The sequence below is a fragment of the Pecten maximus genome, chromosome 2, assembly GCF_902652985.1.
Source record: "Pecten maximus chromosome 2, xPecMax1.1, whole genome shotgun sequence".
NCBI lineage: Eukaryota > Metazoa > Mollusca > Bivalvia > Pectinida > Pectinidae > Pecten > Pecten maximus.
The window spans coordinates 54,733,109-54,805,197 of record NC_047016.1 but is presented as its reverse complement, the minus strand read 5'-3'; the positions used below and the strand labels follow the sequence as shown (position 1 = coordinate 54,805,197).

At 41.6% G+C, this 72,089-nt stretch overlaps 3 protein-coding genes across 7 annotated transcripts; 2 read left to right on the top strand and 1 right to left on the bottom strand.

The window, feature by feature from the left end:
* Positions 1-105: 105 nt before the first annotated feature.
* Positions 106-3,306, top strand: LOC117344020 (serine/arginine repetitive matrix protein 2-like). The gene is made up of 2 exons (XM_033906617.1): positions 106-2,406; positions 2,455-3,306. The coding sequence occupies exons 1-2, from the start codon at positions 106-108 to the stop codon at positions 3,304-3,306; spliced, it is 3,153 nt and encodes a 1,050-aa protein (XP_033762508.1).
* Positions 3,307-30,649: 27,343 nt separating this feature from the next.
* On the top strand, positions 30,650-49,575 carry LOC117322531 (mucin-22-like). 5 transcript variants are annotated; one of them, XM_033877498.1, is made up of 15 exons: positions 30,650-30,840; positions 34,845-35,912; positions 35,943-37,844; positions 39,340-39,526; positions 39,741-39,755; positions 42,444-42,559; positions 43,389-43,447; positions 43,540-43,709; positions 44,235-44,340; positions 44,661-44,677; positions 44,947-45,082; positions 45,747-45,925; positions 46,230-46,300; positions 47,381-47,431; positions 47,889-49,575. In XM_033877498.1, the coding sequence occupies exons 2-15, from the start codon at positions 34,854-34,856 to the stop codon at positions 47,895-47,897; spliced, it is 4,077 nt and encodes a 1,358-aa protein (XP_033733389.1). In that variant the 5' UTR covers positions 30,650-30,840; positions 34,845-34,853; the 3' UTR covers positions 47,898-49,575. The 5 variants fall into 5 exon arrangements, with proteins under 5 accessions (XP_033733389.1, XP_033733388.1, XP_033733390.1 ...); XM_033877497.1 differs by having other exon boundaries at positions 34,845-35,987; positions 36,018-37,844; XM_033877499.1 differs by having other exon boundaries at positions 34,845-37,364; positions 37,425-37,844.
* Positions 49,576-55,929: 6,354 nt separating this feature from the next.
* On the bottom strand, positions 55,930-65,768 carry LOC117322534. The gene is made up of 16 exons (XM_033877506.1): positions 65,683-65,768; positions 64,906-64,967; positions 64,216-64,394; positions 63,762-63,834; positions 63,552-63,568; positions 63,188-63,217; positions 62,817-62,914; positions 62,357-62,418; positions 61,597-61,766; positions 61,096-61,201; positions 60,434-60,450; positions 59,966-60,095; positions 59,556-59,731; positions 58,898-58,959; positions 58,201-58,248; positions 55,930-57,937 (listed from the first exon to the last, which is right to left on the bottom strand). Exons 2-16 carry the CDS (start codon positions 64,953-64,955, stop codon positions 57,914-57,916), a joined length of 1,242 nt encoding a protein of 413 aa, XP_033733397.1. The 5' UTR covers positions 64,956-64,967; positions 65,683-65,768; the 3' UTR covers positions 55,930-57,913.
* Positions 65,769-72,089: the final 6,321 nt, after the last annotated feature.

Here is a 72,089-nt window from a genome sequence, read left to right as displayed (position 1 = left end):
AAACTCAGCAAAAAAAAAAAAACTAGAGCGCCCAACCCGACAAGAACGACCGGAACACGCCGACCCAGACAAAACGAAGACCACGCCCCGCACACGACAAAAGGCATGACCACCGCCAACCAGACAAGACGACCCCCGCCCGCACCAGACAAGAACAACCGGACCACCCAAGAACAAGACGAGACCAACCAACCACAACCCAGACCTGACACCAGACAACTAACGAGACAGGACCAGCGCCCGCACCCAGACAACGAACGAAAGACCACGCGCCGACAACCCAACAAGACAAACAGACCACGCGCCCGCACACCAGGACAGAACGAACAGACCAGCGCCCGCAACCCAGACAAAACGGAGACGCAGGACCACGCCCGACACACCCAGACAAGAACGAGACAGGACCACGCGCCCGCACACCCAGACAAGAAGAACGGACCACGCGCCCGCACACCCAGACAAGAACGAGACCAGGACCACGCGCCCGCACACCAGACAAGAACGAGACCAGGACCACGCGCCGTGCACACCAGACAGAACGACACAGGACCACAGCCCGAACACCCAGACAACGAACAACCAGACACGCCGCACACCAGACAAGACACGAACCGGACCACGCCCCGCACACCCAGACAAGAACGAGACCGGACCACGCGCCCGCACACCCAGACAAAAACGAGACCGACCACCGCCCCACAACCCAGAACAAGAAGACGACCGGACCACGCGCCCGCAACACCCAGACAAGACAAACAGACCACGGCCCGCACAACCCAGACAAGAACAAACGACGCACCCCGCCCGACACCAGAAGAACCGACAAGACCACGCGCCCGCAACCCAGACAAGAACGAGGACGAGACCACGCGCCCGCACACCCAGACAAGAACGAGACGAGGACCACGCGCCCGCACACCCGAAGAAAGAACGAGGACACGCGACCACGCCCGCAACCCAGACAAGAAAAGACGAGGCCTACCACGCCCCGCACACCCAACAAGAACGAACGAGGACCACGCGCCCGCACACCCAGACAAGAACGAGACGAGGACCACGCGCCCGCACACCCAGACAAGAACGAGACGAGGACCACGCGCCCGCACACCCAGACAAAACGAGACGAGGACCACGCGCCGCACACCCAGACAAGAACGAGACGAGGACCAGCCCCGCACACCCAGACAAGAACGAGACGAGGACCACGCGCCCACACCCAGACAAGAACGAGACGAGGACCACGCGCCCGCACACCCAGACAAGAACGAGACGAGGACCACCCCCCGCACACCACAAGAACAGACAGAGGACCACGCGCCCGCACCCCAGACAAGAAAGAACGAGGACCCGCCCCGCACACCAGACAAGAACAGAGAGGACCACGCGCCCCGCAACACCCAGACAAGGACCGGAGACCAGGACCACGCGCCGCACACCAGGACAAGAACGAACGAGGACACGCCCGCACACCAGACAAGAACGAGACGAGGCACGCGCCCGAAACCCAGACAAGAACGGAGCAGGCCACGCGCCCGCACACCCAGAACAAGAACGAGACGAGGACCACGCGCCCGCACACCAGACAAGAACGAACGAGGACCACGCGCCCGCACACCCAGACAAGAACGAGACCAGGACCGCGCCCGCACACCCAGACAAGAACGAAGAGGACCACGCGCCCGCACACCAGACAAGAACGAGACGAGGACCACGCGCCCGCACACCCAGACAAGAACGAGACGAGGACCACGCGCCCGCACACCCAGACAAGAACGAGACGAGGAACCACGCGCCCGCACACCCAGACAAGAACGAGACGAGGACCACGCGCCCGCACACCCAGACAAGAACGAGACCAGGACCACGCGCCCGCACACCCAGACAAGAACGAGACGAGGACCACGCGCCCGCACAGCCAGACATAGAACGAACGAGGACCACGCGCCCGCACACCCAGACAAGAACGAGACGAGGACCACGCGCCCGCACACCCAGACAAGAACGAGACGAGGACCACGCGCCCGCACACCAGACAAGAACGAGACGAGGACCACGCGCCCGCACACCCAGACAAGAACGAGACGAGGACCACGCGCCCGCACACCCAGACAAGAACGAGACGAGGACCACGCGCCCGCACACCCAGACAAGAACGAGACGAGGACCACGCGCCCGCACACCCAGACAACAACGAGACCTAGGACCACGCGCCCGCACACCCAGACAAGAACGAATACAGGACCACGCGCCCGCACACCCAGACAAGAACGAGACGAGGACCACGCGCCCGCACACCCAGGGCAAGAAACGGGGATCGAGGACCACGCGCCGCACACCCAGAAAAGAACGAGACGAGGACCACGCGCCCGCACACCCGAACAACAACGAGACGAGGACCACGCGCCCGCACACTAAAGACAACACGAGACCAGGACCACGCGCCCGCACACCCAGACAAGAACGAGAGAGGACCACGCGCCCGCAAAACCAGACAAGAAACGAGACGAGGACCAACGGCCCGCACACCCAGACAAGAACGAGACGAGGACCACGCGCCGCACACCCAGACAAGAACGAGACCGGGGACCACGCGCAGCACACCAAGACAAGAACGAGACAGGAACACGCGCGACACAACCAGACAAAAGACGAGACAGGACACGCGCCCGCAACACCAGACAAGAACGAGACGAGGACAACAGCGCCGCAACAACCAGACAAGAACGAGAAGAGGACCACGCGCCCGCACAACCAGACAAGAACGAAAACGAGGACCACGCGCCCGCACACCCAGACAAGAAAAGAGACGAGGACCACGCGCCCGCACACCCAGACAAGAACGAAACGAGGACCACGCGCCCGCACACCAAAGCAAGAAACGAAACGAGGACCACGCGCCCGCACACCAGACAAGAACGAAACGAGGACCACGCCCACACCGACAAGAAAAACGGGACCACGCGCCGCACACCCAGACAAGAACGAGACGATGACACGCGCCCGCACACCAGACAAGAACCGAGACTAGGACCACGCGCCGCACACACAGACAAGAAACGATACAGGACCACGCGCCCCACACCCAGACAAGAACGAGAACAGGACCACGCGCCGACAACAGACAAGAACAGACAGGCCACGCGCCCGACACACAAGAACGATACAGGACAACGCGACCGCACACCAGACAATAACGAGACGAGGACCCAACCCAGCACACAACAAGAAAACAAAAACGAGGACCACTCGCGCTCACACCATACAATAACTATACTATTACCACTCTCCCTCACACCCATACAATAACTATACTATTACCACTCTCCCTCACACCCATACAATAACTATACTATTACCACTCTCCCTCACACCCATACAATGACTATACTATTACCACTCTCCCTCACACCCATACAATGACTATACTATTACCACTCTCCCTCACACCCATACAATAACTATACTATTACCACTCTCCAACAGTAACATCACTGGAATCACTGGAAGACATCGATATAAGTCTTATTTGACTTCTTTGATGTGTCTTGACGTTTTCCACAACTAATGATTGTCTTTCGCGACTTCGTTCTGGTTGCACCCACACTTAATAATCACAAAATTATATGTACACTTAAAAAGTTCTAAAATACATAATGTATACTCAGAGTATATTATCGAAGTTGGTCATAAAAAACTGGGGTATGTCTTACTGAGAATGGTAGACGTTACGACTATATACATTTATCGGTTAACTGATAGTCCAATAGTTCTACTAAGGTTATATTGTATACACAGTTTGTGGGATACTTATGACGTAGTTTCCCAGTGGAGCTGGATTGGAACTCGCACATTCTACATGTACTTATTGTGTTATTTCTGATCTTTGTGTTTCAGGTTAGTTGAACGAGGGTTCAAATTTCAGGGTGTGATTACGCCAGTGCTTGTTTAACATATGCTACACTATTACCACCTTCAAAAAGATACATACTTTACACTATTACCACCCTCCAATAGTTACATACAGTACATCATTACCACCCTCCAATAGTTACATACAGTACACTATTACCACCCTCCAAAAGATACATACTTTACACTATTACCACCCTCAAATAGTTACATACAGTACATCATTACCACCCTCCAATAGTTACATACAGTACACTATTACCACCCTCCAATAGTTACATACTTTACACTATTACCACCCTCCAATAGTTTTATACAGTACACTATTACCACCCTCCAATAGTTACATACAGTACATCATTACCACCCTCCAATAGTTACATACAGTACACTATTACCACCCTCCAATAGTTACATACAGTACACTATTACCACCCCCCAATAGTTACATACAGTACACTATTACCACCCTCCAATAGTTACATACAGTACATCATTACCACCCTCCAATAGTTACATACTTTACACTATTACCACCCTCCAATAGTTACATACAGTACACTATTACTACCCTCCAATAGTTACATACTTTACACTATTACTACCCTCCAATAGTTACATACAGTACACTATTACCACCCTCCAATAGTTACATACAGTACATCATTACCACCCTCCAATAGTTACATACAGTACACTATTACTACCCTCCAATAGTTACATACTTTACACTATTACTACCCTCCAATAGTTACATACAGTACACTATTACCACCCTCCAATAGTTACATACAGTACACTATTACTACCCTCCAATAGTTACATACTTTACACTATTACTACCCTCCAATAGTTACATACAGTACACTATTACCACCCTCCAATAGTTACATACAGTACATTATTACCACCCTCCAATAGTTACATACTTTACACTATTACCACCCTCCAATAGTTACATACAGTACACTATTACTACCCTCCAATAGTTACATACAGTACACTATTACTACCCTCCAATAGTTAAATACAGTACACTATTACCACCTTCCAATAGTTACATACTTTACACTATTACAACCCTCCAATAGTTACATACAGTACACTATTACCACCCTCCAATAGTTACATACAGTACACTATTACCACCCTCCAATAGTTACATACAGTACATCATTACCACCCTCCAATAGTTACATACTTTACACTATTACCACCCTCCAATAGTTACATACAGTACACTATTACCACCCTCCAATAGTTACACACTTTACACTATTACCACCCTCCAATAGTTACATACTTTACACTATTACCACCCTCCAATAGTTACATACAGTACACTATTACCACCCTCCAATAGTTACACACTTTACACTATTACTACCCTCCAATAGTTACATACAGTACACTATTACCACCCTCCAATAGTTACATACAGTACACTATTACCACCCTCCAATAGTTACACACTTTACACTATTACTACCCTCCAATAGTTACATACAGTACACTATTACCACCCTCCAATAGTTACATACAGTACATCATTACCACCCTCCAATAGTTACACACTTTACACTATTACCACCCTCCAATAGTTACATACAGTACACTATTACCACCCTCCAATAGTTACATACAGTACACTATTACCACCCTCCAACAGTTACATACAGTACACTATTACCACCCTCCAATAGTTACACACTTTACACTATTACTACCCTCCAATAGTTACATACAGTACACTATTACCACCCTCCAATAGTTACATACAGTACATCATTACCACCCTCCAATAGTTACACACTTTACACTATTACCACCCTCCAATAGTTACATACAGTACACTATTACCACCCTCCAATAGTTACATACAGTACACTATTACCACCCTCCAATAGTTACATACAGTACACTATTACCACCCTCCAAACGCTCCGTAAGATACATACGTTAATGTACAACACACATGCATGTCAAAACCAGATTAAATCTGTGTTAGAGATAGAGATAGTTAATTTCAAATAGATTTCAGTAAAAAATGTGTAGAAAATTGTGTCATCTTGGGTCAAATATCATGATATTTTGCAATTTCTTTTGTTGTTTTTTTTTTAAGTTGTTACCATGGTATTCACAGGTCTAAAAAAAACATAGAAAAATATCATCCTTCAGAGCTGTATAAAAATCGCTAATGTTGTGTAGATTACAAATATATATAAAACTATTATAAAATCTCTAAACTTTGACATATTTTGGTGTGATGAACCCTTTTGGAGATATCAACACTATATTGATGTATACTTGATTAGAGGTGATATGTAGGATTAACTGGCAATGTTTACATATCTAAAACATGTGCCTTATTTTTCAGAATTGGGCATTTTTACTTTACACTGCTACCTATATATGTTATAGGATGGGGATCCCAAAGGTTTCGAAGATATATCAAAGAAACTAAGTCCCTAGAGGTGGGGAAAGACCCCTTGGTCTATTTTTACATCATGATTGTGTTTATTTAGCTCGATACCCGCTACTGGATCCATCAAGGACTAGTAGCGATTTAAAGGATTTACCTTCGGTCCAGGTGAGCTAAAAAAAGAAAACAAAACAAAGCAAAATAAAATAAAAACAAAAAACAGGAAAACAAACAAACAAAAACATGTATTGTGCAATACATAAAAATGCCATCTTGTATAGTAGGCATTTGTAATGATGTATCACCTACAGATTTAGTCTGTCTAGTCTTGTAACTAACTACCGGGTGTGTCATCAAATCCCCAATACAATAGAGTGACAGTATGTGTTATAAACAGGGCAGTACGGGACTGTCGCACATGTCAACGCCCAACAAACATAATATCTACACATGGGAGAAGCGACCCAACACTTTCTACGGCTTAGCTCCAATACTCGACAGTTTATTTAACATAATATCATATTAAGAGAGTAAGTGTTTAGAACTGAGGATTATGCTGTGTGACTATTTCCACTATCTACTCTCCTGTACACCTAGCGATTACAGTCAGGGATAATGTCGATGTACCACATATGGGTGGGTACCTATTGCTAGACGCTATTGTTTTGCCATGGTCGATTAAACAACACATCATTTAGGTTTGCAGAAACTCGCTTGTTAACATGTTTTGACAGACACGAAACGAACATAACAAGTTATGCTAACTCTTTTTTAGGGGTTAGGGTTAGATTTTGTTAAAAAAACAATTAACAAGATATCTAATAGATTTCCAAATGCCTGTAGAAGTCTTTGAACTTCTCTGCATTCTCATAAACAATGAATTATTGTTTCCGTTTCACTATTACAAAAGGACTGAAAAGGCACACATCGGACTTGAAGAAATATTAACTTTAAACAGAAAATCGTTTGTAACTAATATACGGTGTATTATTCTCGTTTAAAACCACAGTAACCTTGAATTGTTTGTGACTATAAAGGAAATTTTATAGATGTCCCTCCATTTATCTGCATCAATATGAAAAGTTGTACCCCAATTTATTGACCACAGGAGCTGAGACATTATAAACATATTTTGAGCCTTAATGATTTTTGAAAAATATTTCAAAAAGCATAGGTATAAAAGGTTGGGCTGGTTGGGCTGGTTTTTCGAACCGAGACTCAGGCTTATTTTTATCTTAAAAGATTTTACTGCTGATATCAGTCCATAGTATTGCAGATAGTTGGTGTAAGTTCTATAAAGATCCATAAACGCATTAAGTGAGTAAAAAGTTTTAGAATCTTTTACAATCTAATGTAAATATACCAGCATTAAACCAATTCTGATAAAAGATGAAATCTTTGCCAATTGGTACCTCTCTGTTATACCAAAGTGGAGTTTTCAAAATAGGGCATGATGTAAACTCTTCATAAATACTCTTGAATGATTCTTTCTCACCCACCCCACTAAATCATCTTTCCAGAACTTATCTTAACAGTTAAAAACACACAGATTGATAAAAGCTTTCCCACAATTCTGCAGCTTTATCAAGCCTTTCATGGAGTTTGGGAGCCTAGTCCACTTTCCTCATGATGTACATATCCTATGCACCAACATAGTTTAAGAGATTCTATAAAAGCTTAGACATCAATCCTTTTCCAACCTCCATCTAATTATTGCTGAATAACATCTTTTATTTATCTTACATGTATGAGGCCTATCATTCCAAAGTCAAATATCATAGAATTCAACTGAACAATATATCTCGCAGGGGGGTTTGGCAGAGTTATGAAAAGATAATTAAGGTGCGAGATAAGAAAGGACTTTACAACCTTTACCTATAGGAGTCATATTTCGAGCTTGGAGCTTCACTTTTTTCTTATCAAAATATCAATCTTGGTTTTTCAGTTAGGTCAACTGAAAAGTTAACTTCCTCACTATATCTTTTTTAAGCCCTGATATCTTCGAGAATCTGTTCAATTCATTTAAAGATTCCCTTAATGATAATTCTGAACCATCAAGCACCAACCCTGTATCATCGCCATACTGTAAATTTAGAATAAATGGATTTTCAACCTGGATACCTCTAATATATACATCATTTCTTAGTCTACTCTTACTACTGAAGTAAGTGTCCTCTGTAGCGGCCGTAGTCTACTCTTACTACTGAAGTAAGTGTCCTCTGTAGCGGCCGTAGTCTACTCTTACTTCTGAAGTAAGTGTCCTCTGTAGCGGCCGTAGTATACTCTTACTTCTGAAGTAAATGTCCTCTGTAGCGGCCGTAGTCTACTCTTACTACTGAAGTAAGTGTCATCTGTAGCGGCCGTAGTCTACTCTTACTTCTGAAGTAAGTGTCATCCGTAGCGGCCGTAGTCTACTCTTACTTCTGAAGTAAGTGTCCTCTGTAGCGGCCATAGTCTACTCTTACTTCTGAAGTAAGTGTCCTCTGTAGCGGCCGTAGTCTACTCTTACTTCTGAAGTAAGTGTCCTCTGTAGCGGCCATAGTCTACTCTTACTTCTGAAGTAAGTGTCCTCTGTAGCGGCCGTAGTCTACTCTTACTTCTGAACTAAGTGTCATCTGTAGCGGCCGTAGTCTACTCTTACTTCTGAAGTAAGTGTCCTCTGTAGCGGCCGTAGTCTACTCTTACTACTGAAGTAAGTGTCCTCTGTAGCGGCCGTAGTCTACTCTTACTTCTGAAGTAAGTGTCCTCTGTAGCGGCCGTAGTCTACTCTTACTACTGAACTAAGTGTCATCTGTAGCGGCCGTAGTCTACTCTTACTTCTGAACTAAGTGTCATCTGTAGCGGCCGTAGTCTACTCTTACTTCTGAAGTAAGTGTCCTCTGTAGCGGTCGTAGTCTACTCTTACTTCTGAAGTAAGTGTCCTCTGTAGCGGCCATAGTCTACTCTTACTACTGAAGTAAGTGTCCTCTGTAGCGGCCGTAGTCTACTCTTACTTCTGAAGTAAGTGTCCTCTGTAGCGGCCATAGTCTACTCTTACTTCTGAAGTAAGTGTCCTCTGTAGCGGCCATAGTCTACTCTTACTACTGAAGTAAGTGTCCTCTGTAGCGGCCATAGTCTACTCTTACTACTGAAGTAAGTGTCCTCTGTAGCGGCCGTAGTCTACTCTTACTTCTGAAGTAAGTGTCCTCTGTAGCGGCCGTAGTCTACTCTTACTTCTGAAGTAAGTGTCCTCTGTAGCGGCCATAGTCTACTCTTACTTCTGAAGTAAGTGTCCTCTGTAGCGGCCGTAGTCTACTCTTACTTCTGAAGTAAGTGTCCTCTGTAGCGGCCGTAGTCTACTCTTACTACTGAAGTAAGTGTCCTCTGTAGCGGCCGTAGTCTACTCTTACTTCTGAAGTAAGTGTCCTCTGTAGCGGCCGTAGTCTACTCTTACTTCTGAAGTAAGTGTCCTCTGTAGCGGCCGTAGTCTACTCTTACTACTGAAGTAAGTGTCCTCTGTAGCGGCCGTAGTCTACTTATATTTCTCTGTTATAGCCTCACCTTCCACATGTACTGTGTCCTTTTAGTGTTAGTTGTCTTAATGATTGAGATATTGTTTTTTTTTATCTAAACGTTTCTAAAAGTAGCAAAGTTTTCTTACTGCTAAAAATTCTTGTTCATTTTATTGATAATTTACGTTAAATTTTTTATTTTAAGAATCAAGATTCATTTGTCTATAATAAAAATTCGTCGATGTTAACATTCATACGGCCAAGTCAAAGTATGGATGTTAAATAAATGTGTTCAGGTTGAGTAAACGCCCGGAACTCTAGAGCAGAATTGTTTTGTTAACTAGTCATATACACTATCCCTATAATACAATGTTAAATGTACTTAACAAATACCTTTACAAAATGTCTCACATTCGTCAAGGCTATAGTTCTCCGTAAAGATTATCTTACACGCGGCTACTACAATAGTATCTCGGTCCTTTTATGGGTACCCATTCAACGTTTCGTGTGATCGAGTTAACCCAGTTTTTTGTCCTCCATTGTAATGGTCGGTATATACAAACCAGCTACTGGTGGTCAGACGACCTACTTACATTGGTGACTAGAAAGGAGGAGTGTCGGTATGGGGGAATGTTCGTGAGTAGGAGTCATGGTCTATTTGATAACAAGGCAGTGCCAACAATACCATAATATACGTGGTACTGACGATTGTCTTAGTTTTACATTGACGCCACTTAAAATAACTCGGGAACAATGACGTTATGAGATCCTTACGGGATATTGTCAGTGTTAAATGTCGGTCGGGGATCTTCAAAACGTAGATACTGACCTGATTATACTTGCTCTTTCCCAAAACACACCTGGTGTATCTCAGAACATACCTGATGTATCCCACAACACACCTGATGTATCCCAGAACACACATGATGTATCCCAGAACACACCTGATGTATCCCAGAACACACCTGATGTATCCCAGAACACACCTGATGTATCCCAGAACACACCTGATGTATCCCAGAACACACCTGATGTATCCCAGAACATACCTGATATATCCCAGAACACACCTGATGTATCTCAGAACATACCTGATGTATCCCAAAATACACCTGATGTATCTCAGAACACACCTGATGTATCCCACAACACACCTGATGTATCTCAGAACACACCTGATGTATCCCACAACACACCTGATGTATCTCAGAACACACCTGATGTATCCCACAACACACCTGATATATCTCAGAACACACCTGATGTATCCCAGAACACACCTGATGTATTCCACAACACACCTGATATATCTCAGAACAACCCTGATGTATCCCACAACACACCTGATGTATCCCACAACACACCTGATGTATCTCAGAACACATCTGATGTATCCCAGAACACACCTGATGTATCCCAGAACACACCTGATGTATCTCAGAACAACCCTGATGTACCCCAGAACAACCCTGATGTATCCCACAACACACCTGATGTATCTCAGAACACATCTGATGTATCCCACAACACACCTGATGTATCCCAGAACACACCTGATGTATCTCAGAACAACCCTGATGTATCCCAGAACACACCTGATGTATCACACAACACACCTGATGTATCTCAGAACACATCTGATGTATCCCAGAACACATCTGATGTATCCCAGAACACACCTGATGTATCTCAGAACACACCTGATGTATCCCACAACACACCTGATGTATCACACAACACACCTGATGTATCCCACAACACACCTGATGTATCTCAGAACACACCTGATGTATCCCAGAACACACCTGATGTATCCCAGAACATACCTGATGTATCCCAGAACACACCTGATGTATCCCAGAACACACCTGATGTATCCCAGAACACATCTGATGTATCCCAGAACACATCTGATGTATCCCAGAACACACCTGATGTATCCCAGAACACACCTGATGTATCCCATAACACACCTGATGTATCCCACAACACACCTGATGTATCTCAGAACACACCTGATGTATCCCAGAACACACCTGATGTATCCCAGAACACACCTGATGTATCCCAGAACATACCTGATGTATCCCAGAACATACCTGATGTATCCCAGAACACACATGATGTATCCCAGAACACACCTGATGTATCCTAGAACACACCTGATGTATCCCACAACACACCTGATGTATCCCAGAACATACCTGATGTATCCCAGAACACACCTGATGTATCCCAGAACACACCTGATGTATCCCAGAACACACCTGATGTATCCCAGAACATACCTGATGTATCCCAGAACACACCTGATGTATCCCAGAACACACCTGTTGTATCTCAGAACACACCTGATGTATCTCAGAACACACCTGATGTATCCCAGAACAACCCTGATGTATCCCAGAACACACCTGATGTATCCCACAACACACCTGATGTATCTCAGAACATACCTGATGTATCCCACAACACACCTGGTGTATCCCAGAAAACAACTGATGTATCCCATAACAACCATGATGTATCCCAGAACGCACCTGATGTATCTCAGAACACACCTGATGTATCCCAGAACACACCTGTTGCATCTCAGAACAACCCTGATGTATCGCAGAATACTCCTGATGTATCCCAAAATACACATGATGTATCCAAGAGCACACCTGTTGTATCCCAGATCACACCTTATGTATCCCAGAACACACCTGCTCTATCCCATAACATACCTGATGTATCTCAGAACAACCCTGATGTATCCCAGAGCACACCTGTTGTATCGCAGAATACACCTGATGTATCCCAGAACACACCTGATATATCCCAGAACACACCTGATGTATCTCAGAACACACCTGATGTATCCCATAACAACCATGATGTATCCAAGAACGCACCTGATGTATCCCAGAACACACCTGATGTATCCTGATCACACCTGATGCATCCCTGAACACACCTGATGTATCCGAGGACACACCTGATATATCTCGCAACACACATGATGTATCCCAGAACGCACCTGATGTATCCCAGAACACACCTGATATATCCCAGAACACACCTGATGTATCTCAGAACACACCTGATGTATCTCAGAACAACCCTGATGTATCCCAGAACACACCTGATGTATCCCACAACACACCTGATGTATCTCAGAACACATCTGATGTATCCCAGAACACATCTGATGTATCTCAGAACAACCCTGATGTATCCCAGAACAACCCTGATGTATCCCAGAACACACCTGATGTATCCCAGAACACACCTGATGTATCCCAGAACACACCTGATGTATCCCAGAACACACCTGATGTATCTCAGAACACACCTGATGTATCCCAGAACATACCTGATGTATCTCAGAACACACATGATGTATCCCACAACACACCTGATGTATCTCAGAACGCACCTGATGTATCCCAGAACACACCTGATGTATCCCAGAACACACCTGATGTATCTCAGAACACATCTGATGTATCTCAGAACACATCTGATGTATCTCAGAACACACCTGATGTATCCCAGAACACACCTGATGTATCCCAGAACACACCTGATGTATCTCAGAACACACCTGATGTATCTCAGAACACACCTGATGTATCCCAGAACACATCTGATGTATCCCAGAACACACCTGATGTATCCCAGAACACACCTGATGTATCTCAGAACACATCTGATGTATCTCAGAACACACCTGATGTATCCCAGAACACACCTGATGTATCCCAGAACACACCTGATGTATCTCAGAACACATCTGATGTATCTCAGAACACATCTGATGTATCTCAGAACTCACCTGATGTATCTCAGAACACATCTGATGTATCCCAGAACACACCTGTTGTATCCCAATAACACATCTGATGTATCTCAGAACACATCTGATGTATCCCAGAACACACCTGATGTATCCCAGAACATACCTGTTGTATCTCAGAACACACCTGATGTATCTCAGAACACACCTGTTGTATCCCAGAACAACCTGATGTATCCCAGAACACACATGATGTATCCCACAACACACCTGATGTATCCCAATAACACACCTGTTGTATCTCAGAACACACATGATGTATCCCATAACAACCATGATGTATCCCAGAACTCACCTGATGTATCCCAGAACAACCTGATGTATCCTGATCACACCTGATGTATCCCAGAACACACCTGATACATCGCAGAATACTCCTGATATATCCCAAAATACACATGATGTATCCCAGAACACACCTGATGTATCCCAGAACACACCTGATGTATCTCAGAACACACCTGATGTATCTCAGAACACACCTAATGTATCCCAGAACAACCTGATGTATCCTGATCACACCTGATGTATCCCAGAACACACCTGATGTATCCGAGGACACACCTGATGTATCCCAGAACGCACCTGATGTATCCCAGAACAACCTGATGTATCCTGATCACACCTGATGTATCCCAGAACACACCTGATGTATCCGAGGACACACCTGATATATCTCGCAACACACATGATGTATCCCAGAACGCACCTGATGTATCCCAGAACACACCTGATATATCCCAGAACACACCTGATGTATCTCAGAACACATCTGTTGTATCTCAGAACACACCCGATGTATCCCAGAAAACAACTGATGTATCCCACAACACACATGATGTATCCCAGAACGCACCTGATGTATCCCAGAACACACCTGATGTATCCCAGAACAACCTGATGTATCCCAGAACACACATGATGTATCCCAGAACACACCTGATGTATCCCAGAACACACCTGATGTATCCCAGAACACACCTGATGTATCTCAGAACACACCTGATGTATCTCAGAACACACCTGATGTATCTCAGAACACACCTGATGTATCCCAGAACACACCTGATGTATCCCACAACACACCTGATGTATTCCAGAACACACCTGATGTATCTCAGAACACACCTGATGTATCCCAGAACACACCTGATGTATCCCAGAACACACCTGATGTATCTCAGAACATACCTGATGTATCCCAGAACATACCTGATGTATCCCAGAACATACCTGATGTATCCCAGAACATACCTGATGTATCTCAGAACACACCTGATGTATCCCACAACACACCTGATGTATCTCAGAACACATCTGATGTATCTCAGAACATACCTGATGTATCCCAGAACACACCTGATGTATCTCAGAACACACCTGATGTATCCCACAACACACCTGATGTATCTCAGAACATACCTGATGTATCCCAGAACACACCTGATGTATCTCAGAACATACCTGATGTATCCCACAACACACCTGATGTATCTCAGAACACACCTGATGTATCCCAGAACACACCTGATGTATCCCACAACACACCTGATGTATCTCAGAACACACCTGATGTATCCCAGAACACACATGATGTATCCCAGAACACACCTGGTGTATCTCAGAACACACCTGATGTATCCCAGAACACACCTGATGTATCCCAGAACACACATGATGTATCTCAGAACATACCTGATGTATCCCAGAATACACCTGATGTATCCCAGAACACACATGATGTATCCCAGAACACACCTGGTGTATCTCAGAACACACCTGATGTATCCCAGAACACACCTGATGTATCCCAGAACACACCTGATGTATCTCAGAACATACCTGATGTATCTCAGAACACACCTGATGTATCCGAGGACACACCTGATATATCTCGCAACACACATGATGTATCCCAGAACGCACCTGATGTATCCCAGAACACACCTGATATATCCCACAACACACATGATGTATCTCAGAACGAAACCTGATGTATCCCAGAACACACCTGATGTATCCCACATCACACCTGATGTATCCCAGAACACACCTGATGTATCCCAAAATACACCTGATGTATCTCAGAACATACCTGATGTATCTCAGAACACACCTGATGTATCCCAGAACACACCTGATGTATCTCAGAACACACCTGATGTATCCCAGAACACACATGATGTATCCCACAACACACCTGATGTATCCCAGAACACACCTGATGTATCCCAGAACACACATGATGTATCTCAGAACATACCTGATGTATCCCAGAATACACCTGATGTATCCCAGAACACACATGATGTATCCCAGAACACACCTGGTGTATCTCAGAACACACCTGATGTATCCCAGAACACACCTGATGTATCCCAGAACACACCTGATGTATCTCAGAACATACCTGATGTATCTCAGAACACACCTGATGTATCCGAGGACACACCTGATATATCTCGCAACACACATGATGTATCCCAGAACGCACCTGATGTATCCCAGAACACACCTGATATATCCCACAACACACCTGATGTATCTCAGAACGAAACCTGATGTATCCCAGAACACACCTGATGTATCCCACATCACACCTGATGTATCCCAGAACACACCTGATGTATCCCAAAATACACCTGATGTATCTCAGAACATACCTGATGTATCTCAGAACACACCTGATGTATCCCAGAACACACCTGATGTATCTCAGAACACACCTGATGTATCCCAGAACACACATGATGTATCCCACAACACACCTGATGTATCCCAGAACACACCTGATGTATCCCAAAATACACATGATGTATCCCAGAACACACATGATTTATCCCAGAACACACCTGATGTATCTCAGAACACACCTGATGTATCCCACAACACACCTGATGTATCCCACAACACACCTGATGTATCCCAGAACATACCTGATGTATCCCACAACACACCTGATGTATCCCAGAACACACATGATGTATCCCACAACACACCTGATGTATCTCAGAACACACCTGATGTATCCCAGAACACACATGATGTATCCCACAACACACCTGATGTATCTCAGAACACACCTGATGTATCCCAGAACACACCTGATGTATCCCAGAACACACCTGATGTATCCCAGAACACACCTGATGTATCTCAGAACACACCTGATGTATCCCAGAACACACCTGATGTATCCCACAACAAACCTGATGTATCCCAGAACACACCTGATGTATCCCAAAATACACATGATTTATCCCAGAACACACCTGATGTATCCCAAAATACACATGATGTATCCCAGAACACACATGATTTATCCCACAACACACCTGATGTATCCTAGATCACACCTGGTGTATCCCAGAACACATTTGATGTATCCCAGAACACACCTTGTCTTCCTCTGCGTTACCACGACTTATGTTGACCCTGACGGAATCATTGGACATTAAGCTAATGCTATTTATCTGTTGGTTATACTTTCCTTTTCGATGTGGCTTCCCTAGGTATCCGTCAACATACATCCATGTAAAATATTATGTTGATATAACAGAGAACGAGGAATGAGAGCAAAAACATCACACAAATGTAGCCTGTCGCGGAGATTATCAAATAAAGTAAAATGATAACAAATCTAGATTTTTTACTTCAACAGCTACACACACCTATCAGTAACCTGTTTGAACGCACGTGCTATGTATGAAGAAACATGCACGTCTAACATGTCAAATAAATTGAGAATTACATACATTTTTATCGTTTGGACTGTTCACGGGCAATGCATTCACATTTACAAAATCCGTACATGTACGTCTAACCAAAAAATTATTGATGGATGTGTATAGAGTTAACTATATGGAACTGTGTAAAATGCGGAAGTTCGAAAGGAAATGAAAAGTATACATTGTAAGAACGTAGATGAGATGAATTTGACAACCCAGCCGAGTCAGACAGCTACATTATAATAGAAATCAATGGGTTGTAACATTTGAAGAAATTGTAAATATAATGTAAAGAAAATGTAGTTGTTAGGTAAATGTCGATAAGTACAGTGTTTATATTGGTAAAATACGGAGTTGTACCAACAATATCCTGTACCTATCGGTAGGTTTATCTTCAGTATGTAGATTACATAATAGGTCCACCTTGGAATACGAAACATACCCGGTACACTTATGACGTCACTACTACCCAATTAATAACCAATGAGTGTCGTCGTTTGAGATTCGTCATAAAAATAACAATTCGTCATACGTTGAAATTAAAAAGGTTAACTGTGTCGCCTTTTGCAGAAATGCTTGTATCGTGGTTGTATCCCTTCCTGTTACGGCAGCCTCGGAGTTATTTAGTGCTTCAGTTCCTAATGTTGTTAACTCAGACAGTACAGAGACAGTGTACGGCCAGTAAAGTCCAACTGAGCGCTACTGTGTAACACAATACTTCCAAGGTGTTGTCGGTAAACTGGAGTTCGCTCTAATAATGCACAATACTGATTTATAGGAGGACATACCGGTGATATGATAATGTAATGACATATCAACATGAACACAACCTTTCTTGTTCATTTGTCAATGGAAGCTAGACAAAGAAAAGACAAAATGAGGAAAATAAGGACATGTGTTGTCAAATGTTTACTTATCTAGACGACTCTATAGGGTGTAAACCGGTTCTTTTACTTGATGCACTCTGCCTGATGCTAAGCAATGAAGGGGTGTACAATAAAGGGCTGTACAATAAAGGGGTGTACAATAAAGGGCTGTACAATAAAGGGCTGTACAATAAAGGGGTGTACAATAAAGGGATGTACAATGAAGGGGTGTACAATAAAGGGCTGTACAATAAAGGGGTGTACAATGAAGGGGTGTACAATAAAGGGCTGTACAATAAAGGGGTGTACAATAAAGGGGTGTACAATAAAGGGGTGTACAATGAAGGGGTGTACAATAAAGGGATGTACAATAAAGGGATGTACAATGGAGGGTTGTCTAATAAAGGGCTGTACAATTGAGGGTTGTCTAATAAAGAGCTGTACAATGGAGGGTTGTCTAATAAAGGGCTGTACAATTGAGGGTTGTCTAATAAAGGGCTGAACAATGAAGGGTTGTCTAATAAAGGGCTGTACAATGGATGGTTGTCTAATAAAGGGCTGTACAATGGAGGGTTGTCTGATAAAGGGCTGTACAATGGATGGTTGTCTAATAAAGGGCTGTACAATGGATGGTTGTCTAATAAAGGGCTGAACAATGGATGGTTGTCTAATAAAGGGCTGTACAATGGATGGTTGTCTAATAAAGGGCTGTACAATGGAGGGTTGTACAATAAAGGGCTGTACAATGAAGGATTGTACAATGAAGGGTTGTACGATGAAGGACTGTACAATTATGGGCTGTACAATGAAGGGTTGTACAATGAAAACATGGGGTGGCGGGGGGGGAGGGGGGGGGGGGGGGACTGTATCCGCGCGGTCGGCCAGGTGACCACTTTGTCACGTCTAATTTAGGAACCGAACGCTAGTCCTAAGTTTAAAGGTTACCACTTTACCACCCGACCACCTAAATCTGAAGGTAAGGTTGGTGATTGCATGCATTTGTCTTTGTTCATATTGATTCTCTGTCGTATAGGCGAACACAACCCGTCCAGAACTTTCTGTTGGTGTTACTGAATGTGTATGGCATGAACTTCATTGGCTGTATCCGATAGGACGATGTTGTCCACTGATGGAGTTCATATAAAGTGACTTTATTCTATAGGACGATGTTGTCGACTGGTGGAGTTCAAATGAGATGACTGTATCCTATAGGACGATGTTGTCGACTGATGGAGTTCATATAAAGTGACTGTATCCTATAGGACGATGTTGTCCACTGATGGAGTTCAAATGAGATGACTGTATCCTATAGGACGATGTTGTCGACTGATGGAGTTCATATAAAGTGACTGTATCCTATAGGACGATGTTGTCCACTGATGGAGTTCAAATGAGATGACTGTATCCTATAGGACGATGTTGTCGACTGATGGAGTTCATATAAAGTGACTGTATCCTATAGGACGATGTTGTCGACTGATGGAGTTCAAATTACATGACTGTATCCTATAGGACGATGTTGTCTACAATGGAGATATATTTTATAGTGACTAAAAGAGAATTTTAATGATTAGGAACATTTGAGGCGACAAGGACTTTATATGTTTTAACATAAACTAGAGTGAACTATTGTTAAGAATACCAGTTATAGATGAAATAAAAGTGGAGACTATTCAATATCCAGCCTTTAGTTTGGTTAATGTGATAGGATGTATGTATCGGTATAACCATTCACTCGGTACAGCATTCAGGGTTCGACGTTTACCTGGATAAACGACGGACAAATCCCTACTGAAGCACGTGAAACCCTGATTACCATATCTATACACGTCCCTTACGTACATCCGTCTATGTTAAATTCCTTCGTTCGGACAACAGAAACAAGCACAAATTGTATTGATGAAATCTATGTCCAAACGATGATTATATAAGTGTTTGTGCCTACAAGTAATTAAATTAACGCCGAAATGTACAGTAACAGGCGTATTTTACACAAATACCGTATGTATATACGGTAATTAGTGACACTTCTGGCCGAATTAAGAATTTTCAGGACTTAATACTCGAGGAACTTTGGTTTATATTGAGAGTAAAACTGCCGTACTTATGTAAAGATTAAAACGTTTGCTACCTGGAAAAAATACATATGTTCCAGTAAGTTTAATTTTGACGACCTAAACTTCATTCAAACCAAGGAATGCCCCTTATATTTAGTCGAATTGTATTTTACCTCTCGATTGTAATCATACAGATTACTAAGATTTTCACGATGATATAGAATTAATTGTTCAAATCAAATGACATTTTTTGTACATTAATTAACGAATTCATACGAGTTGTTAGATATTGCCTTTACGCGTCACTGACACAAACTGTGCTGAACATCTCATGGTTCCATCGTATCAATTCGTGACGTCATCACTTTCTAGGTTAACTTCAGACCCTACACCTCTAACCACCGAGGTCATCGACCCTACGGGAGCCAATCTGGTCATTTTCGGAAGTCGTTCGGTGTTGTATCACTCTAAATTACTCTGGGGGTCTAAGCCCCACATGTATTATGTCCCGCTCGCAATAGCCACCACTAAGGATTCGATTTTATGAACGCATTGTAGACGTTTTTATTCAAATCGGTTATTAGAGGAAACGAGTTCACTTCAGTATAACATGTATACCAAGATACCATCTGAGAGATATAGTATGTATGGCCGTATAATTATAGGAAACTTTGTATATAGGTTTCCTCTTACTTCTCGAGCATTAACTGATATCAGGTGACATTTTCTCGTATACATGTAGGTCAGCTACCTTTCCACGGGTCAAAGATAAGCATGTAGACATACTCAGTATATATGTATCGATGATCAATATATAAAATTGTATATATTTTCTATAGATTTGTGTTTTGTCAATACAGAACTGTGGGACATGTAGGGCGTGTTTTAAAAATGCACTTGCTAAAACAACCATTAAACTTTCATGAAAAAATCAAAATACGAAATGAAGGAAAGATATTTAAATATCAATGTAAAATAAACTAAAACGAAATATCAGAACATTGAAGAAGTCAACGACAATACATATTCAAGTCATACAACTTATGTATATTGAGGGTTTCCTTGCGTAGTTGATATACGATTTCACAAATACGTTGGATTTGTTTAATCAGATTTGACTTTTATTTTTGTACTATTATTGTTATTCCTGCTCATTACCATACAGACTGGGGCGACCCGTGATGCCCAGTCTCGCTGTAGTTTTTAACTTGTGGTTGACATATCCTTACTAAGTGTCTAAATTCTACACTCCACGTTTAACATACAGTACAATATTTTGTGTAATTTATTTAACTTGCAAGAGTATTAGTTGATTGATACTGTTTTTTATATGGCCCTAATTAGGCATATGATAACCTCGATACTTTCTGTTTTCTCCACTGAGCTTGAGAATAAAACTATCATATTGTTCTTACCATAAAGCTATCGTATTGTTCTTACAATAAAACTATCGCATTGTTCTTACAATAAAACTATCGCATTGTTCTTACAATAAAACTATCGCATTGTTCTTACAATAAAACTATCGTATTGTTCTCACAATAAAACTATCACATTGTTCTTACAATAAACTATCACATTGTTCTTACAATAAAGCTATCGAATTGTTCTTACAATAAACTATCACATTGTTCTTACAATAAACTATCGTATTGTTCTTACAATAAAGCTATCGAATTGTTCTTACAATAAAACTATCGAATTGTTCTTACAATAAAGCTATCGAATTGTTCTTACAATAAAACTATCGAATTGTTCTTACAATAAAACTATCGAATTGTTCTTACAATAAAGCTATCGTATTGTGCTCATGACAATACTATCGAATTGTTCTTACGACAATACTATCGCATTGTTCTTACGACAATACTATCGTATTGTTTCTTACTCAGCATTTATTCACGTGTTGTTTTCTATATTAGGATATTAAACTTACATCACTTACAAAACGTTTGCGTTGCTTAAAAGTTGACTTAGAATATAATATCGGGAAAATGAAAGTACTTTAAGTGTTTTTATACTGCAAAGTCACCGTCTCCAAAATACGTCAACAAGGGCTGGTGACAATCTACGTGATATATCTGTGATCCACCCAAATTAAGGCTCATAGACATACGGCAGGTGTTTATAACAAATCTACCCGTGATTTATACATAGCATTACAATGCAGAGTGAAAACGCCCTTGTGTTGTTATTTTATGACACATTACCCCGTCTTCAATGGAGAGAGCTGTCATTACGTTCTCGTAATATTTTCTGGTTGGCTGAGCTACTACAATTAACTTATTAATTGACATATTCTATTATCATAGACAAGTGCATTTCACACTGTAATAGAAATCAGAAGTGTGTGACCCGATGGTCCTTAGACATTCTGCACTACGATGTGTTCGACTAAATCCTATATCATAATATTTTTATGTTCAAACTTAATTGATATTCCCTACTTCACGTTTTGTTCTAATCCTGGCCGAGAAATCCGTAAATGACGACTCATCGTCACCGAAGAGTCCGAGAATGACGACTCATCGTCATTAAAGATTCCATCAATGACGACTCATCGTCACTGCAGTGTCCATAAATGACGACTCATCGTCACTGCAGTGTCCATAAATGACGACTCATCGTCGCTGAAGAGTCCATAAATGACGACTCATCGTCACTGCAGTGTCCATAAATGACGACTCATTGTCACTGAAGAGTCCGAATATGACGACTTTTCGTCACTCTGGAATCCGAGAAAGATGAATCATCGTCACTGTGTGGTCTGGGAAAGACGACAAATCTGTATACCGGGATTCTATATCAGTGCTGGACATATACTGCGTCTGTTACTCAGAAGTGTTATTCAAGTTTCCTTGATGCAATCAAAATATTTTAATAAATAAAAACCGTATCAAGTCAGTATATACGGACAAAAACCGTATCAAGTGAGTATATACGGACAAAAACCGTATCAAGTCAGTATATACATTTGTACGGACAAAAAACCATATGTATATCGAGTTATTGAGGTACAGTTGGCACTTTGCCAAACCGTCCGTATTTTGGGTGTTAAACTTTTTCGTTCACGGTTTCAGGTGTGGTTACAATTGGAGACCTCCCAGAACTGTGTCTATAACAGAATATATACCCATTACGTCAGCAATGTCGTGTATGTAACGTAATATAATACATCCTGTATTGATGTCTCGTACAGTTAATCCTACAGGCTACATATACATCTCAACTCGGTCCATCCAAACGCATGCACCAAAATTATGGAATTGAACAACAACAACAACAACAACAACAACAACAACAACAACAACAATACTTTGTGTTTTAAGGTATCTGTAGCGATAGATGTCTCCTTACTTAGTTGTGTCTATATAATATACTAGCTTTGTTCACCTCTCCCTTTAATATTCTAACTTTGTTAACCCCTCCCTTTAATACACTAGCTTTGTTCACCCCTCCCATTAATACACTAGCTTTGTTCACCCCTCCCATTAATACACTAGCTTTGTTCACCCCTCCCATTAAAACACTAGCTTTGTTCACCCCTCCCATTAATACACTAGCTTTGTTCACCCCTCCCATTAATATACTAGCTTTGTTCACCCCTCCCATTAATACACTAGCTTTGTTCACCCCTCCCTTTAATACACTAGCTTTGTTCACCCCTCCCATTAATACATTGGCTTTGTTCACCCTCCCATTAATACACTAGCTTTGTTCACCCCTCCCATTAATACACTAGATTTGTTCACCCCTCCCATTAATACACTAGCTTTGTTCACCCCTCCCATTAATATACTAGCTTTGTTCACCCCTCCCATTAATACACTAGCTTTGTTCACCCCTCCCTTTAATACACTAGCTTTGTTCACCCCTCCCATTAATACATTGGCTTTGTTCACCTCTCCCTTTAATATACTAACTTTGTTCACCCCTGCCATTAATACACTAGCTTTGTTCACCCCTCCCATTAATACACTAGTTTTGTTCACCTCTCCCTTTAATATACTAACTTTGTTCACCCCTCCCTTTAATACACTAGCTTTGTTCACCTCTCCCATTAATACACTAGCTTTGTTCACCCTCCCATTAATACGTTAGCTTTGTTCACCCCTCCCATTAATACACTAGCTTTGTTCACCCCTCCCATCAATACACTAGATTTGTTCACCCCTCCCATTAATACACTAGCTTTGTTCACCCCTCCCATTAATACACTAGCTTTGTTCACCTCTCCCTTTAATATACTAACTTTGTTCACCTCTCCCTTTAATATACTAACTTTGTTCACCCCTCCCATTAATACACTAGCTTTGTTCACCTCTCCCATTAATAAACTAGCTTTGTTCACCCCTCCCATTAATACACTAGCTTTGTTCACCCTCCCATTAATACACTAGCCTTGGTTCACCCCTCCCATTAATACACTAGCTTTGTTCACCCCTCGCATTAATACACTAGCCTTGGTTCACCCCTCCCATTAATACATTAGTTTTTTTCAACCCTCCCATTAATACACTAGCTTTGTTCATCCTCTCATTAATACACTAGATTTGTTCACCCTCCCTTTAATACACTAGCTTTGTTCACCTCTCCCTTTAATACACTAGCTTTGTTCACCCCTCCCATTAATACCCTAGCTTTGATTACCCCTCCCATTATGACACTAGCTTTGTTCACCCCTCCCATTAATACACTAGCTTTGTTCACCCCTCCCATTAATACACTAGATTTGTTCACCCCTCCCATTAATACACTAGCTTTGTTCACCCTCCCATTAATACACTAGCTTTGTTCACCCCTCCCATTATGACACTAGCTTTGTTCACCCTCCCATTAATACACTAGCTTTGTTCACCCCTCCCTTTAATACACCAGCTTTGTTCACCCCTCCCATTAATACACTAGCTTTGTTCACCCCTCCCATTAATACACTACTTTGTTCAACCTTCCCATTAATACACCAGTTTTGTTCAACCCTCCCATTAATACACTAGCTTTGTTCACCCCCCCCCCCTCCCATTAATACATTAGTTTTTTTCAACCCTCCCATTAATACACTAGCTTTGTTCATCCTCTCATTAATACACTAGATTTGTTCACCCTCCCTTTAATACACTAGCTTTGTTCACCCTCCCTTTAATACACTAGCTTTGTTCACCCCTCCCATTAATACACTACTTTGTTCAACCTTGCCATTAATACACCAGTTTTGTTCAACCCTCCCATTAATACACTAGCTTTGTTCACCCCCCCCCCCCCCCCCTCCATTAATACACTAGCTTTGTTCATCCTCTCATTAATACACTAGCTTTGTTCACCCCTCCCATTAATACACTAGCTTTGTTCATCCTGTCATAAATACACTAGCTTTGTTCACCCCTCCCATTAATACACTAGCTTTGTTCACCCCTCCCATTAATACACTAGCTTTGTTAACCTCTCCCATTAATATACTAGCTTTGTTCACCCCTCCCATTAATACACTAGCCTTGGTTCACCCCTCCCATTAATACACTAGCTTTGTTCACCCCTCCCATTAATACACTAGCTTTGTTAACCTCTCCCATTAATATACTAGCTTTGTTCACCCCTCCCATTAATACACTAGCTTTGTTCACCCCTCCCTTTAATACACTAGCTTTGTTCACCCCTCCCATTAATACACTAGCCTTGGTTCACCCCTCCCATTAATACACTAGCTTTGTTCACCCCTCCCATTAATACACTAGCTTTGTTCACCCCTCCCATTAATACAATAGCTTTGTTCACTCCTCCCATTAATACACTAGCTTTGTTCACCCCTCTCATTAATACAATAGCTTTGTTCACCCCTCCCATTAATACACTAGCTTTGTTCACTCCTCCCATTAATACACTAGCTTTGTTCACCCCTCCCATTTATACACTAGCCTTGGTTCACCCCTCCCATTAATACACTAGCTTTGTTCACCCCTCCCATTAATACACTAGCTTTGTTCACCCCTCCCATTAATACACTAGCTTTGTTCACTCCTCCCATTAATACACTAGCTTTGTTCACCCCTCCCATTTATACACTAGCCTTGGTTCACCCCTCCCATTAATACACTAGCCTTGGTTCACCCCTCCCATTAATACACTAGCCTTGGTTCACCCCTCCCATTAATACACTAGTTTTGTTCACCCCTCCCTTTAATACACTAGCTTTGTTCATCCTCTCATTAATACACTAGTTTTGTTCACCCCTCCCATTAATACACTAGCTTTGTTCACCCCTCCCTTTAATACACTAGCTTTGTTCACCCCTCCCTTTAATACACTAGCTTTGTTCACCCCTCCCTTTAATACACTAGCTTTGTTCACCCCTCCCATTAATACACTAGCTTTGTTCATCCTCTCATTAATACACTAGCTTTGTTCACCCCTCCCATTAATACATTAGCTTTGTCCACCCCTCCCATTAATACACTAGCTTTGTTCACCCCTCTCATTAATACACTAGCTTTGTTCACCCCTCCCATTAATACATTAGCTTTGTCCACCCCTCCCATTAATACAGTAGCTTTGTTCACCCCTCCCATTAATACACTAGCTTTGTTCACCCCTCCCATTAATACACTTGCTTTGTTCACCTCTCCCATTAATACACTAGCTTTGTCCACCCCTCCCATTAATACCCTAGCTTTGATTACCCCTCCCATTAATACATTAGCTTTGATTACCCCTCCCATCAATACATTAGTTTTGTTCAACCCTCCCATTAATACACTAGCTTTGATTACCCCTCCCATTAATGCATTAGCTTTGATTACTCCTTCCATTAATACACTAGCTTTGTTCACCCTCCTCTCTTGTGTAATCTCTGCTCTATATTTGCATTATAAAAAGCCGACTTACAAGGTACTTAGCTATCAGAATAAGTCCAGAGTGTGATATAACAGTCAGATGACGTAACATTATCCCTGCCATATCTTTGATGTAATTAGCTTTCGTCCTTGGACATATTGAAGTATGGCCTGAGTAGGTCTCCTTCATATCAAACTAAAATATAGCAGTGTAAATATATATATTCAGTCTAAAGATTGTACGACATTTTCCCTTTGTGTGTTTGCGTCTGTAAAAATATATTTTGTTAAATTGAAAGTGAGATACGGACGTTTGCTGAATCTCACCTAGCGGATCTTTAATTATCCTGTGTCAATAGTCACTATACAGACAGTACTATCCCTGGGGTCATCTTTACATACAGATACACAACACCCGACCCACCCGGCTCGAGGAATGTCATCCCTGTCGAGTAGAACCATCCCCAACCTGTACGTAATGGGTAAATTATAAATCAAACGTGCCTGTGTGTAACGCTGTGTCAATACGCTACAGGTAAATCTACAGGTGTGTCATTATATGTAGGCTTAGAAAGTTACTTCAGATCTATCCCAATCAATGTCACCTTTCTATAGAAATCCTGTATTTACATTTGTACGTACTTCGTATGATACAGTTACAACTGATTGCTGGGATTACACTCCTCAGACAAGCGTAAAGATCGCCGCCGATAATCCAGGTTTAGTGTAAAACTTCACCATTTTATATTATTGACTGACGTGACCTTAAACAAACGGGCTCAAAGTATGATTTGTTTTCAATAATCAAATGGAATCAGTTAACATTTGATGTGAGATCGGAAGTGACACACTTAACTTTAAGTTATATCCTTCCGCAACGAATAAAAAAACCACAAACATATAGTCTTTGATTCGTCTGTCCGTCTCCTTCATGACTTGAACCATTGTCATACCGTCTGTCTGATTCCTCTACTAAACGCAATAATATTTCATCGTCCGTCTGATTCCTCTACCATACGTACTGTTATTTCATCGTCCGTCAGATTCCTCTACCATACGTACTGTTATTTCATCGTCCGTCTGATTCCTCTACCATACGTACTGTTATTTCATCGTCCGTCTGATTCCTCTACCATACGTTCTGTTATTTCATCGTCCGTCTGATTCCTCTACCATACGTTCTGTTATTTCATCGTCCGTCTGATTCCTCTACCATACGTACTGTTATGTCATCGTCCGTCTGATTCCTCTAACATACGTTCTGTTATTTCATCGTCCGTCTGATTCCTCTACCATACGTACTGTTATGTCATCGTCCGTCTGATTCCTCTAACATACGTACTGTTATTTCATCGTCCGTCAGATTCCTCTACCATACGTACTGTTATGTCATCGTCCGTCAGATTCCTCTACCATACGTACTGTTATTTCATCCTCCGACTGACTCTAAATTTGCCCTTCTATCTTTGTTCTTCCAACTTTCAATTCTCCAACTCTCCTCGTTAAAACAGCTCGTTTTTCTACTTTCCTTTACCTAAACGTCGAACATTCGATGATGACCATGGTTGTTGAGATAGCTCTATCATCGTCGGTCCGTCTATATTTGTCATCGTTGTCATTGCATCCGTAGATTTATCCATTTTATCATCTTTTTATCTTTGCATTTTGTTCGGTTATTTTGTCCCTGAAGCTGACCGTTTCCACCTTCAGTACATAATGTATCTCATTTTCTGATAGTGTATTCTTATTTACCTCCCCATGTCCGTGTGTCCTCCCTTATTTACCTCCCCATGTCCGTGTGTCCTCCCTTATTTACCTCCCCATGTCCGTGTGTCCTCCCTTATTTACCTCCCCATGTCCGTGTCCTCCCTTATTTACCTCCCCATGTCCGTGTGTCCTCCCTTATTTACCTCCCCATGTCCGTGTCCTCCCTTATTTACCTCCCCATGTCCGTGTCCTCCCTTATTTACCTCCCCATGTCCGTGTGTCCTCCCTTATTTACCTCCCCATGTCCGTGTGTCCTCCCTTATTTACCTCCCCATGTCCGTGTGTCCTCCCTTATTTACCTCCCCATGTCCGTGTCCTCCCTTATTTACCTCCCCATGTCCATGTGTCCTCTCTTATTTACCTCTCCATGTCCGTGTGTCCTCCCTTATTTACCTCCCCATGTCCGTGTGTCCGCCCTTATTTACCTCCCCATGTCCGTTTGTCCTCCCTTATTTACCTCCCCATGTCCGTGTGTCCACCCTTATTTACCTCCCCATGTCCGTGTGTCCTCCCTTATTTACCTCCCCATGTCCGTGTGTCCACCCTTATTTACCTCCCCATGTCCGTGTGTCCTCCCTTATTTACCTCCCCATGTCCGTGTATCCACCCTTATTTACCTCCCCATGTCCGTGTATCCACCCTTATTTACCTCCCCATGTCCGTGTGTCCTCCCTTATTTACCTCCCCATGTCCGTGTGTCCTCCCTTATTTACCTTTCCATGTCCGTGTGTCCTCCCTTATTTACCTCCCCATGTCCGTGTGTCCACCCTTATTTACCTCCCCATGTCCGTGTGTCCTCCCTTATTTACCTCCCCATTTCCGTGTGTCCTCCCTTATTTACCTCCCCATGTCCGTGTGTCCACCCTTATTTACCTCCCCATGTCCGTGTGTCCTCCCTTATTTACCTCCCCATGTCCGTGTGTCCTCACTTATTTACCTCCCCATGTCCGTGTGTCCTCCCTTATTTACCTTTCCATGTCCGTGTGTCCTCCCTTATTTACCTTTCCATGTCCGTGTGTCCTCCCTTATTTACCTCCCCATGTCCGTGTGTCCTCCCTTATTTACCTCCCCATGTCCGTGTGTCCACCCTTATTTACCTCCCCATGTCCGTGTGTCCACCCTTATTTACCTCCCCATGTCCGTGTGTCCTCCCTTATTTACCTCCCCATGTCCGTGTGTCCACCCTTATTTACCTCCCCATGTCCGTGTGTCCTCCCTTATTTACCTCCCCATGTCCGTGTGTCCTCCCTTATTTACCTCCCCATGTCCGTGTGTCACCTTACCCCCATGTCCGTGTGTCCTTCCATATTACCTCCCCATGTCCGTGTGTCCTCCCATATTTACCTCCCCATGTCCGTGTGTCCTCCCTTATTTACCTCCCCATGTCCGTGTGTCCTCCCTTATTTACCTCCCCATGTCCGTGCTCCCACGTTTCTTGATTTTGGCGATATACATAGATTGAATTCCAGTTTTTCTACAACACGTTTTGTATTCCAATGGCATTACGTGTTTAAAAGTCACAAGGCAAACGAGGTCGACAATAGTACAATGTGTATGCCGTAGTAATATAGTCATTTAAACTCACTGACAATCTCATTCATGAAATGTTAAATAGAGCCTCAATATACATGTAGCCAAACCCAAATCAGTGAACCATGTCGGGTGTACCTGGGTGTAGCGAACCAATGTACCGACGATCGGGCACGCCTACTATTGTTGTGGGTTTACTATAACCAGCTTGTCGTGGTGTGTCTGTCCCACTGGAACCACACTTACTGTCAGGAACACCGGGAATATATACCTGTCCCCAAACATGGAATTAACACAGTGACACATACAATCAGTTTTATATTTTATTTTCGATTACTAAGAGTGTGTGTAACCTACTGTATTTTGGATCGATATTTCTACGAACACAAACTACATTTGTAGGTAAGTTATTTAATATTAATTTATTGCATATTTTCATTTCAGAAATATTTAATTGCGAGGTTTGTTGGCGAATCATTTTTTTAGTAATCGTTTAACCTTAGGGAAAGTCTTGTACGACTAATTTAAATAAGATAGTTTTCGCATGATGAATAAAAGTTCCCATCACGATAAAATTTCAACAGTTAATCGGTACGATACAGTTAATTAAAATGATGTTTTCAAATCAAAATTGATAATATTCACAGATAATAATGTTCCGAATCTTAAACATCAATAACAGTGTTAATCTATGTGTTAAAACTCTCCGTTAACGAAAGATGTGACACAGACTATTTGCGCCCAGAAACCATTGACGCTGGCCGATCGGTATTATTGGCTGTGTGGGTACCTGGGCACACAGGTGACCTCCAGGTATGGGACATTCCCGATGTAACACCTAGCAGCTTAATGAGTCCATAAAACCTTGGGAACTGAGAAGCTAGCCGAGTTATTATATTGATTTCCAGCCATTAATGTTGGTTTCCTGGATACAGGTATCGTTATTGTTATATCTGCACCCACACTCTATCGATATTTGTGTAAAAATCGTCCAGTATCACACCATCCAAATAAAGCACTTGTACAGGTAAGCATTGGCGTTCAGGTGATACAAGTATTATATATTACGTCCAAAAATAATCAATTGATCAATAACATATGCCCCAGTCAATAAATAAAACGAAAACAAATATCCAAATCAAATTCCGATTAAAATTAGGGCGCGTTCGAACACATTGCAGTAGCATTGTATTTGATAAGCGGTTTAAGAAAGTGTCATGTATAAACATTATGTAATTACGGGTGTGGCGACCGACTCGACAAAGACGCACTGTGTCACTCGAACACGTTTATTGTGTTAAATGTACAACACTTGGTCGACTCCTTCATGTCCACCTTGTAATATGTTTATGATGTTGTAGGCGTCAGAGGGACCATTTTTTGTAGTGTTTGCGGATTGTCGTCTTTCTGATGAGAAAATACCGAGGAAGTGTTATTTTTAATAAATTACCTCCTCTGTAATATTTCTTGTAAGAGAATTCCAGGTGATACTTGCCTGACAATGGGTTTCTATATGTATTTTGGTGAGGGGCTATTTGTAGAGATCTAGGGTTTGATGGTATACTTTATGTTTGGTAAGCATGCTATGTCTTTATTATAAAACAATTTGTCGATACTTTGTACACTGGCTAGTTTGTCGATACTTTGTACACTGACTAGTTTGTCGATACTTTGTACACTGGCTAGTTTGTCGATACTTTGTACACTGACTAGTTTGTCGATACTTTGTACACTGGATAGTTTGTCGATACTTTGTACACTGGCTAGTTTGTCGATACTTTGTACACTGGATAGTTTGTCGATACTTTGTACACTGGATAGTTTGTCGATACTTTGTACACTGGCTAGTTTGTCGATACTTTGTACACTGACTAGTTTGTCGATACTTTGTACACTGACTAGTTTGTCGATACTTTGTACACTGGCTAGTTTGTCGATACTTTGTACACTGGATAGTTTGTCGATACTTTGTACACTGGCTAGTTTGTCGATACTTTGTACACTGGCTAGTTTGTCGATACTTTGTACACTGGATAGTTTGTCGATACTTTGTACACTGGCTAGTTTGTCGATACTTTGTACACTGGCTAGTTTGTCGATACTTTGTACACTGGATAGTTTGTCGATACTTTGTACACTGGCTAGTTTGTCGATACTTTGTACACTGGCTAGTTTGTCGATACTTTGTACACTGGCTAGTTTGTCGATACTTTGTACACTGACTAGTTTGTCGATACTTTGTACACTGGCTAGTTTGTCGATACTTTGTACACTGGATAGTTTGTCGATACTTTGTACACTGGCTAGTTTGTCGATACTTTGTACACTGGCTAGTTTGTCGATACTTTGTACACTGACTAGTTTGTCGATACTTTGTACACTGGCTAGTTTGTCGATACTTTGTACACTGGCTAGTTTGTCGATACTTTGTACACTGACTAGTTTGTCGATACTTTGTACACTGGCTAGTTTGTCGATACTTTGTACACTGACTAGTTTGTCGATACTTTGTACACTGACTAGTTTGTCGATACTTTGTACACTGGCTAGTTTGTCGATACTTTGTACACTGGCTAGTTTGTCGATACTTTGTACACTGGCTAGTTTGTCGATACTTTGTACACTGGCTAGTTTGTCGATACTTTGTACACTGGATAGTTTGTCGATACTTTGTACACTGACTAGTTTGTCGATACTTTGTACACTGGCTAGTTTGTCGATACTTTGTACACTGGCTAGTTTGTCGATACTTTGTACACTGGATAGTTTGTCGATACTTTGTACACTGACTAGTTTGTCGATACTTTGTACACTGACTAGTTTGTCGATACTTTGTACACTGGCTAGTTTGTCGATACTTTGTACACTGGCTAGTTTGTCGATACTTTGTACACTGGATAGTTTGTCGATACTTTGTACACTGGCTAGTTTGTCGATACTTTGTACACTGGATAGTTTGTCGATACTTTGTACACTGGCTAGTTTGTCGATACTTTGTACACTGACTAGTTTGTCGATACTTTGTACACTGACTAGTTTGTCGATACTTTGTACACTGGCTAGTTTGTCGATACTTTGTACACTGGATAGTTTGTCGATACTTTGTACACTGGATAGTTTGTCGATACTTTGTACACTGGATAGTTTGTCGATACTTTGTACACTGGATAGTTTGTCGATACTTTGTACACTGACTAGTTTGTCGATACTTTGTACACTGACTAGTTTGTCGATACTTTGTACACTGACTAGTTTGTCGATACTTTGTACACTGGCTAGTTTGTCGATACTTTGTACACTGACTAGTTTGTCGATACTTTGTACACTGGCTAGTTTGTTGATATATTGGTAGGGGTCATTTTGTCGACATTCCGTTTCTGGATGAGGTCACATTGTCTATGTTAGTGAAAATAGGACATTCACAAATGAGTAACACATAAATAACCTGCTTGTCTGTCTTAATTTATCAGGCCAATTTAGAGATGAATATCATCTACGTACTATATATAAACTCTGGAATAGATCTTGATTCTGTTGGATTTCACTCAGTAACATATATTTACACACACAATTGCTAGTTTGATGACCTATTCATATTTAAATTAAGAAATACAGGTACTTAACGTGGCACAGTGTGTGTGCCCTGACCGGACAGGTTAGTCAAAGTTTGTAGTTCGCTACAGTCACTTGCGTTCGGTGGACTATCGCGTCACGCCCATTACACCAGCTCTGGGAATATTACAGTAGAGACTGTTACGATATCCCATTACTTCTATGTTAATCTGTGCTTTAGTCAAAGGATTGTTGTTACATTCAAGGTATAACAATAGTAATATGACGTCACATGTACCTTTGTTATGTCAGTTATATCTATTAGAGGTTTGCACTAAACGTTTAGATGATTAAGATTTATGGAAGTTCTTCCAATAACAATGACATAAAAGAATTTCTAAAGATAATCAATGGATGGGTAAAGTATAACTATAAAGAGATTATGCAATCACGGCGAAAAATAAATGATTATGACGTCATTACGGTTCTTATTCATATGATTATACATAAAATCTGACACCCGTGCATTGGATAAGTGATTACACAGTGCGCGTGCAGTGCATCACGCTATAAACATGTATAAGTATCTGTTCTTAACCTATCCCTAAAAAATGATAATTTGTAGCATTTACAAAAATGAGCATTCTGAAATATAAACTACCTTATATATATAAGTATATATATGTATATTGTATCCAAAACAAACGTTGTCAACAATCTATGTCATTAACTAAGATGTTTTGTTACGAAGTTTTACATAAAAGGTGTCTAACCATATTCTAGTTAAAGAGAACGACACTGTAAAATACCATGAGAGTTTGATATCAGCATTGAGATGTTTTCCTTACTTTCAGATTGCGAATATGAAAATGGAAATCCGACGGATCAGGAAAGTGTGGGCGATATCTGTTGTGTTCGCGATTATGATTCTGACTACAACAGTAGAGACAACTACAGCCACGACAACAACAGCAGAGACAACTACAGCCACGACAACAACAGCAGAGACAACTACAGCCACGACAACAACAGCAGAGACAAACACAGTCGCGGCAACAACAGCAGAGGCGACTACAGCCGCGGCAACAACAGCAGAGGCAACCACAGTCGCGGCAACAACAGCAGAGGCGACTACAGCCGCGGCAACAACAGCAGAGGCAACCACAGTCGCGGCAACAACAGCAGAGGCAACTACAGCCGCGACAACAACAGCAGAGGCAACCACAGTCGCGGCAACAACAGCAGAGGCAACCACAGTCGCGGCAACAACAGCAGAGGCGACTACAGCCGCGGCAACAACAGCAGAGGCAACCACAGTCGCGGCAACAACAGCAGAGGCAACTACAGCCGCGACAACAACAGCAGAGGCAACGACAGTCGCGGCAACAACAGCAGAGACAACGACAGCCGCGGCAACAACAGCAGAGGCAACTACAGCCGCGACAACATCAGCAGAGGCAACGACAGTCGCGGCAACAACAGCAGAGGCAACTACAGCCGCGGCAACAACAGCAGAGGCATCGACAGTAGAGGCCACAACAGCAGAGGCAACCACAGTCGCAGCCACAACGTCAGAGGCAACCACAGCCGCGGCCACAACAGCAGAGGCAACCACAGTAGCGGCAACAACATCAGAGGCAACCACAGTCGCAGCCACAACGTCAGAGGCAACCACAGCCGCGGCCACAGCAGCAGAGACAACCACAGTAGCGGCAACAACATCAGAGGCAACAACAGCAGAAGCAACTACAGCCGCAACCACAACACAAGAACCAACCACGACAGAAGCAACCACGGTTGCCGCCACAACAGCAGAGGCAACGACAGCAGAGGCAACAACAGCAGAGGCAACCACAGTCGCGGCAACAACAGCAGAGGCAACCACAGCAGAAGCAACCACGGTTGCCGCCACAACAGCAGAGGCAACCACAGCAGAGGCAACAACAGCAGAGGCAACAACAGCCGCAACCACAACACCAGAGGCAACAACAGCAGAAGCAACCACAGCCGCGGTCACAACAGCAGAGGCAACCACAGCAGCGGCAACAACAGCAGAGGCAACCACAGTAGCGGCAACAACATCAGAGGCAACCACAGTAGCGGCAACAACAGCAGAGGCAACCACAGTAGCGGCAACAACAGTCGCGGCAACAACAGCAGAAGCAACTACAGCCGCAACTACAACACAAGAAGCAACCACGACAGAAGCAACCACGGTCGCCGCCACAACAGCAGAGGCAACGACAGCAGAGGCAACAACAGCAGAGGCAACCACAGTCGCGGCAACAACAGCAGAGGCAACCACACCAGAAGCAACTACGGTTGCCGCAACAACAGCCGCAGCAACAACAACAGAGGTTACAACAGCAGAGGCAACAACAGCTGCAGCAACAACAACAGAGGTTACAACAGCAGAGGCAACCACAGTAGCGACCACAACACCAGAGGCAACTACAGCTGCGGCCACAACAGCAGAGGCAACAACGGTAGCGGCAACAGCAGAAGCAACGACGGTCCCAGGCTCCACAGCAGAGGCAACCACGGCCGCTTCCACAACAGCAGAGACCACCACGGCCGCGGTCACAACAGCAGAGGCCACCACAGCTGCTGCCACAACAGTAGAGGCCACCACGGCCGCAGTCACAACAACAGAGGCCACCACGGCCGCTGCCACAACAATAGAGGCTACCACGGCCGCAGTCACAACAGCAGAGGCCACCACAGCTGCTGCCACAACAGTAGAGGCCACCACGGTCGCAACCACAACAGCAGAGGCCACCACAGCTGCTGCCACAACATTAGATGCCACCACGGCCGCTGCCACAACAGCAGAGGCAACCACAGCCGCGGTCACAACAGCAGAGGCAACCACGGCCGTTGCCACGACAGCAGAGGCCACTACAGCCGCGGTCACAACAGCAGAGGCAACCACGGCCGCTGCCACAACAGCAGAGACCACCACGGCCACGGTCACAACAGCAGAGGCCACCACAGCTGCTGCCACAACAGTAGAGGCCACCACGGCCGCAGTCACAACAACAGAGGCCACCACGGCCGCTGCCACAACAATAGAGGCTACCACGGCCGCGGTCACAACAGCAGAGGCCACCACAGCTGCTGCCACAACAGTAGAGGCCACCACGGTCGCAACCACAACAGCAGAGGCCACCACAGCTGCTGCCACAACATTAGATGCCACCACGGCCGCTGCCAAAACAGCAGAGGCAACCACAGCCGCGGTCACAACAGCAGAGGCAACCACGGCCGTTGCCACGACAGCAGAGGCCACTACAGCCGCGGTCACAACAGCAGAGGCAACCACGGCCTCTGCCACAACGGTAGCGACCACCACGGCCGCTGCCACAACAGCAGAGGCAACCACGGCCGTTGCCACAACGGCAGAGGCAACCACGGCCGCGGTCACAACAGTAGAGGCAACCACGGCCGCTGCCACAACAGCAGAGGCAACCACGGCCGCTGCTACAACAGTAGAGGCAACCACGGCCGCTGCCACAACAGCAGAGGCAACCACGGCCGCTGCCACAACAGCAGAGGCAACCACAGCCGCTGCTACAACAGCAGAGGCAACCACGGCCGCTGCTACAACAGTAGAGGCAACCACGGCCGCTACCACAACAGCAGAGGCAACCACAGCCGCTGCTACAACAGTAGAGGCAACCACAGTCGCTGTTACAACAGTAGAGGCAACCACGTCCTCTGCCACAACAGTAGAGGCAACCACGGCCGCTACCACAACAGCAGAGGCAACCACAGCCGCTGCTACAACAGTAGAGGCAACCACAGCCGCTGCTACAACAGCAGTGGCCACCACGGCTGCTGCCACAACAGCAGAGGCAACCACGGCCGCTGCCACAACAGTAGAGGCCACCACAGCCGCGGTCACAACAGCAGAGGCAACCACGGCCGCTGCCACAACAGCAGAGGCAACCACGGCCGCTGCCACAACAGTAGAGGCAACTACGGCCGCTACCACAACAGCAGAGGCAACCACAGCCGCTGCTACAACAGTAGAGGCAACCACAGCCGCTGTTACAACAGTAGAGGCAACCACGTCCGCTGCCACAACAGTAGAGGCAACCACGGCCGCTACCACAACAGCAGAGGCAACCACAGCCGCTGCTACAACAGTAGAGGCAACTACGGCCGCTGCCACAACAGTAGAGGCAACCACGGCTGCTGCCACAACAGCAGAGGCAACCACGGCCGCTGCCACAACAGTAGAGACCACCTCTGCCGCTGCCACAACAGCAGAGGCCACCACGGCTGCTACCACAACAGCAGAGGCCACCACAGCCGCTGCCACAACAGCAGAGGCCACCACGGCCGCTGCCACAACAGCAGAGATAACCACGGCCGCTGCCACAACAGTAGAGGCAACTACGGCCGCTGCAACAACAGCAGAGGCCACTACGCCTTCTGCCACAACAGCAGAGGCAACCACGGCCGCTGCCACAACAGTAGAGGCAACCACGGCCGCTGCCACAACAGCAGAGGCCACTACGCCTTCTGCCACAACAGTAGAGGCAACCACGGCCGCTGCCACAACAGCAGAGGCAACCACGGCCGCTGCCACAACAGCAGAGGCAACTACGGCCGCTGCCACAACAGCAGAGGCCACAACGGCTGCTGCCACAACAGCAGAGGCCACAACGGCTGCTGCCACAACAGCAGAGCCACCTACGCCGCTGCCACAACAGCAGAGGCACCAGCCGCTCCACAACAGCAGAGGCCACCACGGCCGCTGCCACAACAGTAGAGGCCACCACGACCGCTGCCACAACAGCAGAGGCAACCACGGCCGCTGGCACAACAGCAGAGGCCACCACGGCTGCTGCCACAACAGCAGAGGCAACCACGGCCGCTGCCACAACATTAGAGGCAACTACGGCCGCGGTCACAACAGCAGAGGCCACCACAGCCGCGGTCACAACAGCAGAGGCCACCACGGCTGCTGCCACAACAGCAGAGGCCACCACGGCTGCTGCCACAACAGCAGAGGCCACCACGGCCGCTGCCACAACAGCAGAGGCCACCACAGCCGCGGCCACAACAGCAGAGGCAACCACGGCCGCTGCCACAACAGCAGAGGCCACCACGGCTGCTGCCACAACAGTAGAGGCAACCACGGCATCGGTCACAACAGCAGAGGCCACCACAGCCGCGGCCACAACAGCAGAGGCAACCACGGCCGCTGCCACAACAGCAGAGGCAACCACGGCTGCTGCCACAACAGTAGAGGCAACCACGGCATCGGTCACAACAGCAGAGGCCACCACGGCTGCTGCCACAACAGCAGAGGCTACCACAGCCGCGGTCACAACAGCAGAGGCAACCACGGCCGCTGCCACAACAGCAGCAGTCACTACTACAGCAGCAGTCACTACTACAGAAGCAGTCACTACTACAGCAGCAGTCACTACTACAGAAGCAGTCACTACTACAGCAGCAGTCACTACTACAGAAGCAGTCACTACTACAGAAGCAGTCACTACTACAGCAGCTCCGACAACAACAGGTAATTTATTATGTTATGAATTATTGCTAATTAGATGCTAAAAAATCACTGTGTCTTGATTTAGGATTAACATTTGTTCCGTATAGTTTGCTGTTGGTTTCTCTCCTTTACGCTGCTAAGGTACCACGTTATAAAGACCTATTGTCTACCACTATAATATTTACCGCCAGTTTGTGATACTCGTATACCAAAACTTGTTTTTTGTATGTTACAGTTCCTCCTGTAGACAGTAAGTACCATTGTTACAGTTCCTGACGTAGACAGTAATTACCATTGTTACAGTTCATTCTGTAGACAGTAAGTACCATTGTTACAGTTCCTGTCGTAGACAGTAAGTACCATTGTTACAGTTCCTCCTGTAGACAGTAAGTATCATTGTTACAGTTCCTCCTGTAGACAGTAAGTACCATTGTTACAGTTCCTGACGTAGACAGTAAGTATCATTGTTACAGTTCCTGACGTAGACAGTAAGTATCATTGTTACAGTTCCTCCTGTAGACAGTAAGTACCATTGTTACAGTTCCTCCTGTAGACAGTAAGTACCATTGTTACAGTTCCTGTCGTAGACAGTAAGTACCATTGTTACAGTTCCTCCTGTAGACAGTAAGTACCATTGTTACAGTTCCTCCTGTAGACAGTAAGTACCATTGTTACAGTTCCTGTCGTAGACAGTAAGTACCATTGTTACAGTTCCTCCTGCAGACAGTAAGTACCATTGTTACAGTTCCTCCTGTAGACAGTAAGTACCATTGTTACAGTTCCTGTCGTAGACAGTAAGTACCATTGTTACAGTTCCTCCTGTAGACAGTAAGTACCATTGTTACAGTTCCTCCTGTAGACAGTAAGTACCATTGTTACAGTTCCTGACGTAGACAGTAAGTATCATTGTTACAGTTCCTGACGTAGACAGTAAGTACCATTGTTACAGTTCCTCCTGTAGACAGTAAGTACCATTGTTACAGTTCCTGACGTAGACAGTAAGTACCATTGTTACAGTTCCTGTCGTAGACAGTAAGTACCATTGTTACAGTTCCTGTCGTAGACAGTAAGTACCATTGTTACAGTTGTTCCTGACGTAGACAGTAAGTACCATTGTTACAGTTCCTGTCGTAGACAGTAAGTACCATTGTTACAGTTCCTCCTGTAGACAGTAAGTACCATTGTTACAGTTCCTGACGTAGACAGTAAGTACCATTGTTACAGTTCCTGACGTAGACAGTAAGTACCATTGTTACAGTTCCTCCTGTAGACAGTAAGTACCATTGTTACAGTTCCTCCTGTAGACAGTAAGTACCATTGTTACAGTTCCTGTCGTAGACAGTAAGTACCATTGTTAAAGTTCCTCCTGCAGACAGTAAGTACCATTGTTACAGTTCCTCCTGTAGACAGTAAGTACCATTGTTACAGTTCCTGTCGTAGACAGTAAGTACCATTGTTACAGTTCCTCCTGTAGACAGTAAGTACCATTGTTACAGTTCCTGACGTAGACAGTAAGTACCATTGTTACAGTTCCTGACGTAGACAGTAAGTACCATTGTTACAGTTCCTGACGTAGACAGTAAGTACCATTGTTACAGTTCCTCCTGTAGACAGTAAGTACCATTGTTACAGTTCCTCCTGTAGACAGTAAGTACCATTGTTACAGTTCCTGACGTAGACAGTAAGTACCATTGTTACAGTTCCTCCTGTAGACAGTAAGTACCATTGTTACAGTTCCTCCTGTAGACAGTAAGTACCATTGTTACAGTTCCTGTCGTAGACAGTAAGTACCATTGTTACAGTTCCTGACGTAGACAGTAAGTATCATTGTTACAGTTCCTGACGTAGACAGTAAGTACCATTGTTACAGTTCCTACTGTAGACAGTAAGTAGCATTGTTACAGTTCCTGACGTAGACAGTAAGTATCATTGTTACAGTTCCTCCTGTAGACAGTAAGTAGCATTGTTACAGTTCCTGACGTAGACAGTAAGTACCATTGTTACAGTTCCTGTCGTAGACAGTAATTACCATTGTTACAGTTCCTCCTGTAGACAGTAAGTACCATTGTTACAGTTCCTGACGTAGACAGTAAGTACCATTGTTACAGTTCCTACTGTAGACAGTAAGTACCATTGTTACAGTTCCTACTGTAGACAGTAAGTACCATTGTTACAGTTCCTACTGTAGACAGTAAGTACCATTGTTACAGTTCCTACTGTAGACAGTAATTACCATTGTTACAGTTCCTGACGTAGACAGTAAGTACCATTGTTACAGTTCCTGACGTAGACAGTAAGTACCATTGTTACAGTTCCTACTGTAGACAGTAAGTTCCATTGTTACAGTTCCTGACGTAGACAGTAAGTACCATTGTTACAGTTCCTACTGTAGACAGTAAGTTCCATTGTTACAGTTCCTGACGTAGACAGTAAGTACCATTGTTACAGTTCCTGACGTAGACAGTAAGTTCCATTGTTACAGTTCCTGACGTAGACAGTAAGTACCATTGTTACAGTTCCTACTGTAGACAGTAAGTACCATTGTTACAGTTCCTGACGTAGACAGTAAGTACCATTGTTACAGTTCCTGACGTAGACAGTAAGTACCATTGTTACAGTTCCTGACGTAGACAGTAAGTACCATTGTTACAGTTCCTACTGTAGACAGTAAGTACCATTGTTACAGTTCCTACTGTAGACAGTAAGTTCCATTGTTACAGTTCCTGACGTAGACAGTAAGTACCATATTGTAACAGTTCCCCTAGCAGACAGTAAGTGTACCATTCAGTCGCTACAATCTGCAATCTGTTTCTTACGATGATGTATGTTAAAATAATATTTAGAAAATGTTCAGTTGTCGGTGCACTCATTGTTTTTTTTTCATTTCAAATATTTAATACGATAATCGATCTTGTAATGGCGTCTGTTTCTGTTGCAGCCAACACTCAGAGGGCCACGGTTATATCATTCACCTTCCAGATCGTGATTACTGTAAACCTAACCGTCACCACCTCGGCCGACTTCATAGCTCTGGAGGCGATGGTTTTAAATCAGGTAAGTGTCTGTGTCCAATGGGCCTTCTTCCTAAAGAAATCCACAAATACAACTAATTTATAGGAAAAGAAGAAGCCCTCTGTCTCGAAAGGTCATCTCGTGTTCATTACTTTATCTTATCATCATTATCCTCTTGCTGAGGCAGCAAGTCATCTACAAAATATATAAAACATACATACATACCCAACAGTTTAAAGTCTAGCTGTAAATATGGAAATGTTTTCAGGAAAAACGGCCAATTTTATGACGATGGTATTTGGTTCTATGAAGACGCGCAGTTGTGACTTGTAGACCAATTTATATATATTGGAGGTGTTTTTAGATACAGTTATCTGGACAAGGACGAGTGAGCGTAATGCATTGATAAAGTTTGGGCAATACACAACTAGTGTATTGTATTGATAAAGTTGGGGCAGTATATAACTAGTGTATTGAATCAGAACGTAGTGCCAATTATAGAAACGTGTTAACGCGTAAATTGTGTGATCCTTGTGATATTGAGGACGGATTGCATTTCGTCCACGTGTGTCCAGTTTATCAAGATATTAGAATAAAATATGAAAAATGGTAGTATTGGGAAAACCTTTAGTATTTAAACTAGTCCAGGTTTTAAGTACTACAAATGTAAAACTTAATCTGTTGGGTAAGTTTGTTGTCCCTTCTCCGTAACTGTGTCCTATCTACGTATTGTTTCTTACTTGTATGTAAAGCTAAATGTATTAAAATTATTTGAATTTGAATATTTGGAAACCATACTGTGAAGAATTAAATGCGTTTGAGTTCCAGGGTGGGACTATGATTTAACAATAGGAATCGTTCTATTCCACAGCTGATACAGAAATATACCGCTGTTCCTGGCTTCATACGCGTCAGAATCATACAGATGTTGTAAGTATTATCTAGACTTGATCATTGATCGTCTTACCCGTAATTCTAACATTACCACCTCATATACACTGTTCACATCAATATTCCTATAGATTGGGAAGTCTGATTGTCAAACACGAAGTTGTCACCGACAAGACAGAGGCAGCAGCAACCGGTTTATCGAACGTTGTTTCGGATGTCGGAAATCAAAGGGTCGATTTCCAGCTGAATAACCAGACTGTCCCTGCGTCCACCGTCACCGTCTTCCAGCCTGGCTCGTCAGGTAAATATCTCATTAGCGCCCTCCTCAACCTCTCCAGCCTGGCTCGTCAGGTAAATATATAACCAAACTGTGTCAGCGCCCTCCTCAACCCTCTCCCAGTCTGGCTCGTCAGGTAAATACCTCATCAGCGCTCTCCTCAACCTCTCCAGCCTGGCTCGTCAGGTAAATATATAACCAAACTGTGTCAGCGCCCTCCTCAACCCTCTCCCAGCCTAGCTCGTCAGGTAAATACCTCATCAGCGCCCTCCTCAACCCTCTCCCAGCCTGGCTCGTCAGGTAAATACCTCATCAGCGCCCTCCTCAACCCTCTCCCAGCCTCACCGGCCGTCGTCTATTTCACTCTACCATCCCCACATGATATTCATGTTATTTGTGATGTCCACATTTGTTCACATCAGCATCGTTAACGCGTCATACAAGTAACCTTGGTCACCTTTCATTTTGTGTAGAAGACGACTACTCTGATAATGATAAAAAGCTTGTAACTGCCTCTGCTAACTAGTATCTCTATCCATTACATTTTAGATCTCATCATAACAGCGTCGACTGACAAGTGCACGGTGTTCGCAAGAACATACACGTGTCCATCTGGTTACCTGTGTCAGACGGTCAACGGCAACGCCCAGTGTGTGTAAGTACCAAGTGGTTTTGAAATTTTATGAATATTTGAGTTTTTTGGTGAAATAATTATCGCTGAAGTTAATTCAAGGGAGTGTTCAGAATGTTTATACGTTCTTATTCAAGTTCAGATAAGAACTGACTTATTTTATTTATATAAGAAAAGAAAATGCCCAAAAGATAAGTGGCCGGTATTTGAAACAGCCATACAGTGTATTGTCCGTGTAATGTTTACCTACACAACATACATAATTTATGGACATGGTATGTTAATTTAATTGTCCTTAATCATTATGATATATTGTTTACACTCGATTTTTTTCATGTTTGCAGACTATCGGAGACATCTGGTAAGTGTATTTTTGTACTAAAGGAGATAGCAGGATAATGTTTGGACATAACTTTATTTGTTTGGACATAACTTTATTTGTATTAAATGAGATAGCAGGATAATGTTTGGACATAACTTTATTTGAAAACAATACATCTCTACGTAAGGGAGGTAAAAACTTCAGAAGTAAACTAAATATGATCTTTAAACTTTTACTGAGAACATGAATCATATAAATATCATAATAACAAAACAACAACAACAATAATGTTTTGATGTCTATTTCAGACGGATTTGACCTTGTTGTTGGCCTTGGAGTAGGGATACCTGTCGCTTTCCTTGCATTGCTAGTTGTTGTGATTGTATGTATATACGCCAAACGGTCTGGTCGTAGAGAGAGCAAAGATCTGGAAAGCCTAGACAGGTGGGTAGTCAAGGATCATTTGATATACGGGTCAGCATAGGTCAAGGTCGTAACCAAGGAACGTCTAATATACGGGTCAGCATAGGTCAAGGTCGTAACCAAGGAACGTTTGATATACGGGTTAACATAGGTCAAGGTCGTAACCAAGGAACGTTTGATATACGGGTCAACATAGGTCAAGGTCGTAACCAAGGACGTTTGATATACGGGTTAACATAGGTCAAGGTCGTAACCAAGGACGTTTGATATACGGGTTAACATAGGTCAAGGTCGTAACCAAGGAATGTTTGATATACGGGTCAACGTAAGTCAAGGTCGTAATTAAGCTCAACCCTTTGCTATCCTCACACTGAGATTGTAGTTTTTTGTCTGTAGAAACAAATGTGAACAAATATATATGTACGGAGGACAATTTGATAGAGAGACTTTGCCACCCGCTATCACATTGATGTTTTTGGATCGATGTCTTTCTGGGTTAATATGTTGTTTATATAGTAATTCTATAAGTTTATTATAACATTCAGATATTATTAAGACTGTAAAACATATTCGTCCTTGACCTTCACACAAAGATTCTGTGTGTAGAGAGGATATGAAAGTTAAATGTAATATTGATATTATCACACATTGTATTATGTTGTAATGTAATATATTGTATTGTCAGAACTCTCGGTGGGGGTATGCACTACCCATCTGGAATCGCACCCAAGTTCAACACCTGGGGACGCCCCGCCTACTACCACCCTGGGGGCTGGCACGACCCAGACTCCGATTCTGAATCCTCCGACCATAAAAAACACAGTAAGCGAGAGGCGGATTTATACCAGGGCCGAGATTTTTATGGTAAGTTTATCACAGTATGATACTATTTCGTCGTTACAATAGGGTACAGAGTGACCATTACTGACTTAAATAATGTTTGTTATAGTATAATTAAAGGTTATAACAAAACCTAAGTTTTAATTGTATGGAATTACATTATACAGTATAACCTATAGTCGTCTCCCCATGAGATGTAAAGTACGTTTTTGGTGGTATTAGGATATATACACCGATGTTAATCACAACACTTTTCTTGTCAAAATGGAAGCCATACTACTATATTTTTCGCTATACATTAATTATTTTTGTGTTGGTTTTTGTACAGCTTACGACAATCCGGATACGTCCAATTTCTCCTGGGATTTTATGTACCAGTATGTAGACCCTAAACAAAAAGTGAGTATTTTGTAAACCTGTACGACATGTACATAAACTTAACATCTATTATAAACGTGTACGACATGTAGATAAACTAAACGTCCATTATAAACATGTACGACATGTAGAAAAACTTAACGTCTATTATAAACCTGTACGACATGTAGATAAACTAAACGTCTATTTTTAACCTGTACGACATGTAGATAAACTAAACGTCTATTATAAACCTGTACGACATGTAGATAAACTAAACGTCTGTTATAAACCTGTACGACATGTAGATAAACTAAACGTCTATTTTTAACCTGTACGACATGTAGATAAACTGAACGTCTATTATAAACCTGTACGACATGTAGATAAACTAAACGTCTATCATAAACCTGTACGACATGTAGATAAAATAAACGTCCATTAAAAACCTGTAGGACATGTAGATAAACTAAACGTCTATTTTTAACCTGTACGACATGTAGATAAAGTTAACGTCTATTTTTAACCTGTACGACATGTAGATAAACTTAACGTCTATTTTAAACCTGTACGACATGTAGATAAGCTTAACCTCTATTTTTAACCTGTACGATATGTAGATAAACTAAACGTCTGTTTTTAACCTGTACGACATGTAGATAAAGTTAACGTCTATTTTAAATATGTACGTCATGTTAATAAAATTGACGGCATTACAAACAATCGGTTTCAATACAAATTATGTAAAAGAACATAATACAATACTTTGGAGAATAAAAACCGTAAGCGCAGTTAATATGAAACTTTGTACTATGTTGTATCTAATATATTTAAACCAGAGGAGGCCCTTAACATTGTTTTAAGAAGTAATATTGCAATACAGTTGTTTTTACGTAATTATCGACATATAAAATAAATTTGTTAGCTAGATCTAAATTTCTTTTAATTAAAGTCAGGCTTTTAAATTGTTTTATATGCTTTTCCATAACACTATCTACAAATTTATTACGTATTCAACACACGAAAGCACCTTCTATAAGTGTTTATGATACACATTTTGTTTATTCTATTAAAATACAGAGATCTAATACAGATTGATGATATCGAGTTTGTTTATTTCAGTATAAAATACAGAGACCTAATACAGAGTTATCGCCTAATCCTGTTTATGTGGTAAGTAAATGTATACCGTAATTAATACTCATTGTTCACTCTCTCCAATCCAAATTAGCATGATATGATGTTTAGATATAGTGGGTGCTTAACCTCCCGGGACACATGGCTGTATTTGGGACAAGGACGCATCTCTAACAATTACAACTACGAGTGAGATTTTCTTATAGAATTTGTACATTAAATCAACTGAAATGGTATAATTCTGTTAAAATACTATGTGATTTAAAAGAATTAGACAATTTCCATTGATGTAAAGTACATATTCTATAAGAAAACGTGTTAATAGTTAAAGTTGTTTTCCATCTTGTTTGCTCACCAATCCATAATTACTCTTATATACATCAGGCTATTATATAATATATCATCCTGCTTTGGTCAATATACATGAAGAATCTCAATATAGACTATTTACATTTAGATAGGCCAATAACTATACCATCTTCCTTTTTTGCAGAAGAAATAAAGAGGACATGTAAAAGTTGACGAAGAAGCTTGCCAGAAAACAATGAGAATTACACAACGAATCTTAATTCGTTTGTCTGATAACTCCGCCATATGTACAGTGAATCCAGTGAGTTGGAGAATCGTAAACCAGAGACTGACACATTTCGTGACAGAAAGATTACATTGTGCTAAACAAGGGGAACCTTTCCAAGTTAAAATGTGATACCTGATGTGAAAGCGTACTCCTTGTACTTTCGTCCTAGAGCCACCGGGTTTGTCTTCCCGTCCAGAAGAATATTATATTCTATCACGGACATGGAACTTTATGCATTATAGACTGAACATTGTTAAATTAGAATAATGTCTCGTGAAGAGAAAAATACTCTTCCGATAGTATAGAAGGCAAACTTCCAACATACCTTTACAGTGACTGTGAAATGTGTTCATTTGATACCTGATATCAACCTCTGATTGGAGCGTCAGTCTTCAATGATGATATCAATGTCTGATTGGAGAGTCAGTCTTCAATGATGATATCAACCTCTGATGGGAGTCAGTCTTCGACAGTACGCCAATATTACGTCGTCAGCATTTCCTCATTGTCCATTGTTTTCCGTTTCGTGTATTTCATCATGCATATGTAGCACGTTGGTGTTTTCAGATATTTATCATAAGTTTTTTTTTAAATCATTTGGATAAACCATCACATATAATTCATTTTAGGTATAAATGGCATTTTCAGCTATTATCGTGTATCATATTTAATGTAAAGCAGAATCAAATCGACTCTAGTTTTAACGCCGCCAATCAAAATCATTATGTGATTAAACCAACATTGTTAACTAAGTGGTCAACAGGCCAGTACGAGTAGGTATATACACTATATTTATATATATATAATATTACAGGGGATAGAACAGTTTTACTGATATCGTGATTGACAGATGTGTGTAAGAGAGATATGTCTTAAACGTGTTATAATCATGTTAACCTCATTATTTTTAAGTAAAACATAATCACATTTCACTGATAAAGCATTTCCTGGACACTTTTGTGTCCTCAGTCATTATACACATCTAAGGATGTTATTAATTACATAGCGTTAGTCATTACAGAGTGAGAAATCCTTTCCTACCAGTGTAGGAATTCTCTGGAGGTTTACCTGGAGTTGTGTGTAGTCCGATACAGTGTGTTTATATGTCTATGTTTGTGAGATGGGATAGTTATATATTTTTTTTATTGTAAGCCATTTATATTCTATGAATAGTGACATGCTTACTGTTATGGCAAAGGAGACTCCGAAAAGACTTTCAGTTTCCCCGATTGTTGATCTGCCGGATCAAAATTTACAAAATAATTCAATGTTTACCTTTGTCCATATATTGTTAACAGGTCACTGATGATTGGATAACAACTTAAAATATATACCAGGAAACTTGAGTGATTTATGTATCTGAACGTGTAAATGCTGATAGTGTATGTGACGAAATTGCTATTGTTATGTAAGTGGTGTACATTGATTAAAGTGTAAATGGATGAAGTGTAAATGATCCGGGTGTCGTGAAACCAAGTATGAAGTGTGTTGAAATATGAAATCTTCTTAAGGAGAAACTGAGCAAAAATGGATATTTTTTATACATATATATTTTATATCTAATTATGTTTTATTAAAGACATAACATATTTTGAAATAAAAACGCTTTGTGTCATTCCTTTTAATACAAAAAATCTGACGTATATCTTGTAATCAGTTATCTGAATCAAGCTGATTAAATGGCGTATCGGGTATAAGTGGTATCACTAACTGGGAGGGGGTCTATATCGGGTATAAGTGGTATCACAATAGTTGTGAGAGGGTCTATATCGGGTATAAGTGGTATCACTAACTGGGAGTGGGTCTATATCGGGTATTAGTGGTATCACAATAGTTGTGAGAGGGTCTTTATCGGGTATTAGTGGTATCACTAACTGTGAGAGGGTCTATATCGGGTATAAGTGGTATCACTAACTGTGAGAGGGTCTATATCGGGTATTCGTGGTATCACTAACTGTGAGTGGGTCTTTATCGGGTATTAGTGGTATCACTAACTGTGAGTGGGTCTATATCGGGTATTAGTGATATCACTAACTATGAGAGGGTCTATATCGGGTATTAGTGGTATCACTAACTGTGAGAGGGTCTATATCGGATATTAGTGGTATCACTAACTATGAGAGGGTCTATATCGGGTATTAGTGGTATCACTAACTGTGAGAGGGTCTATATCGGGTATTAGTGATATCACTAACTATGAGAGGGTCTATATCGGGTATTACTGGTATCACTAACTGTGAGAGGGTCTATATCGGATATTAGTGGTATCACTAACTATGAGAGGGTCTATATCGGGTATTAGTGGTATCACTAACTGTGAGAGGGTCTATATCGGGTATTAGTGGTATCACTAACTGTGAGAGGGTCTATATCGGGTATTAGTGGTATCACTAACTGTGAGAGTGTCTATATCGGGTATTAGTGGTATCACTAACTGTGAGTGGGTCTATATCGGGTATTAGTGGTATCACTAACTGTGAGTGGGTCTATATAGGGTATTAGTGGTATCACTAACTGTGAGAGGGTCTATATGGGGTATAAGTGGGATCACTAACTGTGAGAGGGTCTATATCGGGTATTAGTGGTATCACTAACTGTGAGAGGGTCTATATCGGGTATTAGTGGTATCACTAACTGTGAGAGGGTCTATATCGGGTATTAGTGGTATCACAATAGTTGTGAGAGGGTCTATATCGGGTATAAGTGGTATCACTAACTGTGAGTGGGTCTATATCGGGTATTAGTGGTATCATGAACTGTGAGTGGGTCTATATCGGATATTAGTGGTATCACTAACTATGAGAGGGTCTATATCGGGTATTAGTGGTATCACTAACTGTGAGAGGGTCTATATCGGGTATTAGTGGTATCACTAACTGTGAGAGGGTCTATATCGTGTATTAGTGGTATCACTAACTGTGAGAGGGTCTATATCGGGTATTAGTGGTATCAGACTAACTGTGAGAGGGTCTATATCGGGTATTAGTGGTATCACTAACTGTGAGAGGGTCTATATCGGGTATTAGTGGTATCAGGCTAACTGTGAGAGGGTCTATATCGGGTATTAGTGGTATCAATAACTGTGAGAGGGTCTATATCGGGTATTAGTGGTATCAATATCTATGAGTGGGTCTATATCGGGTATTAGTGGTATCACTAACTGTGAGTGGGTCTATATCGGGTATTAGTGATATCACTAACTGTGAGTGGGTCTATATCGGGTATTAGTGGTATCACTAACTATGAGAGGGTCTATATCGGGTATTAGTGGTATCACTAACTGTGAGAGGGTGTATATCGGGTATTAGTGATATCACTAACTATGAGAGGGTCTATATCGGGTATAAGTGGTATCACTAACTGTGAGAGGGTCTATATCGGGTATTAGTGGTATCACTAACTGTGAGAGGGTCTATATCGGGTATTAGTGATATCACTAACTATGAGAGGGTCTATATCGGGTATAAGTGGTATCACTAACTGTGAGAGGGTCTATATCGGGTATAAGTGGTATCACTAACTGTGAGAGGGTCTATATCGGGTATTAGTGGTATCACTAACTGTGAGAGGGTCTATATCGGGTATTAGTGATATCACTAACTATGAGAGGGTCTATATCGGGTATAAGTGGTATCACTAACTGTGAGAGGGTCTATATCGGGTATTAGTGATATCACTAACTGTGAGTGGGTCTATATCGGGTATAAGTGGTATCACTAACTGTGAGAGTGTCTATATCGTGTATCAGTGGTATCACTAACTGTGAGAGGGTCTATATCGGGTATTAGTGGTATCACTAACTGTGAGAGGGTCTATATCGGGTATTAGTGGTATCACTAACTATGAGAGGGTCTATATCGGGTATTAGTGGTATCACTAACTGTGAGAGGGTCTATATCGGGTATTAGTGGTATCAGGCTAACTGTGAAAGGGTCTATATCGGGTATTAGTGGTATCACAATAGTTGTGAGAGGGTCTTTATCGGGTATTAGTGGTATCATACTAACTGTGAGAGGGTCTATATCGGGTATTAGTGGTATCAATAACTGTGAGAGGGTCTATATCGGGTATTAGTGGTATCAATATCTATGAGTGGGTCTATATCGGGTATAAGTGGTATCACTAACTGTGAGTGGGTCTATATCGGGTATTAGTGGTATCATTAACTGTGAGTGGGTCTATATCGGGTATAAGTGGTATCACTAACTGTGAGAGTGTCTATATCGTGTATCAGTGGTATCACTAACTGTGAGAGTGTCTATATCGGATATTAGTGGTATCACTAACTGTGAGTGGGTCTATATCGGGTATTAGTGGTATCACTAACTATGAGAGGGTCTATATCGTGTATCAGTGGTATCACTAACTGTGAGAGGGTCTATATCATGTATCAGTGGTATCACTAACTGTGAGAGGGTCTATATCGGGTATTAGTGGTATCACTAACTGTGAGAGGGTCTATATCGGGTATTAGTGGTATCACTAACTGTGAGTGGGTCTATATCGGGTATTAGTGGTATCACTAACTATGAGAGGGTCTATATCGGGTATTAGTGGTATCACTAACTATGAGAGGGTCTATATCGGGTATTAGTGGTATCACTAACTATGAGTGGGTCTATATCGTGTATCAGTGGTATCACTAACTATGAGAGGGTCTATATCGGGTATTAGTGGTATCACTAACTGTGAGAGGGTCTATATCGGATATTAGTGGTATCACTAACTGTGAGAGGGTCTATATCGGGTATTAGTGGTATCACTAGCTGTGAGAGGGTCTATATCGGTGATTTAGTGGTATCACTAGCTGTGAGAGGGTCTATATCGGGTATTAGTGGTATCACTAACTGTGAGAGGGTCTATATCGGGTATTAGTGGTATCACTAACTGTGAGAGGGTCTATATCGGGTATTAGTGGTATCACTAACTGTGAGAGGGTCTATATCGGGTATTAGTGGTATCACTAACTGTGAGAGGGTCTATATAGGATATTAGTTGTATCACTAACTGTGAGAGGGTCTATATCGGGTATTAGTGGTATCACTAACTGTGAGAGGGTCTATATCGGGTATTAGTGGTATCACTAACTGTGAGTGGGTCTATATCGGGTATTAGTGGTATCACTAACTGTGAGTGGGTCTATATCGGATATTAGTGGTATCACTAACTGTGATGGTCCTATTATCCTGGACCTGTAAGTGTACATATCAACTGTTTGACTATCTTGTTTGCTGTGTCAAATGTATACCTATCGTTCTATGCATCGTAAAACATTAGTAACTGTCACCATTTAAATATTGATCGATAGTATTATTTAAACATCGATCTAGGACTCATCAGTGATGTAAAGGACATCATAAAGCTGTATACCCCTACTAGGTCTCATCAGTGAGGCCAGTGACATCATACATTTACCAAATCCTTCTTGGACTCATCAGTAATGCTAGATGCTCCATACGTCTATATATCTCTTTCTAGGACTCCTCTGTGTTGATAAGAACATGTGAAAATTGAGAAAATATGTTTTGTGAATTAAAATGGTCTTGGAGCAATGTTAAGTTAAAGAATGTGAATTGAATCCATCAATTATAATATATTTGATAAAATTAGACATTGGTTAACTTTAAATCAACATGTTTGTGTATCTATCGTGGACTTTTGTATGGGACATGTAGCTTCCAGTTGTACTCTTTCACACTCTAACTTTATTTTCAGTCTTACTTAGCTTAATCGTGCCTTCACGTGGCTCTAACAGGGTGTCCTGCCATATAAGCGTCTAAACGTATGAATGTATCAAAGTCAATAGGATGACCCTGAGACGTTAAACATATATGATTGGTTTCCTGCAGTGTTTTGAAGCAAAACAAGAATATTGACAATTTTCGACTTGTAGATTGATGAGAGCATACATGGTGTTTGGAACTTTTCCACACAGATGGATTAGAGAACTGTTGATTTTCTCCGTGATTTTCTGCCTGGTTTTCTTATTAGACGGGAACCTCGTAGTGAATACTTCCTCATCATATGGTTTATATTGTGTCTATGTTGACGCTGTGCTATATTCTGTCCTAATGTGGTGACGCCGTTTTATGTGTCCTAATGTGGTGACGCCGTTTTATGTGTCCTAATGTGGCCACGCCGTTTTATTTATCCTAATGTGTTGACGCTGTGCTTTATTTTGTCCTTGTGTGTTGACGCTGTGCTATATTTTGTCCTTGTGTGTTGACGCTGTGCTATATTTTGTCCTTGTGTGTTGACGCTGTGCTAAATTTTGTCCTTGTGTGTTGACGCTGTGCTTTATTTTGTCCTTGTGTGTTGACGCTGTGCTTTATTTTGTCCTTGTGTGTTGACGCTGTGCTATATTTAGTCCTTGTGTGTTGACGCTGTGCTATATTTTGTCCTTGTGTGTTGACGCTGTGCTATATTTTGTCCTTGTGTGTTGACGCTGTGCTTTATTTTGTCCTTGTGTGTTGACGCTGTGCTTTATTTTGTCCTTGTGCGAAATATCAAATATGAATACAATTAATATGTTCTATTTCTATTTATCCTAAAATATCAAATATATATACCATCAATATCTTCTATTTATCCCAAAATATCAAATATAGATACAATAAATGTGTTCTATTTATTCCGAAATAACAAATATATACACTTGGCCATAAGTTAGGGACCATCGATTTTAGTATGAACATTTTGATCTGAAGTGATTTTGAGACTAAACCTTGTCTTACTCCTTGCAGTGTCCCATTTAATGGAGATACCCCGATGTCACGTAGTTATACGGTATTTAAAAATGTCTGCTGGAATGGATCAAGGTGATAAGACATACAGGCAGTAGCTGCACATTTTGATATCAGCCATTCTGTTATTTACCGGTTAATGTGTAGCATCTAACGAACCACTAAAGATAGAGAAGACAGACTTCTGTGTCGACGGGCAAGGTGAGCCTCAGTCACCACTGTTAATTATAACAGGCTCAGAGGACTGCGGAGCGTCAACATTTGCCTTAGCCACCGTACCGTAGGCGACTTCGCACTTACTGAAAACGTCCTTTGTTGACAAGAAGGCAATGGAAGACTGCAATGGGCACGTGATCATCAAACATTGAACGTTCGGTCTAGACGAAGACTGCAATGGGCACGTGATCACCAAACATTGAACGTTCGGTCTAGACGAAGACTGCAATGGGCACGTGATCACCAAACATTGAACGTTCGGTCTAGACGAAGACTGTAATGGGCACGTGATCACCAAACATTGAACGTTCGGTCTAGACGAAGACTGCAATGGGCACGTGATCACCAAACATTGAACGTTCGGTCTAGACGAAGACTGTAATGGGCACGTGATCACCAAACATTGAACTTCGGTCTAGACGAAGACTGCAATGGGCACGTGATCCCCAAACATTGAACGTTCGGTCTAGACGAAGACCGCAATGGGCACGTGATCACCAAACATTGAACGTTCGGTATAGACGAAGACTGTAATGGGCACGTGCTCACCAAACATTGAACGTTCGGTCTAGACGAAGACTGTAATGGGCACGTGATCACCAAACATTGAACGTTCGGTCTAGACGAAGACTGTAATGGGAACGTGATCACCAAACATTGAACGTTCGGTCTAGACGAAGACTGCAATGGTCTGATGAAAGCTACTTTTATTACTTAATCCGGCAGAAGGCAATGTATATGTTTGGAAACCAAGAAATACGATATACCATCAGAATGATTAATCCCATTCTTGGCGCAACAGCATTTGGTGGTGGCGGTGTTATTGTTTGGTGGTGGCGGTGTTATTGTTTGGTGGTGGCGGTGTTATTGTTTGGGGATGCTCTCTAAACTGTAAACTTCGGATCCATGTCCTTGGTGGAACTTTAAATGGGTAAATGCACCGTGATCAGATTCTTCGTTAAACTATCCTATTTAATATCACAATGACAACTCGAAAATTAACATCATAACATATCTTTATTAGATCACCATTATATCATTGAATGTGTACAAATTGAATAAATATGCTTACCACTACAAATTAAAACCAGTTCATTTTATCATATATTTTGATTGCATTTAAAAATAAGATGATTTAAGACGAAATGATAACCTTACATCGGATAAAGAATAAGCAATCGTGATGTTGTTTTGAATATAATAGATAAAATATACACTCCGTACTCCATTTACCCGTCAGATTCACTCCATATTGTTAGATTATTGGAATCTGTTCATAATAATAATGAGGATGATTTAGAGAACCAGCTCTGAACATATCATCCAAACATAATAAAAACGTAGAAAATGAAATTACGTATATATGGCGAATGCTTACATATATGCACAACCGTCTACGAGTAACTTGAAGAGTTACGGATGATGCATTAAGATTCTGCCTGGGAATAGTCACAGCAGAGTTTAGACCCAGTCAATATGTACCACAGTGTTACAGTGGTCTAGATAGGACATGTCCTTTCCCATGTCCAACCCTGATGATCTGTACATGTTGTTATCCAGGAGTGCTTCCCATATATATCAACCTGTGTAGATATCATATTTAACGTCCTATTAAACAAGTAGACGAGATTGGGAACATTGTTTACATATTAAATCGAAATGGAAGTCTCCGGGAATACCGTAAAAGACGGTAGTAACAACATTAGGCACATTACGTAATTATCTTCATCCTCAGGTACTGTGGTAATGTATATATATATATATGTAAATGATCTTATCTATACGCACAAGTACATATATCATAATAGCACCATTGCAGCTTATGTCTAATGCCGTTCAAATGTAACATTAATACGCATCCCGTCGAAATAATTAGTGTTTAGTATCAAACAGAACGACATATACAGGTATCAACCTAGGTCATAACACTATTTACCTGGGTTATACAACTATTTACCTAGGTCATAAAACTATTTACCTGGGACTTACAACTGTTTACCTAGGTCATAAAACTATTTACCTGGGACTTACAACTGTTTACCTAGGTCATAAAACTATTTACCTAGGTCATAAAACTATTTACCTGGGACTTACAACTGTTTACCTGGGATTAACAAGTTTCAAGGTATCAACCTAGGTCATACAACTATTTACCTGGGACTAACAAGTTGTTCCAATGTATCAACCTAGGTCATAAAACTATTTACCTGGGTCATACAACTGTTTACCTAGGTCATAAAACTATTTACCCGGGTCATATAACTATTTACCTGGGTCTTAGAACTATTTACCTAGGACTAACAAATTTCCCCTATTTTGCATTTTTAGTACATGTAGTTATGATTATAAATAAATATACACCAAATATTGCACAATACCACAAGTCAACGACTAGTAGTCGATCCATAGTTATATTCATTAATCTACATACAAACTACACCCTGCATTTGTATACTGTAGAATATATAGTTAAAATATAACATCAATATGTATTAATGGTTAAAACAAATTTGTCATAACATTTTGGATTTTGAGTAATGTTTGTTTACATTCTTGTGTTAAACATCCTTTGGATCAATATAAATCTTTTCGACAAGGGAAATATATCCCATCCCTGAACGGAGTCGAAACGTAACTATTAATCTTACTCAAAATCTATTTTGTCTCATTTTGCCAATATTATCTCTAGCATAGCATCGTCGTTTAAATTTGCATTTGACATATATAAGTATGGATGAATATTAACAATTTATTTCGAAACGAGGTAGTTAAAACATTTCAAGCATTGTATCATTATTAGACCATTAATCTGTATCCGCGTTTGTTCATTCTATTCCACGTATACATAATTATTGTCTATAACTTAAGTCCAATCGGATAGCACCACATAAGCATAATTTATAATAAATATAATGCAAGGCAACAATTCAAAACCATTAATGCTTATTTGGCAACTAGGGCTGGTTTTCCTTTCCCCTGGATTCAGTGTAAACCATTCCCAGATGTCTGCAATAGAAGATACCACATCATGGTAATATTAACATCTCACAACATATTCGTAGGATTCTGAATGTAGTTGATATTCACTTATTTTATTGATTAAGATAAATATACTGGTAAATAGATGCTTCTTTCATGACAAAATATAAAAACTATGGTTAATATAGAAAAAAATATATTTAAAACAAACTACGCATTGGGCAATGATATTTGTGAAACCGTAATGTATGACAAATGATTACAATTTAACAACCATATGTAAAACTCACGTATACGTCATCTGGGGACTGCTTTATCTTTGGCCGTCTTATCTTAAACTAAAACAGAAATACATATAATTCAGTTCGTTAAAATGTTTAAAACGCAGATTTAAGTATATTGCAGAGTATCCCGGCCAAACGTTTATGTATTTTTGGTGTTTTCAAATTCGTGCTGGTTTTTTAATCGTGCTTACGTTAGAACTTCTATGTGACGTCATTGTCAGTTTACATTATTACTTCTATGTGACGTCATTGTCAGTTTATATTAGTACTTCTATGTGACGTCATTGTCAGTTTATATTAGTACTTCTATGTGACGTCATTGTCAGTTTACATTAGTACATGTACTTATTTATCACGTCATTGTCAGTTTACATTAGTACTGCTATGTGACGTCATTGTCAGTTTACATTAGAACTTCTATGTGACGTCATTAACAATTTACATTAGTACATATGTACTTCGATGTGACGTCATTGTCAGTTTACCTTTGGAAACCTTATCTTCTATTCATTCCCCTTTTCATAGTTTTCATGGTTTTGTTTTATATCCAGGTATTTATACTTTCGATGACGTCGCTATTTTGCAGTACGCGCTGTTTTCAGATTCTTGTTTTCTAGCATCAGAAGAATGTTAGAATGTTACGTTTCAGACTGTTTATCTGGTTTGTAAGACGTCATCAAAATATGATATGAATTGTACTAACCTCTTCTCCGCTGTTGTGTATGTCGTCCCATGATGACAAGTAAAATGGAGCGGAGACCGGACCTGGAAATAACACAAATAATACAAATTCACGTTTATCATAGGTTTATATAAAATAAAACAAGTGAATCTGGCGTTCGGCAAACTATTGCTTATGTATATGCATTGATATATTCATTCTTGACATTCTAGTAAAATATATCTTATTGTAGACCCGTAAATGTTCTCTGTACAATTCAAAGACAACTGTGACGTTATATTATACCTGTTTCAATGGAGTTATATTATCTTTAAGCAAAGTACCGTAACAGTTACATAGTAGACCCTACAATATTTATTTCAAAGTGTCTTTTCGGCATATTATATTTGTCGAAAGAGTATCGTGCTGTTTTTTGTTGTTGGTGTTGTGTTGTTGTTTTGTTGTTGTTGCTGCTGCTGTTGTTGTTGTGTTGTTGTTGTTGTTGTTGTTGTGTTGCTGTTGTGTTGTTGCTGTTGTTGTGCTGTTGCTGTTGTTGTTGTAATATCAGAAGAAAAGTAAGGAGATTAAACTGAATTTTATTTTACCTTCAGTGAATTACGTGAATGATAATTATAAACGTTTAACTGAAAACAATCAAACAAACCTATCACTGTTACCATTTCTATAAATGTTAACTTACTTTTCGGATTAGCATAATCATCATAGAGCCTGCCTCTTGACGTGGGCTGATCACTGGAGGAGGAACTAGATCTGGATTCCGCGTCCGCCCATTGGTCAGGGAACTGATACGGCTGGCGTCCCCAGCTATGGAATTTAGGCAGGATACCTTGTGCGAACACGCTGTACTGGGGGGATCTGTTGGCAGGCAGTAATAGAAGGGAGATAACTCAACCAGAAAACAAGTCTTGTCTTGTAGAGTTGTCTCATACGATTACACGCAATGAAGTTACACAAAACAAATTATGGCAATATATTGGAGGTTCATGTGTATAGAAGAGGTCATTTAATGAGGATAACTATATATTCCTCAGTTTATTGATAACTATCATAAGTTCATTCGAGCTTTATTTCATTGATTCATGGACATACCGTTGATGAGGGATATATCTTTGTCGCTTCTTGATGCGGTTCCGGTATACCAGCATTATCGATATTAACGATACCACCACGATGAAGACAGGGACACCTACACCAAGGCCGATAATCACGGCGAGATCGTCTGTGTGGGATAACAAAAAGCAATGTGATACATTCTGGACATATCAATGAGGGTGAGTAAGAAAATGAAACCTTTATCTCACAAACTACCAAACAAAACGCCCGTTAGGTGACAGGGTAATCAAATCCCTGGTAAACACACTTCATCTCGTTTAATACTAGATATTATTCCTACACTATTTCACATATTCGTTAGTGTAAGGATGAGTACTTTTTAGATTCGATACAGATTTTAAACTAGGACAGCATGTCAAATGTTTGCTGAATACTCCCAACCACTCCTGATAATCTATACAGTCCACCTTATAAATAGGATCATTAAAATAAAATAAAACATACCTCCTGTTGCTGATGGTCTGTAAACAATAACAAAACATTAGTGTAAAAATGTATTGTAGATACAATACAAAATGACATGTTTATTGCTAATATTATAATAATTAATTAATGTGCGAAATATAAATATATTTAGACGGTAAAATCCAATAACTACTACAGAAAGGGTTCTAGAATACTAATACTAATGCTAGGAAGGACATTGTTCGTGTGTTTAAAATTTCTAAATGTTCCTTTACGTTTTGATTCGAGGGATTTATTTTATGTGAGGTTGCTATAGTGATTAATGTCACAGGATCCACGATATCTATTTGAAAAAAAAATGTCTGTCCAATTTTCAAGGAAACGACTTCCAACGTGAATACATTAATCAAACAAACTTATTTTGTTTTGTTTTCGCTGTCATAATCGAAATTAAAGAAATACCGATAATAATGACCTACAGGTGTTCAATAAACAAATAAAGCATTCCTGACGTAATATCAAAGATAAAAGAAAGTTTGGTACGGTTTTTGTCGTTCCACATTACATGGTTACATCAAATTAAACAGACTATGTGCGTTTTACACTCTGTTTTACATAAAATCTCTCAATTCGAAAACACACAATACTTGAATCGCTACATTGATGGAACGCGACTCCTCCCTAATGTGGTATATACTTACACACAAGAGGCCTGATTACTGCGGTCTATACACACAGACATGTCTTCACAGGATTTTATTTGCTCAAAGACCGTACAGAGGTCGCTGGTTGGATTCACAATCGACACTGGAATGATAATTACTAAGTGTTCAGTTTAAAATACAGGTAAATGCGACACGTATTCACTTTACAGGTGATGTAAGTACGAATTAATATATATGTATTTAATACCTTTTAAAACGAATACTTACAATAACAATTAAAAACTGTGCTTTGAATGCGGAAAATAGACACTTAATAATTTCTAATTAATATTGTATTTTTACGCAACGCAAATAATTGTTTAAGCAACAAATGAGATAAAAGAAATCTTTTATCGGTATTAAAATATAGAATATTGTTATATTTCATTGTAGTATCATAGATAAACGTGACAATAAAAATACAAAGCGAACATATGTTATGTAAGGATTTACTTGGTCGTTTTGTGGAATCTTAAGATTCTTTATTTCGTTCCATACCTGAGCCATCCCCATTAAGGACCTTGATTTGAAGGACTGGAGTAGCGATGCCATTGATGTCTAAAATCACATTCAGTCTGGCTAGTCTCAAAAGTGCTGCAGCCAGAGAGGACTGAGTGATCTCCCCTTTACGTACCACCATAGATATATCGACATCAAGATTCGAAATGCTGTAAAAAAAAAAACATACAAACATCGTCATCAAGACTCGAAAGGCTGTAAAATAATCACCATCGACATATCGGTATCAATGCTCGATAAACTGAGAAAAAAACACATCATAAAGATAAACAGTTTACAAAAAACACAAAAACAAATGATCTAACAGAGCATCATTTCAAGTAAGTAGTTTTACGGAATCGTTTATCTCCGATTACTGATACTTTGAGCTTGAATTATCTTCACAACATTCTGGTACCAACGGTGAGGGTCAGTTATTAGAAAATTGTGAAGAATTTCAAAGTTGTGTAATCGACTTTAAAATGTGATCTAGATCGTATAAGCGAGGTACACGGTCACCATTCCCTGGTTTCTAACAGTCAGACCGTATGTTATTTTGTATTTTATTGCCAGTCTAGAATTCTGAAAATGCGTATTTTATCTTAAACATCTGTCAATGAATGCAAATATCGTTCAACTGTACCAGGAAAATATAAACATTAGTAACATAACAAAAATTCCGTAAAATCAAAAGGCTATTGTTGGATGTAAGTTGTCAGCTGTTTGATCTATACCTTTAAAATCGTTAATATTTACTTACGTTATACTTGATATAGTCAAATTCGCACAACCTATGGTGAAGTTGTTGAAATAGTCTTGTAGCTGAAACATAAACCGAGAGATTTCGTGAGTATAGCCAGTTTAATATATTGTTACATTTATTGTTCAGACAATAAGAACGCGACCGTTCAAGTATTAATTTTCATTGTTTTTAAACTTGCAATATCGAGAATTTCTTGAACAGCTTCATGGCTGGTAACAAAAAACTCGATCATTATCTATTTGTTTGTAGGTATATCTTAAAAATGTGTCACCCTGTCTTAAATGAGTCCAATAAAGACTTTTAATATCATATGTAAAATGATATGATTAGACAGATTTTTTGTCTTCAATATTATCATCGTAACGTGGAATCTAGGAGGATTTATTGTCCCGAATAAAGGTATTAGACCTGTGATTTTACAATACCAGGTGGGATACCAGGTACCACAGCTACATACCGTGTACAAAGTGGATAACCTCAGTATAGATGTCAGCACAGTTTCTGAACTATTAAAGATGATGTTGAAGTTGTATACAACTGTATCACTTTCCGCGGCTATTGAAAAAAAATCATAATGAAACTTGTAATTCTTAACAGATATATATGTTTTAACACTGATGAAGTATTACAACCACCTTACATTCTTATCTTTAAAAAACTATTCACTCTTTGTCTTAAAAAAATCAGTTTTTCTCTGTTGATCGTCAAATAGTCTACTTCAGACATAGGTCTCACAATACCCTTATCTAATGTGTCATATTTCAATGTATATACAGTTTAATATCAACTACACTACCATGAATGTTATATACAAATTATCATACATACCACTTAAGCAGGCAGGGACTGCTGGGGAGGCTGCAATATAAGAAAACAAATTAGTATTTAATTTGATGACAAACTCCCGGACTGCCCCGACATGAAACACATTAATTATTATTCAATACGATAATCATTCCTTGGGCTATGCTAGCAATGAAGCGATGACAATTTTAACTAGTTTGTGATTGAGAGATTTCTGGTGTGCAATATTTGATAAATATATTACAAAATGTCAATATTAATTGTTGTTGTAATGTTTGAAATATTTTCCTTTTTTCCCCAGAAATAATGAAATCTTATAAGTCTACAATCAACAAAGAAGATACATTTGTAATGACGCGTTAAAGATAAAGAATCGTGTCATACATACGCAGAGTTTCGTTAAATCTGAAAACAAGAAAATAAAGACAATTGACTATCACATTTTATAACCAACAGGAACAAAAGCTTTAAAATAATGAAATATATTTGTATTCAACAAAAGAACTTGATATCATCATTTAAGCTATTGTTAATGTGCAATATGAATATGCATCAATAATTATACACCTGTTAATTAGTATGTAAATAGGGTACTTACGGACAGGTATAGTTGTTGCTAGGACGTAGATTGTCGAAAACATTACACAGCGTGGTGGAAGATGATATATTCACTGAATAAAACGAAACAAAACACTGATAGTATCTCAATACTTACAATGTAAAACATTTGACGAAACCTATCAAACAACTAAATTGTAAAATACTAAAAAATTCTAAAGTAACGAATTACACAAATAAACGAAATGTACCCGTTTTATAAACGGATTTGCGGTGTATTTCTATTTTTTTATTCATAATATGCTCCAATATGTAATATGTTTTCTTTTAACGAAATCTTTCGTAGAATTAACGTTATATTAATGACGGCTTTTTCAGCCATTTTTATCTGTGGTAGACATGTGTATCAATGCACATATATAATGATGATGTTACTGTTGATTACAGGTGGAGACCTATGGTAACAAACTAATCAGAATGTCTGATACACTAACGTTTCAGACTGTTATCCGAGGGGTTCAGCACATTAATCTCAGTAAGAGGAAGAACCTTCGCCCCTTCGGTGATGTTGGTAACGCCATCATAAAGGTTGTAAAGAAATTCTGTAAATTGCTGGAAGACTATCGGTGTATCAGGAACAGTTGATGCCAGTGTAACGGTAAGACTTCCCAGGCTGAAAGTACATCAACATCACAATGATAAAAAGGCGCCTTCAAATATCAAGGTACAGGTACACATAAGCAGTGAGTTGTAAAAATTTAGCACAATGAAAATTACATAGATACAAATTACCTTTTATAAAATACATATTACTGAGTCAAGAGCTTCGGATAATAATCTCAGAGCAAGAAAACATGTTAATTCATTGTCAATCAAATAAAAAAAACGACCTTTCCTAGATCTACTGACGGAAGCCAGTCTGAAACGTTGATATTTGATACTTAATACTACCAGAATGACGAATATTATCAATCTATAGAAGAGTTTATGACATTGAATTCACGATTTTTTTTTTCAGAATTCTCCACAAAAATCTATATTTTTGGTTAACGCTCGCTCAATCGATTTTGAGTTTGAATATTGGTGTGTTTATAATGCCGGTATTCATTGTTGTTAAATTGCTCACAATTAAACGGGACTTTTAAGCATAACAAATGTGGATTCTATCATGTGTCACCGCTTACCTGCATCCTCGGACCTCCACGAGAATTAATGTTGCTACTTGGGAAAACATTGTCGTTCGAATCTACAAAACAGGGGTGCATGTATGTTAATCATCAACATGCTGCCATGTTTATTGATGGCGTTAGCAAGGATTGTATTTGTACAATTGCGTGTTTTCTGTCTTATGGCAGGTGTAAAACAAAATCGTCAAAGGAAAATATAACGTTCTGTTAATGAGAAGTAGACATAATTTCTATTCGTATTGTATCCGATATTTTTGAAGAATAACAGTATTGTAACATTCTTTATTACTCGGGTTCTGTTTTATTGAATAAAAAGATACAATTTAACAAGACTATGTTATACAATCGATCTTTCGCAATCAAGTAGGTTTTTATTCACTATATAGCCGAGGGGCAATGTTTAACATTTGAAATTACTTTATTAATATGGATATCCATTATGTCGATGGCATGAGAATCTGTAATAAACAAATCTGATTTCAAAAGATCTCTATCATCGGCAGTAACGTATACTCAAAAGATTGCAATAATAAACGTAAAACATGAACCTAGAAAAGAAACATAGCAAATATGTGTGAGGTATTATATATAAAATCCGGAGATATCTGGTTGGAAACAGAGCGTACTCATATGTATGCACTTACAAAAAAAAGGGAATACTTTTGCATTAAATTGATACCTTTCCTTCATATTAAGATGATGTAAGCTACACTCGAAGACCCTATGGTGGCTAAGATGACATCAGAACCAGATAATACGATAATTGTTACTTACAGCGACCTGTATGCTGAGACTCAATTTACCGTTGTCACAGTCCGCAGTAGTAAATGTACCTCTAAACAAAAACACCGTTAAGATGATGGCTGAAACGAAATATAATTACAAAATTGTAATTGTAAAAAATTGTAGTAGTGGAAGGAAACATTGAAATGGCAATGACTGTGAAGTGGTAGACAGTGTAGAAGTGGTAGACGGTATAGAAGTGGTAGACGGTATAGAAGTGGTAGACGGTATAGAAGTGGTAGATGGTATAGAAGTGGTAGACAGTATAGAAGTGGTAGACTGTGTAGAAGTGGTAGACGGTGTAGAAGTGGTAGACAGTATAGAAGTGGTAGACGGTATAGAAGTGGTAGACGGTATAGAAGTGGTAGACTGTGTAGAAGTGGTAGACAGTATAGAAGTGGTAGACTGTGTAGAAGTGGTAGACAGTGTAGAAGTGGTAGACAGTATAGAAGTGGTAGACGGTATAGAAGTGGTAGACGGTATAGAAGTGGTAGACGGTATAGAAGTGGTAGACAGTATAGAAGTGGTAGACGGTATAGAAGTGGTAGACTGTATAGAAGTGGTAGACAGTGTAGAAGTGGTAGACAGTATAGAAGTGGTAGACTGTATAGAAGTGGTAGACTGTGTAGAAGTGGTAGACTGTGTAGAAGTGGTAGACAGTATAGAAGTGGTAGACGGTATAGAAGTGGTAGACTGTGTAGAAGTGGTAGACTGTATAGAAGTAGTAGACTGTATAGAAGTGGTAGACTGTGTAGAAGTGGTAGACTGTGTAGAAGTGGTAGACTGTGTAGAAGTGGTAGACAGTATAGAAGTGGTAGACGGTATAGAAGTGGTAGACTGTATAGAAGTGGTAGACGATATAGAAGTGGTAGACGGTATAGAAGTGGTAGACTGTGTAGAAGTGGTAGACAGTATAGAAGTGGTAGACTGTGTAGAAGTGGTAGACAGTATAGAAGTGGTAGACTGTGTAGAAGTGGTAGACTGTGTAGAAGTGGTAGACGGTATAGAAGTGGTAGACAGTATAGAAGTGGTAGACTGTATAGAAGTGGTAGACGATATAGAAGTGGTAGACGGTATAGAAGTGGTAGACTGTATAGAAGTGGTAGACGATATAGAAGTGGTAGACGGTATAGAAGTGGTAGACTGTGTAGAAGTGGTAGACAGTATAGAAGTGGTAGACTGTGTAGAAGTGGTAGACGGTATAGAAGTGGTAGACTGTGTAGAAGTGGTAGACGGTATAGAAGTGGTAGACTGTATAGAAGTGGTAGACTGTGTAGAAGTGGTAGACGGTATAGAAGTGGTAGACTGTATAGAAGTGGTAGACGGTATAGAAGTGGTAGACTGTATAGAAGTGGTAGACAGTGTAGAAGTGGTAGATGGTATAGAAGTGGTAGACGGTATAGAAGTGGTAGACAGTGTAGAAGTGGTAGATGGTATAGAAGTGGTAGACGGTATAGAAGTGGTAGACAGTGTAGAAGTGGTAGACTGTATAGAAGTGGTAGACTGTATAGAAGTGGTAGACGGTATAGAAGTTGTAGACGGTGTAGAAGTGGTAGACAGTATAGAAGTGGTAGACTGTGTAGAAGTGGTAGACGGTATAGAAGTGGTAGACTGTATAGAAGTGGTAGACGGTATAGAAGTGGTAGACTGTGTAGAAGTGGTAGACGGTATAGAAGTTGTAGACGGTGTAGAAGTGGTAGACAGTATAGAAGTGGTAGACTGTGTAGAAGTGGTAGACAGTATAGAAGTGGTAGACTGTATAGAAGTGGTAGACGGTATAGAAGTGGTAGACTGTATAGAAGTGGTAGACGGTATAGAAGTGGTAGACTGTGTAGAAGTGGTAGACTGTGTAGAAGTGGTAGACGGTATAGAAGTGGTAGACTGTATAGAAGTGGTAGACGGTATAGAAGTGGTAGACTGTGTAGAAGTGGTAGACGGTATAGAAGTGGTAGACGGTATAGAAGTGGTAGACAGTATAGAAGTGGTAGACGGTATAGAAGTGGTAGACTGTGTAGAAGTGGTAGACGGTATAGAAGTGGTAGACTGTATAGAAGTGGTAGACGGTATAGAAGTGGTAGACTGTATAGAAGTGGTAGACGGTATAGAAGTGGTAGACTGTGTAGAAGTGGTAGACGGTATAGAAGTGGTAGACGGTATAGAAGTGGTAGACGGTATAGAAGTGGTAGACGGTATAGAAGTGGTAGACGGTATAGAAGTGGTAGACGGTATAGAAGTGGTAGACAGTATAGAAGTGGTAGACGGTATAGAAGTGGTAGACTGTATAGAAGTGGTAGACTAGAGTGTAGAGTAGAAGTGGTAGACGGTTAGAAGTGGTAGACGTATAGAAGTGGTAGACTGTGTAGAAGTGGTAGACGGTATAGAAGTGGTAGACTGTTAGACGTGGTAGACGTAGAAGTGTAGACGTATAGAAGTGGTAGACGTATAGAAGTGGTAGACTGTAGAAGTGTAGACGTTAGAAGTGGTAGACGTATAGAAGTGGTAGACTGTATAGAAGTGGTAGACGTATAGAAGTGGTAGACGTATAGAAGTGGTAGACGTATAGAAGTGGTAGACAGGTATAGAAGTGGTAGACTGTGTAGAAGTGGTAGACGTATAGAAGTGGTAGACTGTTAGAAGTGGTAGACGTATAGAAGTGGTAGATAGACGGATATAGAAGTGGTAGACTGTGTAGAAGTGGTAACGTATAGAAGTGGTGACATTAGAAGTGGTAGACTGTATAGAAGGGTAGACGTATAGAAGTGGTAGAACGTTAGAAGTAGACAGTATGAGTAGACTGTGATAGAATAAGTTGGTAGACAGAGTGGTACGTGTGATGTAGAGGTAGATGTAGACTGTAGGAAGAGTGGTAGACGTATAGAATGGTAACGTAGTAGTAAGTGGTAACGGTATAGAAGTGGTAACGGTATGAGTGGACAGTGGGTAACAGTATGAAGTGGACAGACAGTGAAGAAGTGTTCGTTGTAAGATGAAGTGCACCGGTGTATGCAGAGTGGTAGACAGTTGTAGTTGGAACAGCAGTCGAAGGTGACACCTCAGTGTAGTGGAACAGTCGGGTGACACGTCAGTGTGTGGACAGCATCGAGGTGAGTCAGTGTAGTAGGAAGACAGTGAGGGTGAACGCAGTTGTAGTTGACAGCGTCGAGGTACACGATTAGTGGACAGAGTCAGAGTGAACGTCAGTTGTAAATGGAGACACAGTCGAGGTACACCGCGTTGGTATTGGACAGTATCGAGTGACCGCATTGTAGTTGGAACAGCAGTCGAGGTGACACCGTCAGTTGTAGTTGGAACAGCAGTCGAGGTGACACCGCCAGTTGTAGTTGGAACAGCAGTCGAGGTGACACCGTCAGTTGTAGTTGGAACAGCAGTCGAGGTGACACCGCCAGTTGTAGTTGGAACAGCAGTCGAGGTGACACCGTCAGTTGTAGTTGGAACAGCAGTCGAGGTGACACCGTCAGTTGTAGTTGGAACAGCAGTCGAGGTGACACCGTCAGTTGTAGTTGGAACAGCAGTCGAGGTGACACCGTCAGTTGTAGTTGGAACAGCAGTCGAGGTGACACCGTCAGTTGTAGTTGGAACAGCAGTCGAGGTGACACCGTCAGTTGTAGTTGAACAGCAGTCGAGGTGACACCGTCAGTTGTAGTTGGACCAGCAGTCGAGGTGACACCGTCAGTTGTAGTTGGAACAGCAGTCGAGGTGACACCGTCAGTTGTAGTTGGAACAGCAGTCGAGGTGACACCGTCAGTTGTAGTTGGAACAGCAGTCGAGGTGACACCGCCAGTTGTAGTTTGACCAGCAGTCGAGGTGACACCGTCAGTTGTAGTTTGACCAGCAGTTGAGGTGACACCACCAGTTGTAGTTGGAACAGCAGTCGAGGTGACACCGCCAGTTGTAGTTTGACCAGCAGTCGAGGTGACACCGTCAGTTGTAGTTGGACCAGCAGTCGAGGTGACACCGTCAGTTGTAGTTGGACCAGCAGTCGAGGTGACACCGTCAGTTGTAGTTGGAACAGCAGTCGAGGTGACACCGCCAGTTGTAGTTTGACCAGCAGTCGAGGTGACACCGTCAGTTGTAGTTGGACCAGCAGTCGAGGTGACACCGTCAGTTGTAGTTGGACCAGCAGTCGAGGTGACACCGCCAGTTGTAGTTGGACCAGCAGTCGAGGTGACACCGCCAGTTGTAGTTGGAACAGCAGTCGAGGTGACACCGTCAGTTGTAGTTGGACCAGCAGTCGAGGTGACAACATCAGTTGTAGTTGGAACAGCAGTCGAGGTGACAACATCAGTTGTAGTTGGACCAGCAGTCGAGGTGACACCGTCAGTTGTAGTTGGACCAGCAGTCGAGGTGACAACATCAGTTGTAGTTGGACCAGCAGTCGAGGTGACACCGTCAGTTGTAGTTTGACCAGCAGTCGAGGTGACACCGTCAGTTGTAGTTGGACCAGCAGTCGAGGTGACACCGTCAGTTGTAGTTGGACCAGCAGTCGAGGTGACACCGCCAGTTGTAGTTGGACCAGCAGTCGAGGTGACACCGCCAGTTGTAGTTGGAACAGCAGTCGAGGTGACACCGTCAGTTGTAGTTGGACCAGCAGTCGAGGTGACAACATCAGTTGTAGTTGGAACAGCAGTCGAGGTGACAACATCAGTTGTAGTTGGACCAGCAGTCGAGGTGACACCGTCAGTTGTAGTTGGACCAGCAGTCGAGGTGACAACATCAGTTGTAGTTGGACCAGCAGTCGAGGTGACACCGTCAGTTGTAGTTTGACCAGCAGTCGAGGTGACACCACCAGTTGTAGTTGGACCAGCAGTCGAGGTGACAACATCAGTTGTAGTTGGACCAGCAGTCGAGGTGACACCGTCAGTTGTAGTTGGACCAGCAGTAGATGTGATACTAATCGTGATAGTGGCAGCACCTGTAGAGGAAATGGCTGCCCCAGGAGTAGTAGTGGCTACACCAGTTGTAGTTGTGGCAGCACCAGTGGTAGAAGTGGCAGCACCAGTAGTAGTTGTGGCTGCACCAGTAGTAGTAGTGGCTACACCAGTAGTAGTAGTGGCAGCACCAGTAGTAGTAGTGGCAGCTCCAGTAGTAGTAGTGGCAGCATCAGTTGTGGTAGTGGCTGCACCAGTAGTAGTAGTGGCCGCACCAGTAGTAGTAGTGGCAGCACCAGTAGTGGTAGTGGCAGCAGCAGTAGTAGTAATGGCTACACCAGTAGTAGTAGTCGCTTCACCAATTGTAGTAGTGGCGGCAGCAGTAGTGGTACTGGCAGCGTCAGTAGTAGTAGTGGCAGCACCAGTAGTAGTAGTGGCAGCAGCAGTGGTGGTAGTGGCAGCACCAGTAGTAGTAGTAGTAGTGGAAGCACCGGTAGTAGTAGTGGCAGCATCAGTTGTGGTAGTGGCTGCACCAGTAGTAGTAGTGGCAGCATCAGTTGTGGTAGTGGCAGCATCAGTTGTGGTAGTGGCTGCACCAGTAGTAGTAGTGGCAGCATCAGTTGTGGTAGTGGAAGCACCAGTAGTAGTAGTGTCTACACCAGTAACAGTAGTGGCTACACCAGTAGTAGTAGTGGCTACACCAGTAGTAGTAGTGGCTTCACCAGTAGTAGTAGTCGCAGCACCAGAAGTAGTAGTGGTGGCAGAACCAGTTGTAGTAGTGGCTGCACCGGTAGAAGCAGTGGCAGCACCGGTAGTAGTAGTGGCAGCACCGGTAGTAGTAGTGGCAGCACCGGTAGTAGTAGTGGCTACACCAGTAGTAGTAGTGGGAGCATCAGTGGTAGTAGTGGCAGCACCGGAAGTAGTAGTGGCTACACCAGTAGTAGTAGTGGGAGCACCAGTAGCAGCAGTGGCAGCACCAGTAGTAGTAGTGGCAGCACCAGTAGTAGTAGTGGCTGCACCAGTAATAGTAGTGGCAGCACCGGTAGTAGTAGTGGCAGCACCAGTAGTAGTAGTGGCTTCACCAGTAGTAGTAGTGGCTACACCAGTAGTAGTAGTGGGACCACCAGTGGTAGTAGAGGCAGTACCACTAGTAGTAGTGACAGCACCAGTTGTAGTAGTGACAGCACCAGTTGTAGTAGTGGGACCACCAGTGGTAGTAGTGGCAGCACCAGTAGTAGTAGTGTCTACACCAGTTGTAGTAGTGACAGCACCAGTTGTAGTATTGGCATCAGCAGCAGTAGTAGTGGCTTCACCAGTAGTAGTAGTGGCAGCACCAGTAGTAGTAGTAGCAGCACCAGTTGTAGTGGCTACACCAGTAGCAGTAGTGGGAGCACCCGTGGTGGTAGTGGCAGCACCAGTAGTAGTAGTGTCTACACCAGTTGTAGTAGTGACAGCACCAGTTGTAGTAGTGGCATCAGCAGCAGTAGTAGTGGCTTCACCAGTAGTAGT

Bases quoted from the DNA above. Each gene is read 5' to 3' on its own strand.
- LOC117344020 (XM_033906617.1), top strand. From the start codon at position 106: ATGACCACCGCCAACCAGACAAGACGACCCCCGCCCGCACCAGACAAG. The intron at 2,407-2,454 runs GCACACTAAAGA...CCGCACACCCAG, and splicing joins GAGACGAGGACCACGCGCCC to ACAAGAACGAGAGAGGACCA.
- LOC117322531 (XM_033877496.1), top strand. From the start codon at position 34,854: ATGAAAATGGAAATCCGACGGATCAGGAAAGTGTGGGCGATATCTGTT. The intron at 43,710-44,234 runs GTAAATATCTCA...ATTACATTTTAG, and splicing joins CTTCCAGCCTGGCTCGTCAG to ATCTCATCATAACAGCGTCG. The intron at 46,301-47,380 runs GTGAGTATTTTG...TGTTTATTTCAG, and splicing joins ATGTAGACCCTAAACAAAAA to TATAAAATACAGAGACCTAA.
- LOC117322534 (XM_033877506.1), bottom strand. From the start codon at position 64,955: ATGTTTTCCCAAGTAGCAACATTAATTCTCGTGGAGGTCCGAGGATGC. The intron at 62,915-63,187 runs GTATGTATGATA...TTTTTTCAATAG, and splicing joins AGTCCCTGCCTGCTTAAGTG to CCGCGGAAAGTGATACAGTT. The intron at 57,938-58,200 runs GTGAGTTTTACA...CTTCTATTGCAG, and splicing joins AGTCCCCAGATGACGTATAC to ACATCTGGGAATGGTTTACA.